Source organism: Triticum urartu, chromosome 7 (assembly GCF_003073215.2).
Source record: "Triticum urartu cultivar G1812 chromosome 7, Tu2.1, whole genome shotgun sequence".
Taxonomy (NCBI): Eukaryota; Viridiplantae; Streptophyta; class Magnoliopsida; order Poales; family Poaceae; genus Triticum; species Triticum urartu.
The window spans coordinates 124144642-124216730 of NC_053028.1; the positions used below are offsets into that span (position 1 = coordinate 124144642).

Here is a 72089-nt window from a genome sequence, read left to right on the forward strand (position 1 = left end):
AGAATCAAACGAGAGAGAGGAAGCCATCTAGCTACTAACTACGGACCCGAAGGTCTACAAAGAACTACTCACGCATCATCGGAGAGGCACCAATGGAGGTGGTGAACCCCATCCGAGATGGTGTCTAGATTGGATTTGGTGGTTCTGGACTCTGCGGTGGCTGGATCAATATTTCGTCGACTCCTCTAGGGTTTTGGGAATATTGGGGTATTTATAGAGCAAAGAGGCGCTCTGGGGGCACCCGAGGTGGGCACAACCCACCAGGGCGCGCATGGGCCTCCTGGCGCGCCTTGGTGGGTTGTGCTCTCCTCGGAGCACCCCCAGGCGTAGCCAGGACCCATTGTGTTCCTTCTGGTCCAAAAAAATCTCCGTAAAGTTTCGTTCAATTTGGACTCCGTTGGATATTGATTTCCTGCGATGTAAAAAGCATGCAGAAAACAGCAACTGGCACTTGGCACTATGTCAATAGGTTAGTACCAAAAACTGATTATAAAACATCCAAGATTGATAATATAACAGCATGGAACAATCAAAAATTATAGATACGTTGGAGACGTATCAATTATTGACCGGAGAGGTGTCTCGGTCATGCTGTTGTCGCTTGAAGCTATGTCGGTATTTCCCCAAAGAGGAAGGGATGATGCAGCACAGCGGCGGTAGGTATTTCCCTCATATGTGAAACCAAGGTTATCGCACCAGTAGGAGAACCAAGCAACACATCATAAATAGCACCTGCACACAAATAACAACTACTCCCATCCCGACGTGTAAAAGGGGTTGTCAATCCCTTTCGGGTAGCGGCGCCCAAGATGGGCAAACAGACATGAGATAAAATTGTAGTATATTGATAGATCAAACGCCAAATAAATTAAATTGCAGCAAGGTATTTTTGGATTAATAGATCTGAAAATAAAACTAAAGGAAAATATATCACAAAGGCAAATAATATGAGAAAGAGACCCGGGTGCTGTAGGTTTCACTAGTGGCTTCTCTCGAGAAAAATAGCAAACGGTGGGTGAAAAAATTACTGTTGGGCAATTGATAGAACTTCAAATACTCATGATCATATCCAGGAAATGATTATTACATAGGCCTCACGTCGAAGATTAGTAGACCGACTCCTGCCTGCATCTACTACTATTACTTCACACATCGACCGCTATTCAGCATGCATCTAGTGTATTAAGTTCATGGAGAAATGGAGTAATGCAATAAGAACGATGACATGATGTAGACAAGATCTATCTATGTAGAGATAGACCCCATCGTTTTATCCTTAGTAGCAACGATACAAACGTGTCGGTTCCCTTTCTATCACTGGGATCAAGCACCGTAAGATCGAACCCACTACAAAGCACCTCTTCCCATTGCAAGATAAATAGATCAAGTTGGCCAAACAAAACCCAAATATCTGATAAGAAATACGAGGCTATAAGCAATCAAGCATAAAAGAGATCAAAAAAACTCGAATACTTTCATGGATATAAAAAGATAGATCTAATCATAAACTCAAAGTTCATCGATCCCAACAAACACACCACAAAAAGAGTTACATCATATGGATCTCCAAGAGACAATTGTATTGAGAATCAAATGAGAGAGAGGAAGCCATCTAGCTACTAACTACGGACCCAAAGTTCTACAAAGAACTACTCACGCATCATCGGAGAGGCACCAATGAAGGTGGTGAACCCCATCCGAGATGGTGTCTAGATTGGATCTGGTGGTTCTAGACTCTACGGCGGCTGGAATTGATTTTCGTTGATGCCTTTAGGGTTTCTGGAATATTGGGGTATTTATAGAGCAAAGAGGCGGTCCGGGGGCTACCCGAGGTGGGCACAACCCACCAGGGCGCGCCTGGGCCGCCTGGAGCGCCCTGGTGAGTTGTGCTCTCCTCCGAGCACCCTCGGGCGCAGCCAGGGCCCATTATGTGTCTTCTGGTCAAAAAAACTTTGTAAAGTTTCGTCGCATTTGGACTCCGTTTGATATTGATTTCTTGCGATGTAAAAAACATGCAGAAAACAGCAACTAGCACTTGGCACTATGTCAATAGGTTAGTACCAAAAATGATATAAAATGATTATAAAACATCCAAGATTGATAATATAACAACATGGAACAATCAAAAATTATACATACATTTGAGACGTATCAATTATTGACCGGAGAGGTGTCTCGGTCATGCTGATGTCGCTTGAAGCTATGTCGGTATTTTCCCAAAGAGGAAGGGATGATGCAGCACAGTGACGCTAGGTATTTCCCTCAGATGTGAAACCAAGGTTATCGTACCAGTAGGAGAACCAAGCAACACAGCGTAAACAACACCTGCACACAAATAACAACTACTCGCAACCCGACGTGTAAAAGGGGTTGTCAATCCCTTTCGGGTAGTGGCGCCCCAAGATGGACAAACGGACATGAGATAAAATTATAGTAGATTGATAGATCGAACGCCAAATAAAATAAATTGCAGCAAGGTATTTTTGTATTTTTGTATTAATAGATCTGAAAATAAAAGCGAAGGAAAATAGATCGCAAAGGCAAATAATATGAGAAAGAGACCCGGGGGCCGTAGGTTTCACTGGTGGCTTCTCTCGAGAAAAATAGCAAACGGTGGGTGAACAAGTTACTGTTGGGCAATTGATAGAACTTCAAATACTCATGACCATATCCAGGCAATGATTATTACATAGGCATCACGTCGAAGATTAGTAGACCGACTCCTGCCTGTATCTACTACTATTACTCCACACATCAATTGTTATTCAGCATGCATCTAGTGTATTAAGTTCATGGAGAAACGGAGTAATGCAATAAGAATGATGACATGATGTAGACAAGATCTATATATGTAGAGATAGACCCCATCGTTTTATCCTTAGTAGCAATGATACATATGTGTCGATTCCCTTTCTGTCACTGGGATCAAGCACCGTAAGATCGAACCCACTACAAAGCACCTCTTCCCATTGCAAGATAAATAGATCAAGTTGGCCAAACAAAACCAAAATATCAGAGAAGAAATACAAGGCTATAAGCAATCATGCATAAAATAGATCAAAGAAACTCGAATACTTTCATGGATATAAAAAGATAGATCTGATCATAAACTCAAAGTTCATCGATCCCAACAAACACACCACAAAAAGAGTTACATCATATGGATCTCCAAGAGACAATTTTATTGAGAATCAAACAAGAGAGAGGAAGCCATCTAGCTACTAACTACGGACCCAAAGTTCTACAAAGAACTACTCACGCATCATCGGAGAGGCACCAATGGAGGTGGTGAACCCCATCTGAGATGGTGTCTTGATTGGATCTGGTGGTTCTAGACTCTGCGGCGGCTGGAATTGATTTTCGTCAATGCCTTTAGGGTTTCTAGAATATTGGGTTATTTATAGAGCAAAGAGGCGGTCCAGGGGCACCCGAGGTGGGCACAACCCACCAGGGCGCGCCTGGGCCGCCTGGCACGCCCTGGTGGGTTGTGCTCTCCTCCGAGCACCCCCCAGGCACAGCCAGGGCCCATTATGTGTCTTCTGGTCCAAAAAAATCTTTGTAAAGTTTCGTTGCATTTGGACTCCGTTAGATATTGATTTCCTACGATGTAATAAACATGCAGAAAATGACAACTGGCACTTGGCACTATGTCAATAGGTTAGTACCAAAAAATGATATAAAATGATTATAAAACATCCAAGATTGATAATATAGCAGCATGGAACAATCAAAAATTATAGATACGTTGGAGACGTATCAGCATCCCCAAGCTTAACTCCTACTCGTCCTCGAGTAGGTAAGGGATAAAAACAGAATTTTTGATGTGGAATGCTACCTATCATGTCATATCATATTGCTTTTCTTTATAGCATGGAAATTTGGACTTTTATATTGTTCAAAGCAATAGTATAGTTTTGACATGATAACTTAAATACTCAAGCATATCAACAAGCAACCATGTCTTCCAAAATATCAACGCTAAAGTAAGCTATCCCTAGCCCATCATGCTCAATCATTGATCCATTCATGAAACACACTCACATATTAGCTACACCCAATACTCAAGTACGATCATATTGCCTCATAGTTGGTGCTTTTATAAGAGAAGATGGAGACTCAAATTCAAAAATAAAAATTGCAAAAAGTAAAAGAAAGGCCCTTCGCAGAGGGAAGTAGGGATTTGTAGAGGTGCCAGAGCTCAAAGCGAAAATTTAGAGATAAAAATATTTTGGGAGGTGTATCCTTCCCACCAATGAAAACGACTTAGAATTCCCAACACTTTCCATGCTACATATATCATAGGCGGTTCCCAAACAAAAAATAAAGTTTATTCCTTTTTCCACCATACTTTCACTTTCCATGGCTAACCATATCCACGGGTGCCTTCCATACCAACATTTTCCAATGAATTTATTATTTGACAACATAAAGTAAATTCATTTTTCATTTTGGGACTAGGCATCCCTAATACCTTTGCCTTACTCTCGTGCAATGACAAGTGAATAAACACTCATCATGAGAATAACATATCTAGCATGGAAAATATTAGCCACCCCTCACCGCTCCACGAGCGAAACAAACACACAAAAGAGATGTTTATTTTGAAAATCAGAGATGGCAGATACAAATTTGCTTAGAACGGCAAAAGAATACCTCATGTGGGTAGATATAGTGGACTCATGTGGCAAAACTGGTTTAAAGGTTTTTGGATGCACAAGTAGAGATCATACTTAGTGCAAAATGAAGGCTAGCAAAAGATTGGGAAGTGACCAACCAAGAAACGAATAATCTCATAAGCGAGAATTAAGCATAATTAACACCGAATAATGCACCACAAGTAGGATATAATTTCATTGCATAACTATTGACTTCCGTTCTTGCATAGGGAATCACAAACCTTAACACCAATATTCTTACTAAAGCATAATTACTCATCAACATAACTCACGTATCACATCATCATATCTCAAAATTATTACTAATAATCAAGTTTATTTAGTCCAATGATCGTCATGAAAGTTTTTTATTATATCCTTCTTGGATATCTATCACTTCGGAACTAATTTTCATGTGTTGCTTCTGACAATCTCAAACAAATATAAGTGAAGGTCATGAGCATAATATTTCATTCTCTCAAATTAATTTAAGTGAAGCAAGAGAGAATTTCTTGAAAATTTTACTAACTCTCAAATAAATCTAAGTGAAGCAAGAGAGCATTCTTCAAAAATACTAAAGCACACTGTGCTCAAAAAGATAGAAGTGAAGCACTAGAGCAAGTCCATAGCTCATAAAAATTGAAGTGAAGCATAGAGAGCAATTTGAACAAGTCATAGCATAATTTTGGCTCTTAATTAAGTGTGTCCAGCAAGGGATGAAGACTTAAAACACAAAATAAAACAAGCAAAGGCTCATATCATACAAGACGCTCCAAGCAAAACACATAGTATGTGACAAATAAAAATATAGCTTCGAGTAAAATACAGATGGTTGTTAGAAGAAAGAGGGGATTCCACTCGGGGGCATCCCCAAGCTTAGTTGCTTGCTCATTTTGGATAATAGCTTGGGATGCCGAGGCATCCTCAAGCTTAGGCTCTTCTTACTACTTATTCCTTCATCCATCGTAAGATAACCCAAAACTTGAAAACTTCAATCACACAAAACTCAACGAAAACTTCGTGAGATCCGTTAGTATAAGAAAAATAAATCACTACTATAAGTACTTTAGTAACCCAATTCATATTTTGTTTTTGCATTATATCTACTGTATTCCAACTTTTCTATGGCAAAAACTCATCAAAGAAAACCATAGAGCCATTAAAACAAGCACACAACGCAAAGATAATAGAATTTGCCAAAATAGAACAGTCTGTAGCAATCTGACTATTTAGAATACTTCTGTAACTCCAAAAATTCTGAAAAATTAGGACGACCTGAGAAATTTGTATATAAATCTACCAAAAAAGAAATTGGTATTTTATCGCTCTTTGGTTAAAATGAGAATTGTTTTCGTGAGCGCAAAAGTTTCTGTTTTTTCAGCAAGACCAAACAACTATCACCGAAGAAGATCCTAAAGGCTTTACTTGGCATAAACACTAATTAAAACACAATCATAACAGTGGCATAATTGTGCAAACACTCAAGAACAGGAAGCAAAAAGCAAAAATAAATTTTATTCATTGGCTTGCCTCCCAACAAGCGCTATAGTTTTACACCCTTAACTAGGCATAAAGCAAGGATCTAAGTTTTGTCATCCTTATTTAACTCTTCAATCAAACACTTAGAATTCTTCAAAGATTTAGCATAAAGATTTTCAATGACAATAATTCTAGGAACAATTTTAAAGAATTCATTCTTGCCAAAGGGATCTCTTATAACTTCAACAAAATCCGGGTGGATACTAATCATTTTAAGATCTTCTTTATCATTAATAGAAGTTCCACCCTTGTTCTTAATAACTTGAGTAGTCTTGCCAATCTTTAAGGGAGTTTTTCAATAGTTTTAGCAGAAGCAAAAGTCGTGCTCAAATTACTAAAGATTTCTTCTAGTTTATCAATCTGAGAAAAACTTTCTTCAATTCTTTCATGAATTACGGTTCCCTTTTCTTTTAACAACTTAAAAACTTCTCCCGCTTTTGACCCAATTTTAGTAGCAAAATTATGCATCTTTTTATCCAAGTTTTCAATATGTTCTCTAGTAAGAATTTTATTTTCAATAGCATCTAATCTTTCCATGACATGCTCAAGAGTCAAAGTTGTTTCATTAATCACAAGAGGTGGTGAACCCACTAAATTTCCCATAGCATTAAAAGTGTCAAGAGAGGGACACATCAAGAAATTTCCACCGGTAATCGTATCAAGGACGAATCTATACCAAGTGGTGATGCCCACATAAAAACAACGAAGAATAACAACGGTAGATTGCTTACGGATAGATCTATTATGAGCATTGCAAATTCTATACCAAGCATCTTTTAGATTTTCTCCTCCCCTTTGTTTAAAGTTGAGAACTTCATTCTCGGGAGTGCATGCAATAGAGGAAGAACTATCCATGACGATAAAGACGGCAAACAAGATTGCACACAAAAACAGATCCGGCAAGAAAACGACGAACAAAAAAGAGGGGCGAATAAAACGGCAATTTTTTGTGAAGTGGGGGAGAGGAAAACGAGAGGCAAATGGCAAATAATGTAAATTGCGAGGAGATGATATTTGTGATTAGGAACCTGGTATATGTTGAAGATCCTCCCCGGCAACGGCGCCAGAAATGGTGCGTTGACGGGAAACTATCTTGACTTGATCCTCCCCGGCAACGGCGCCAGAAATTCCTTTTGATGTCGCTTGAAGCTACGTCGGTATTTCCCCAAAGAGGAAGGGGTGATGTAGCACAGCGGCAGTAGGTATTTCCCTCAGATGTGAAACCAAGGTTATCGAACCAGTAGGAGAACCAAGCAACACAACGTAAACAACACCTGCACACAAATAACAACTACTCGCAACCCGACGTGTAAAAGGGGTTGTCAATCCCTTTCGGGTAGTGGCGCCCCAAGATGGACAAACGGACATGAGATAAAATTATAGTAGATTGATAGATCGAACGCCAAATAAAATAAATTGCAGCAAGGTATTTTTGTATTTTTGTATTAATAGATCTGAAAATAAAAGCGAAGGAAAATAGATCGCAAAGGCAAATAATATGAGAAAGAGACCCGGGGGCCGTAGGTTTCACTAGTGGCTTCTCTCGAGAAAAATAGCAAACGGTGGATGGACAAATTACTGTTGGGAAATTGATAGAACTTCAAATACTCATGACGATATCCAGGCAATGATTATTACATAGGCATCACGTCCAAGATTAGTAGACCGACTCCTGCCTGCATCTACTACTATTACTCCACACACCGACCGCTATCCAGCATGCATCTAGTGTATTAAGTTCATGCAGAAACGGAGTAATGCAATAAGAATGATGACATGATGTAGACAAGATCTATCTATGTAGAGATAGACCCCATCGTTTTATCCTTAGTAACAACGATACATACGTGTCGGTTCCCTTTCTGTCACTGGGATCAAGCACCGTAAGATCGAACCCACTACAAACCACATCTTCCCATTGCAAGATAAATAAATCAAGTTGGCCAAACAAAACCCAAATATCGGAGAAGAAATACGAGGCTATAAGCAATCATGCATAAAAGAGATCAAAGAAACTCAAATACTTTCATGGATATAAAGAGATAGATCTGACCATAAACTCAAAGTTCATCGATCCCAACAACACACCGCAAAAAGAGTTACATCATATGGATCTCCAAGAGACCATTGTATTGAGAATCAAACAAGAGAGAGGAAGCCATCTAGCTACTAACTACGGACCCGAAGGTCTACAAAGAACTACTCATGTATCGTTGGAGAGGCACCAATGGAGGTGGTGAACCCCATCTAAGATGGTGTCTAGATTGGTTCTAGTGGTTCTAGACTCTGCGGTGACTGGAATTGATTTTCGTTGATGCCTTTAGAGTTTCTGGAATATTGGGGTATTTATAGAGAAAAGAGGCGGTCTGGGGGGCACCCGAGGTGGGCACAACCCACCAGGGTGCACCTGGGCCTTCTGGCGCGCCCTGGTGGGTTGTGCTCTCCTCGGAGCACCCCAAGGCGCAGCCAGGGCCCATTATGTGTCTTCTGGTCCCAAAAAAATCTCTGTAAAGTTTCGTTGCATTTGGACTCCGTTTGGTTTTGATTTCCTGTGATGTAAAAAACATGCAGAAAACAACAGCTGGCACTTGGCACTATGTCAATAGGTTAGTACCAAAAAATGATATAAAATGACTATAAAATGATTATAAAATATCCAAGATTGATAATATAACAACATGGAACAATAAAAAATTGTAGATACATTGGAGACGTATCACATGTCCACATAGTTCTTGAACCCGTAGGGTCCGCACGCTTAACGTTCGATGACGGATTTTTGTATTATATGAGTTATGTGATTTGGTGACCGAATATTGTTCGGAGTACCGGATGAGATCACGGACATGACTAGGAGTCTCGAAATGGTCAAGAGGTAAATATTCATATATAGGACGATAGTATTCGGACACCGGAAGTGTTCTAGGGGTACCGGGTACGTATCGGGTCACCGGAAGGGGTTCCGGGCAACCCCCGACAAGCTATATGGGCCTAATGGGCCAAGAGTTGGACAGACCAGCCCCTAACGGGCTGGTGCGCCCCCTATAGGCCGAAATAAGGGGGAAAGGAAAGGACGAAAGGGAGAAGGATAGGGGAGGATTCTGCCTCCCCCTTTCCTTCCCTTCCCCCCTCTCTTTCCTTCCCCCTCTAACACTTATGGAAGGGGGGAGGACGACTTGTAGGAGGCGCCCAAGTAGGATCCCTCCTACTTGGGGAGCCCCTTGCTGCCCCTCTCCCTCTCCCACCTATATATATGTGGGGGGCACCGCTAGAACACACAACATTGATTCCTATCCGTGTGCGGTGCCCCCCTCCACAGTTTACGCCTCCGGTCATATTCACGTAGTGCTTAGGCGAAGCCCTGCATGGATCACTTCACCGTCACCGTCACCATGCCGTCGTGCTGACGGAACTCTCCCTCGACACTTTGCTGGATCAAGAGTTCGAGGGACGTCCTCGAGCTAAACGTGTGCAGAACTCGGAGGTTTCGTATGTTCGGTGCTTGATCGGTCAGAACGAGAAGTAGTTCGACTACAACAAGCGTGTTGCCAAACGCTTTCGCTTTCGGTCTATGAGGGTACGTGGACACATTCTCCCCCTCTCATTGCTATGCATCTCTTAGATAGATCTCGCGTGAGCGTAGGAATTTTTTTGAAATTGCATGCTACGTTCCCCAATAGTATCGCCCTAGGTTATAGCTGTCACGTGATGAATATCATCCAACAAATCATCGATCCAATGCCTACGAATGTCTCTTATATTGTTCTTGCTAAGTTACCACTGCTATCGTTACTGTTGCACTTGCTACAAAATTAATGCTATCACTGTTACCGTTACTATTGCTGCTGCTACTATTATCAAAACTATCATACTACTTTGCTACTGATCACTTTGTTGCAGATAATTAATCTCCAGGTGTGGTTTAATTGACAACTTAGCTTCTAATACTTACAAATATTCTTTGGCTCCCCTTGTGTCGAATTTATAAATTTGGGTTGAATACTCTACCCTCGAAAACTGTTGCGATCCCCTATACTTGTGGGTTATCACATGCTCAAGAATTATTGGATAATATACTGAGGAATGCCAATGATTGGACACTCCCTGAACCACCACCTAAGACAACTCCAAAGAAAAGAGGTATTCTATTCCTCAGTCCAGAAGATATTCAAGAAGCTAAGAAATTTATGAAAGAGAAAGGTATTAAATCTGAAGATGTTAAGAATCTACCACCTATTGAAGAAATGCATGGGCTAGACATTCTGACACTGGTAGTAGAGGGAAATTCTCTTTATAGATTTTATGAAGGTGATATTCCCTATAATAAATCTCCTAGTCAATGCCTGGATGAATGTGATAACTTTGCCATTAAGCAAGAAAACTTTAATAGATATGTAAGCAATCAACTAAAACATAATGCCATCATGATTGAACATTTAAGTGATTTGATGTTTAGAATTGCTAATGATGTTAGAGGCCTAAGTAAACACTCATCTATGGTTCATAGCCAGTTAGAACAAGTCTCTAAGTCACAAAATGATTTTCTTAATGAGATGAATAATAAAAATGATCATTCTACTAGAGTAGTGACTAGAGGAGGTAAGAGGACTCAAGATCCTCTATATCCTGAAGGTCGTCCTAAAAGAATTGAACAAGATTCTCAGAGAATTAATAACGGTGTACCTAGTTCACCTAAGTGGAAGAAGAAGATGATGAAGAAGAAGGATATAACTTTGCATGCTTCTAGTGAACCTGCTATAGAAAACCCTTCTGAGAATCCTAATAATGTTTCTATTTCTCATGCCGATACATAGTATGTTAATGAACATCCACCTAGTGATAATGATAATGATGATGCTAATAATGATCATGTTGATGCTCAGCCAGGCAATGATAAAGAATCTGATAATGATGTGGAAATAGAACATGTAGTTGATCTTGATAACCCACGTACGACTGAGATTATGAAAATGCCTCCATATGCTAAATACAGGAAAGATATTGTCACAAATAAGAGGAAAATACCGGAGGCTAAGATCTCCACTATGCTTGCAAACTATTCATTTAATGGAAAAAATACCTCTGAAATTAGGAGATCCAGGAATACCTACTATACCATGATCCATCAAAGGTAATTATGTGAAAACTACTTTGTTTAATTGAGGAGTCGGTGTTAGTGTTATGTATTTCTCTTTATATAGAAGACTTGACATGAATAAGTTGACACCTACTGAAATCTCTTTGAAAATGGATGATAAGTCAACTGCTATACCTTTCGGTATTTGTAAGGATGCTCTCGTTGTTGTTGCTAATGTTACTATCTTAATGGACTTTGTTATTCTTCATATGCCCAAAGACGACAACATATTGATTATCCTTGGTAGACCCTTTTTGGATACTGCACGGGCTGTTATTGATTGCAACAAAAGTAAGATCATTCTTCATGTCAGTGCTAATGAGCATACGGTATATCTTCCGAAGAAACAACTCCAAGTGAATAGTGTCAACTCTATTGAAAGAATTATGGCAATTACTATTGGAGGTTTCGAATTTCCTATTCCGGCTATCAAAAATAAATATCAAACTCTTATTGTTGGGGAAATGCATATCCTCGTTGAGTGATACGTCTCCAACGTATCTATAATTTTTTATTGTTCCATGCTATTATATTATCAACCTTGGATGTTTTATATGCTATTTTATATGATTTTTGGGACTAACCTATTAACCTAGAGCCCAGTGCCAGTTTCTGTTTTTACCTTGTTTTAGAATATCGCGGAAAAGGAAAACCAAACGGAGTCCAATTGACCTGAAACTTCACGGAACTTATTTTTGGATCAGAAGAAGCCCAGAAGACTTGGAGTGCACGTCAGGGGATCTACGAGGAGGCCACGAGGCAGGGGGCGCGCCCTCCACCCTTGTGGGCCCCTCGTGGCCCCTCTGACGTACTTCTTCCGCCTATATGTCTCCATATACCCTAAAAACATTGGGGAGCACAATAGATCGAGAGTTCCGCTGCCAGAAGCCTCTGTAGCCACCGAAAGCCAATCTAGACCCGTTCCGGCACCCTGACGGAGGGGGCAATCCCTCTCCGATGGTCATCTTCATCATCCCGGTGCTCTCCATGACGAGGAGGGAGTAGTTCTCCCTCGGGGCTGAGGGTATGTGCCAGTAGCTATGTGTTTGATCTCTCTCTCTCTCGTGTTCTTGAGGTGATACGATCTTGATGTATCGCGAGCTTTGCTATTATAGTTTGATCCTATGATGTTTTCTCCCCCCTCTACTCTCTTGTAATGGATTGAGTTTTCCCTTTGAAGTTATCTTATCGGATTGAGTCTTTAAAGATTTGAGAACACTTGATGTATTTCTTGCTGTGCGTATCTATGGTGACAATGGGGTACCACGTGATTCACTTGATGTATGTTTTGGTGATCAACTTGCGGGTTCCGCCCATGAACCTATGCATAGGGATTGGCACACGTTTTCGTCGTGATTCTCCGATAGAAACTTTGGGGCACTCTTTGAGGTTCTATGTGTTGGTTGAATAGATGAATCTGAGATTGTGTGATGCATATCGTATAATCATACCCACGGATACTTAAGGTGACATTGGAGTATCTAGGTGACATTAGGGTTTTGGTTTATTTGTGTCTTAAGGTGTTATTCTAGTACGAACTCTAGGGATGTCTGTGACACTTATAGGAATAGCCCAACAGATTGATTGGAAAAAATAACTTTGAGGTGGTTTCGTACCCTACCATAATCTATTCGTTCGTTCTCCGCTATTAGTGACTTTAGAGTGACTCTTTGTTGCATTTGAGGGATAGTTATATGGTCCAATTATGTTATTATTGTTGAGAGGACTTGCACTAGTGAAAGTATGAACCCTAGGCCTTGTTTCAACGCATTGCAATACCGTTTACGCTCACTTTTATCATTAGTTACCTTGCAGTTTTTATATTTTCAGATTACAAAAACCTTTATCTACTATCCATATACCACTTGTATCACCATCTCTTCGCTGAACTAGTGCACCTATACAATTTACCATTGTATTGGGTGTGTTCGGGACACAAGAGACTCTTTGTTATTTGGTTGCAGGGTTGCTTGAGAGAGACCATCTTCATCCTACGCCTCCTACAGATTGATAAACCTTAGGTCATCCACCTGAGGGAAATTTGCTACTGTCCTACAAACCTCTGCACTTAGAGGCCCAACAACGTCTACAAGAAGAAGGTTGTGTAGTAGACATCATTGAGGTAACCTAGTGTTATACGGAATTTCTTTGGTTTCATGTTACTCGAAAATAGTTTGTTAATAAGACTTGATCAACCTTATTCATGGATCCTTTTTAGGGGTATGCGGTCGATGAATTTAGTAAGAACAACCTATTGTACCTATAGTTTGCTCTCTGTTATTTTTAGTTTAATATAGAGTAATGTCATGATTATCCTGTTTTCTGAATTATCCGTGCAATAAGAAATGCTCGAAAATAGAAGTCCTTGGAATGACCTGAAAATTTAGTATGATTTTTTTCTAAAATATATTAGAATTTTTGGCACTGAACACACCCTAGGGGGGTGCACCTCTGAGCCACGAGCTCACACACCGCGCCCACCCCCTAGGCACGCCATGTGAGCTCGTGGGTCCCATGGGGGTCCCCTCACTTAGTGCACTTGCCCATTGCCTTCTTCCACCTCCAGAAAAAATCACCCTTGCTCTTCATCCCATGTTCTTGCTCATTTTTGTCCAATTTTTTATCTCTTTGCTCGGAGCTCCATTTCTCAAATTGTTCAGAGGAATCGCTCCTTGGTATGTGACTCCTCTGATGGTCCAATTAGTTTTTGTTTTATTGGTTTATGTTTTGCATATTTTGCTATTGTTGGTGACCATATATATGAGCTTGCATGTTGAATTTGTATGGTTCAAAATAGTTTTGATGGATGATATAGCCTCTAGACAGTTGTAGGAGTAGTTGCTATCAATTTTGTTAAGTTTCATTCACTTTTATTTTGGGGACTAAAGTTTCATAAATTTTCAGAGAAAAGATAATGCTTAGGAGGGTATTCTCTAGGGTTTCTTCGAGCAAGAGCTCCCAAAGGCTTGCAATTTATGAACCGGACCTCGATCCACCTTGAGATGCTGCTGTGAAAGTCTATACAGTTCTTCTACGTACGCACTAGTTCTAGGTGAAAACGAGCGCAAAGAAACATGCTTTTTCTACATCCAGTGCTAAATAAAAAGATAAAAAAAAGGTCTTAATTATACCTAGCCGTAGTGGCGGAGACAGAATTTTGGTGAAGCTTGGGCAAGTTTGAGGCTACGCGTCTAATATGGAAATCGAAGCGGGTGTTCGAATACACAACATATAAAATAGCACCAAAACTTCTGAACCACAAATAAAACACTGAAAATATAAACAATGTGGTCATATAAATGTAATTAAGTGAACTAACATATAATATATCAATATTCAGTTTCATAGATCAAAATAAAGTTGAGACAAAATTAAAGTCATAGAAACACCCCCCTACATAAAACTAAATTCTCCATGTTGCTAGCAAAAGTATATGTCGGTTTCTAAGAACCTACATATTAGTTGTTTGCTACAACCCTTTCAGAGTTCGGCCAGGGACTGAATGCGTCTAACAATCCTAAGTCATGGATGAACGGTGGTAGGATGAAGTACAGATGGACATAAAGAACTACCTAGGTTCGGGCCTCCTTCTTGGTGTAATACCCTACTCATGCCTTGTTTCTCATTCCAATGGTAGAGAGCTACAATGTGTGTCTATTACAAGATTAAAAGATCGACCCTTGGTTAGGCTTCGGGCTCCCCTATTTATAATATCGGTGGAGGACCTGCCGGAGGCCCCTATTGGTCGAATACAAATTGGAATATGCTAGTCTAGCTTTGTATCATGGTGGCATGGTTGCCCATGGCATGCTTTTACGAATGATGATGACGACCCCCGGGGCAGTGTGTTACCCCCTGGACATTTACCCGCCTCCTTCGGTATACGTCGAGCGGCATGGAGATACTGTCACAGCCATGCTTTGCATGGACACACGCAACCGAGTTGTCCTAGTCAAGGGAAATGGCAAAAAAAATTGTTGGTGCTATTCCCTAATTGAAGGATCTGAATATACAACGGACATTGGATTTTTTGGCATGGCAAACCAAATTTTTTTCATGGTAAACTATGTTTGTCTAGGCTGGTTAGTTTAGTTGGTGAGCATGGCAAATCTGCCTCAATTTATATTTTGCCAGGAAATTGTCGGACTCACCAACTAATTTTGTCATCCTCGCGCCAACATAAATTAACATGAAAAGCGTTCCATTTGCCATGCCTACAAATCTGGCTTAGATTTTTAGCTTTTCCGTGATCGAAATCCACCTTTTTGCGAAGATATACAAATTCATAATAAAAATCTCAGCATTACAAGGCATCCCAAACAAAATATAAAATTACACACAAGTCCCTTAGGAGCCTGACGACCTCAACATCCAGAACTTGCTGGTGGCGCGCCGCCACTGCCGCTCTTCTGCTTTTCTTCTGAGTCGGCCATCAACGTGGACGGGAAGTCACCCTGGTTGGCCAGAAGGGCCGCCCTGGAGAAGAAATCGTTGCCGAGGTTGGCGCCTGGTCCCATGGCATACATTGGGATGATGTCGGAGAGCCAATGGCCACTGGAGGTGACGCGCCGAAAAGATATGTCGACTTACAACCCACTACTCTATCGCATCCCGGTGTCGATGAATAAGCAATCATGGGGATGAACCGTCCTTTGACCCAGCCACAGGGGGAGCAGGTGTCAATGCTCCCATCGTGTCCGGCAAGTAATAACTCTCTCTACCTGCCATGGTATGGGAAAATATGCGTCTTCACCATCACTGCCCTCCTGCAGCATGGGCACATGCTTTCCCTTCAAACGCGTCGATGACCTCGGAAGTGCCCACCCAGCAAGCACATGCCTGGGGAGGAGGATACGTAGGCGGGATCCAAGGTTCTTCTCGAGGATATGGGGGACTGTCAATGGACCTCGGGCTCCGCCTATCCAAGCCCCCTCGTGATTCCTTGCTCCTTAGACGACCATAACATTACGACCAACAGATCATAGTAGCCTCGGGGAACCCCATCCTCCATTCCGCAGACACTCACCTTAACATTGCGCCTACCTTTCCTCTTATTATTGTACAATATGTGTGAGCAATACCAGAGAAACCAGACCTGATAGTTCACAAACTTGAAGCACGTCTCGGAATGCAAGAATCGGGTTTTCATTTCTTGGTGTCACAAAGAAGTGCTCGAATGACCACATGGCTACATTAGAATCGCCCATCACACGCCACGACAGATTGAACTTCATTTTCAGCTCTTGCATTAAGGATCACATGTGATGCCGGTTATCCACTCAGGGTTCGCCATACACACAAGTCAGACGCCAAAGGGGGGCATTTGGAGACACACGGATGCAAGCATCAATAAATCTTTCATTAACTTTTTTGACTTCTACTTCAACTTGATCACACCATAAAAGAGTTAAACCACCGCTAAGATCATTACTTTAAATGCCAGCAAAACCACTCAAACCAAACATATTACGTAAACAACAAACTTTATTTGCTTTATGTCTAGTTTTAGATAAAAGACTAATTTTTCATTGGTGTTCTGAACAAGGCATGCCAAATCATGAATTGTCGGTTTGTTGGCCACACCACCGACGGGTCCATCTTATAGAACTCATTGTACTTGATGGGGCGCCACACTCGGCACTGTCAGGTTACTAGCGGTCTCTGGACCAGTTACTTCCGCTTGCATGCTCATACTCCCTCCGTCCGAAAATACTTGTCATCAAAATGGATAAAAAGAGACGTGTCTAGAACTAAAATACATTTAGATACATCTCCTTTTGTTCATTTTGATGACAAGTATTTCCGGACGGAGAAAGTATTCGCTTCCCCACCACCTACCCCTGTCACCCCCTCCACTGTCGCCTCTGTTGGAGCTGCATCATCAAATGGCACAATTGCCTTTTCCATGTGCGGCTGCATTCCTCTTGTCCACTTGACTAGGTTGTACTTTCTCTTCTTTCGATTTCCCCCCAAAAGAACCGAGATGGTACATGCCTATTGCAAAGCGAAATCTTTTTTGAGTCGTCAAAGAGAGATATTGAACATAGGGACTCAGGCTCTTTTCACTATTTTGACTCTTTTAAAAAACTTTCACACAAAACTATTTCATGTTCTGACCCTTTTGATGACGCCACAAGCCGTGACGATTCTTCTTTATTTAGAAACGCCGAGGTAGCCAACGTTGCTGGCCTGGTCGAGACGCTACGTGGCAAGGCAGAAACGTCCAAATATATCGCGTTGCTGGAAATGCCAAGGGTGGCTGGCATTGCTGCCCAAGCATGAAACGCCAAGGGTGTTGGCGTTTCAACTAGCTTGTTCATATTGCCATTTTATTTATGAAGGGGAGCAACGGTGGTTAGTCCGGCATTTCCAAATAGAGAAGAAACGTCATGGCTTGTGGTGTTATTAAAAGAGTCAGATCGTAAAATAGTTTTGTGTGAAGTTTATTTTGTGCGAAAGTGTTTTGAAAGAGTCAAAGTAGTGAAAAATAGTAATTGCAACAATGTCGAAAATTCAAGATTTTTTTTTACAACAAACTTGCTCAAGTGTTAGACTCGGGTATAACTTTTTGGGAAGAAACGACTTTCGTGGTATTGTTGGCGGAAAAAAATCGGCACTACATTAGAGTTACATATTCACAATATAGTTTCCTAGAAATTTTGTTTTTTTCGCTTAGATTTTTTACTTGAGTTTTTCTTTGTCGAAATTTTAATACTGAGTACGCCAGTAAGTCAAGTTTGTTCGTAAAATAGTTTCGAAGATTGTTGACTTTGTTCTGTATTACTAAAAATTCCCAGAAACTTTTTATCAGGTATTTTCCGATATTGGACGGGCAATAGTTGTATTTTCCTACATTCGTGGATGGTAACAAGAGCCAATCAGTAGGCCCACTTGTCATCGGAGGATGGCAACACAGTTCAGGTACGTGGTAGGTGGAGGAACGCCACTCCGCCCGTCACCAACCTTCGTTCTGCAAATCCTTCGTATCGCCTGGGCGCGCCATTCGACCGGACGAAGAATATTCTCCTGTTCTGCAAGTGTGAGTTCCCGGATCACGATCCGATCTTTCTTTTCTTTTTTGGTTCCTTGCTAGTACTAGATTTCAGCCATGCCGCCCTCTCCTAGATTCTCTATCCGCCATGGCCGTTGGCCAGCGGCAAGCGGACCCACCATACAAGCAGGGCAGGGCGGGCCGCCGTGGAACCACCCCTGCTCTGGCCTGTACTGCCGCCGTCGGAGGTGATGCGCCGCGCCGTCCCTCCGACACCGTCGCGGCCCGCAGCGAGCAGGGCGAGGCGCGCGGCTCAGCGTGAGGAGGGCGCGGACGTCGGCCCCGGTGGCAGTCGGTCAGTCAGCAATCGGGTCTCGGCAGACAAGACATCATAGGCCACGCCGCAATGCTGTCGCCGGCCGTGCGTACGAGTTTCTTCCTGCTCTGCCTCCACTTGCTTGGAGCTTAATTTTAGCCCGGCGTCGGTGTTTGCCGCTCTTTGCACCGCCGGGCGCATGCCCATGAGCTGTTTGATGCTTTGCATCAACGAGTTCGAGCAGGCCTAGGGGCAGGGGCTTTTTCCTTGTGCCAGTCGCGCTGCAGTAAATGTTGCCTTCTCTTGGAGCTGGCTGGAGTAACATGATCTTGGTGGTTGTGTTTTTGGCCTAATGGTGTTTCCTTCTGATTTGCAAGCAGGTGTGCATGGTATGGCCAGTTCAATCAGTGCACGCACCAGCGCACGGCATACTCTGTCGGTTTCTCCATTATCTTCAGTTCGATCAGCACAGACTTCACAGTTAGCGATAAGAGCTGCAAACCCACTCTTCCCTTGTGCCAAACTCTCTCAAGCTCGTGCCGTGGTGGCAGCACCAATGAAGGTCTCCAAGCACCCTTCCTCTTCTTGTTTAGCCAACCGCCAGCCTTCGAAAGGTTAGTGGTATTTACTCAGAATTCCTCTAATTGGTTAAGTGACGTGCGTCTCCCAAGAAGCATCTAGGTTAGCTTATGTGATGATTTTCCTGCTTATGCCCAGAGGTTCTTGAGACATGGCGCAGTGCCGATGCGGTGTGCTTCGATGTGGATAGCACTGTATGCTTGGATGAGGGTATTGATGAGCTTGCTGATTTCTGTGGGGCTGGGCAGGCAGTAGCTGAGTGGACGACAAAGTAAATGTCACATTTTCCATAGTATGTTAGTGCTTAGCATATACTACCTCCGATCATAATAATTTTCGCAGTTTTCAGTCATATACTACCCCGGTTCAAAACTGCGACACTTATTTTGGATCGGACGGAGTAATATCTTTGGAAGAACTAATCTTGGTCTAATGTTCTCAGGGCAATGACAGGGACCGTTCCATTTGAAGAGGCTCTTGCTGCCCGGATTTCGTTAATCAAGCCATCTCTGTCCCAAGTTCAGGACTGTTTGGAGAAGAGGCCGCCCAGGTAACCTTATCCAAGTCCCAACTTCAGGTTGATTCAAGAAGTTAAGCACTATTTAGCTGCCGTATTTGCTTCCTAGATGGATCTTTTGAGATTCCACAGCTTTGTTATTCTTAATTTGGAATGGTATGATATGTGCCACTGAACATAACAGAACGATCTTAGGAATTCCTACCTGATTTCACTCGGCTTCTCTTTTTACACCAATATGAAAAATATTAGCTACACTATATGCAAAATTGGTCTGGTGCCACGAGAAAAACAACATTTCAGGATAATAAGTCTAAGTTCTTTTTAATACCACTAAATGAGATACAAAATACTACTCCCTCTGTCCCATAATATAAGAGCGTTTTTGACACTACACTAGTGTCAAAAACGCTACACTAGTGTCAAAAACGCTCTTATATTACGGGGCGGAGGGAGTACCTGCTTATACCACTTGAGTCTCCACCGTTAGGCTGTTGCGTGCCCTGCAACCACAACATAACCCTTCCGACTTATTCGCTGTGTGTCTTAATAAGAGATTTCCTAATATCTCTGACTACAGAATAATGCTACTAATATGGTATTCGTTAGTCATTTATTCAGCACTAAAACAGATGTAATTTTCATGTTAGGTACACACATTGTTCATTTTCTTGGTTCATCCACATGTTTATCAAAAGCAATATGTTTGTATCTGCAGGATTTCTCCTGGAATCGCTGATTTGATTAAAACGTTAATAGCTAATAATACTGAAGTGTTCCTTGTGTCAGGAGGTTTCAGACAAATGATTGAGGTATATCTTCACTAATTGGCTGCACTATTGGTACTTTTGGAATATCAGAACATGGTCAAATTTGCCTGTCCTTAAAAAATCTTCAAACTTTGATAATTGTTATATTTGGATGTCACACCAAGCTTTACTTTTAACATATCTATAGTTTGAATACAGACATTAATGCTAAAATTCCCATCTATATTATTTGTTGGAACATTAAACAAGGATATGTTTCTTCTCCCGATCTAAAAACTATAATTCCTTTTTTCTTCTCTTGAGAAAATTGTAAATATAATTTTGCAACTGAATTTTCACATGCATGCGTAAAGCAGCCCTTAGTTTTCTATTTGTCTTGCTTCCAGCCTGTGGCATTTGAGCTTGGCATTCCTACTGAAAACATCATAGCGAACAGACTGCTATTTGGTACATCCGGAGAGTATGCTGGATTTGATACCACAGAACCCACTTCTCGAAGTGGGGGTAAAGCAGTAGCAGTGCAACAAATAAGACAGGTTTAGTGTAACTGTGACTTCCGATGTTGCATTTATGTTCTTAATTTCTAGCCCCATAAGTGACCTTGTTCCATGTGTTCAGGATCGTGGTTACAAGACGCTGGTTATGATTGGAGATGGTGCAACTGATCTTGAGGTACATCTGTGGATAATTCCTTTGAAAATAAATATGTTTCTTTGGGTAAAGTAAACAACACGTATTGACACGATTCATTTATCTGATGGGGGAAAGATGTGGAAGTGGCCAGTTGATGCAGCTTGATTTGTTTATTTGCAACTCCTTTCTCACTGTTTGTGTTTTTCAATCTCACATCAGGTGCTGCATGTTGTTCTCTTCGTTATTTGACTAGAGATGTAAATAACAGGAGAGTGAGTTTCTTCAATAAAATGAGGTGGCAAGAAGGGCTATAAGTGCAGACTGCACTAGTTCATCTTTTTACAGATCCTAAATCATGTGAGACAATGACATCACTTAGTACTACCTCCGTCTCAAAATGTAAGATGTTTAGCCTACAAAAATGTCTTATATTTTGAGACGGAGGTAGTACTTAGGAGTAGGGGGGTGCGGAGGACAAAACTGCTGTGACTTCCTAACGACATGTTAAATAGTGATTCATGGCATTTAATTCTCGTCAAAGGCCAACATATGATATTTTTATGAATGATGTGTACGCAGCTATTTAACCGATTCTTAGTGTTATTAATTTTTAGTGCGATGAAGGAGCTATATCTATGAGGAATGGACAAAAATGTGTGTAGCTTAATTTATATACATGTTCTTTGCAGGCTCGGCAGCCTGGTGGAGCAGACTTGTTCATCTGTTACGCTGGTGTCCAGATGAGAGAAGCAGTTGCAGCCAAAGCTGACTGGACCGTCTTTGAATTTCAAGAGCTAATTTCTGAATTGCCGCAGTTAAATACCTCACAGTGATTCTGAATATTACAGTGTTCACACCGTGAAAGATCGGATGTTCTCAAACTTGTGTTTAGCTGCATTACTTTATTTCACATTTCCATCATTCCTTTGATGAGATGGTGCTTGAGCTGGAGCTCAAATTTAATGGTTTCATTTCTGAAACCTGGTGGTTATGTTTTTTTTTTTCTTTGCAGGGTTGGTGGTTATGTATCTGGTACGGAAACCCGATGGTTATGTATCAATATTGAAATTTTTATAGTTATGTATTGATATTGCAATTATTTAAACCTGGTTTATGTACCTATAGCACCATAGACAACTTGGATTATAATTTATACACACAGTTAAATATATGAGCAACTCCTAAAATTGATGTTCTGCTGAATTGATATGAAACTTTGCTCAAACATTACTTATAGTACAAAGGATGGCGGCATACTCAACCATGGAGAATGAGTTGTTGTGTGATGCGTGGTTGGCCGTATCCGCTGATTTCATAGGCAGGAGCAGAGGGGAGCGTTCTCACAGCGCGTGCATGATTTGTTTCACGCGTGAAAGCACATTGTGCCCTATGACATGCACATCATCCACGCTTGCAATGTGAGGCCGTTATTGTATCGATGACATGCCATCCAGACTAGTGTCACCAAGTTTTGTGGCGCGGTTGATATGCTAGAGGCAAGGTGGCCATTGTTCATGGCATCCGAAGAGATCGTAAGTTTTGCTTCTTCTTTCTCAACTTGTTGATTGATTGATTCGGGGACTTCTCCGCAATGCCTTTAGCGCACGACCTAGTAGCTCACTTCGTCCATTGGCTTCGCTCACCAACAGATTTCGCACATTTTATTTTCAATCATTTTTGTCTTTTACTACCCTGTTGGTTCAAAAAATTGGTGGAATGTATAAACTTCAAGAATTTGAAAGAATTATTTTGTGAGTTCAAGAAAAGATTGCGAATTTAAAAAAATGCATTTAAAAATTGTTCATAAATTTCAAACAAAATTAAATTTTGTTTGTGAGTTTGAAAAGAGTTCAAAAAATTAATAAAAATATATGAATTTGACAATTGTTCACCAATTTCGAAAATGCGCACTAATAATAATAGTCATGAAATTTTAAAATTTTAAAAGGAATTTAAATAGAGAAAAAATTGGAAAAAAATGACAAACCAAAAAATTGGTCCAAAGCTTCTAGAAACTTCACACCGATTGGAAGCTTCTAGAAGCTTCACAATTAAGAAAAACTGTCATTTTAGGCAATTCAGAAAAATTGTTAAAGCTTATGCTAAGGCCCATCAATAACAACCGATGAGGATTATGATGTAATCACTACAAACAATATGGTAGCAACCACTTTCCATTTCACCAGAAAATTACAGTACTGCTTTAACATTCTTTAAAGAGAATTTGGAGGACCAACCCTTTCCCCAGATACGAATAAAGGAGAATAAAGGAGACTGCTTTCTGTATAATTGTGCTTATGGGTACTTCTACCTTGCTATAAGCGAGGTACAGCCGCACGCTATGTTTGACGCCTTGAGCATCAAATAGGATTTACCTTCTTGCCTGGCGCACTAGTCGTGGCCACCACGGATGTGACCGTGAAGTCCAACCTGTTCGGTAACCATTGGGGCAGGGGACTGGGAGTTTGTACGTAGGAGATTGTATAGGGATTAGACATGAGAAGTAGATTCTTACTCCTATTCCTTTGTTGGGTACAAGTTGGGAATTGGATTAGGATGAAGCTCTACCTACGAATTAACAGGGTAACCATGAAAAAAAAATGGTGGGAATTAGCCCTCTCAACCCTCAGTCCTCTTGCCACTTAAATTTTCATTCCCTCTACTCAATCAAAAGACTTTTCACCCCTCAACTCACATTCTCAATCTCTAATTCCCACGAACCAAACACGTTTAAGTAGTAAAGCGGAACAATTTCCACGAAACTACCCAAAATTGAGTGGGCGGTAGGCCACCAATAGCAGAGCAAAATGGCCAATCTCTCTTGCCTTTCACCGGCGGAATCCCCAACGTCCAAACCGAACCCATCCAAACGATCGAGAGCACGCGTTCGGCACTGCACAACCACATCTGCGTGGAAACTTGCGCTGCTGGTTAATAAGTTAACCTTTCCGTCGTGCTGGGAGGTCAACACTCACTTACGCTACGGCGACTGTTCGGCCAATACGCACGCCGCCTAGACGAGACGTGCAAAGAGGTCCTGCTTTCCACTTGCGTGCATGGTTAGTGAGATCCCCATCCATGGGCCGGCAAAACCAGCAAGCTAGCATGTCCTCCTGCTTACGTGATTGGTGAGATCCCGTTAATTAACCCGTTGCCTGCCTGCCTGCGAAGGTGGTAGCATCCAAATCGATCTATGTTGGCACCGAGCTAGATGACACCTGCGGCTGCAGTTGAGATACCGCTAGAATCATGACTGGCCAAGAGCCAAAGCGCCCCTTCCCTTGTTTGTCACACTTGCGGCGGTGGATTAAGCTAGAACAAGCACAAAAGGAGTGTCCACATAACAAGTACAGAGGTGTTTGAGAGGTTGTCAAATCCGACCCCTCAAACACCTGCGGACGTACCCGGACGCATCCGCGGACAGTGACTGGTCACCTTTTAGAAAACGCATTTCACATCCAAATACGTCCAATTAAAAACCTCATGTTCATATTATTACATGCAACGTGAAACCTAATCTGCGCGGAGCTCGTCCAGTTCCGCTCCCCGCTCGCCCGGCTCCGCTCTGGCCATGCCCGACGGCCGGCTGCGCTCCTCAGAGTGTTGGCCGGTCGCCGGCAAAGTAGGGTAGGGCATGGTACATGAGCTAGCTCATAGGACTCAAGGTCCCGCTGTCTCCCATGCCCTACTATTCCTCGTCGGAGACCGGAACACGAACGGTGTCGGTGGACGTCAGATTGATGATGGATCCGTCCGGGGACGAGCCGTAGATGTCCACCACGATGCAGTTGCGGCGCCCGGACTAATGTGCCATACGGGGCGCCGGAGAATGCGACTCCGCCTCGCCGACGTCCGCCGCCGCCGCCTCCCGCGCCCGGTGCCTTGCACGGCCGGCACACCGTGCCATGGCCTCGTTGGACGAGGCCCATGGTTCGTCCCGATGCTCGGCGCGTCACCGAAGGGGTTGCGTGTCCGCCAGTGCGTTCGGGCGCCAGACGGACCGCACGACCTCCGGCGAGGCAGCTATGGCCGGCCTAGCGCCGGATCCATACCCCATTTGGGCGGACGCAATGGATTCCCGACGGATGGAGTCCGAGCGCAACCGTCCAAGGGTCTCCTCCCGGGTGCCGCAGAGCGCAAGTCGGACGACCATCTCCTCAGGGCCACGCGGGATGAGCTCGGGGTCGACGGATCTGGAGGTGAATGACTCGGATCCGCTTCCCGCCATGCCGGAGAAGGCCGGAAGGAGCCGGAGACGAGCTTGAGTGGCAGACGGGGAGCGGAGGGAAGAGGAGTGAAGTGGTTAGGGTTTGGTCTGGTGAGTGGATGAGAAAGAATTTATGCGGGGTCGGGTGAGCCAGCGTGGGCCGGGTCCGACATGGCGGACGTGCCCAGGCGCCTGTATATTATTTCCATATTTGGCTGAATATGAAGGTGCCAGTCAGTCTGAACGTTTGAGGGCCGTTTGAAGGGGTTGTCTGGGTTAAAAAATCGTGACCGGACAGTGTTCGGGTGGCCCGCTCAGACGTATGAGGCAGGGTTGAGGGGTTCGATTGTAGATGCTCTGAACCAACGGGACGTGGACATGCCGGGTACACCGTACATAAAATACTGGAATTCGCTCCTACTTCTTCTTCTTCTTCTTCGCATTTGCTCCGGCCCTCTGCTTTTGTGACAGAGCACAAAACAACAACTGCCATGACATCCAGCGAGTCGTGAGGAAATAAGAAGGACGGACCTGCGCAGTCCAGCGATCCATCCATAGTTCGGTACGCCATCGAGCTCGAGGCTCATTTCTGCACACCCATTTCTTTGGACTGCTGAGCACACACGAGCGAATCATCCACAGTTAACTACTGAAAAACACATCGCCGCCACGCAAGCAAGCGCCTATTCTGCAGTGCTTGACCCATCCACCCATCTTGTCCTGCTCGGCGGTGACACGTTTAGTCATTGTGAATGCCGCTAGATGCTACTAGCTGCCGCCAGAGCCTGGCGTGACATGCCGTACGTCGCTAGTGGCAGTGGTTGGGCCCTTCTTCCTAACAGGAGTCGTTTACAGCGCTTGGAAGCTCGAGATCCCAATATTTGTCTTTGCAAAACCATTTCCTTTTCTTTTGATAAATGATGCTTTTATCCATTTCTAATGTGGCATCAAGTGAATACAAAGCGTAATATGACAATCGGTCTCTACATAGCTAAAATGCACGCCGTTAAAACAGAGTCTGACAAAGTAAAAGGAGTGGCACAGTGACAACAACAAAATCATATGAAACCGAAACTATGCACATGTCGAAGGAGGGTGTGACCCAAGCGAAGATTATGTTGTCGCTCTTGTTGGGTAAAAATATGTCTGATCACTCACTCCAACCGCATACACGCAATCAGGAACAACGACTAGTACTCCGCTCGGTGTAGCATAGACCGCATATGAAGCCAATGCGTACAACGGCAGATTATCTACATGAAGAAGAGATTTTACCATTAAAAACAAGAGTTTCATGAAAAGATTAAATGTATTATTTCTAAATAGGCAAATCGGCCATAGCAGGGCGGACGCTTCCACCTTTGTTAGCAAAACATTCCTTGGAAGTGTAAACTCATGCTAAAAAAACAGAAAAGATTGCACCATTTCCAGACACTCGTGTATTTGGCCTTGACCTCGTAAGACTAACAGTGAGAAACCACGACAATATTAGTAGCAAATGATGTATCCAGCTGTAGCCAGTCAAACTTAGCAAGATTTTTGGAGGTGTACGCTATCATCAGTCCTAGATAGTACTTGCTAATCATGCTATTTCAGCCTTCCTCCGTGTATCTTTCTACTAGCGATTTTAAGCATGCGCGCATATTCGGTCGGTGCACGCCAGCCCGCGATGGATAGGAAGGAAGGAAGGAAATCGTCCGTTTCTCAGCCCGGGCCATGCCATGCTCAGCTGCTACACATACGTCGCCAACACTGTCCAAGATCGCTCTACGGCGCCTTGAGTGCTAATCACTCAAAGCAACGCCACAAATGCAACCCCACCGTGCTTGATTGCTTGCTACTAAGATCCAAGCGGGCGACAGAGACAACTTGGCCGAAACGAACAGACCAAGAAAGATAGCCCTGATCCGCGACGGCGATGACCCTAAAAAGGGACGGGTAAAGGTTTCTTCGCGGAGAAATAATTAGCCTTTTATCGATCGGTATGACGTCTCGTCCCGATTTATAAGAGGCCAAAGCAACAGATCGCCTACGGTTAGCTACCAATTGAGAATATATGTAGCCGCTGCACGCTTTTGGCTTCTTTGTTCTGGAGCTAACCACCGTTGTTTGACTCTGCAGTTTCCGGTGCGGATTAGGACGCTTCCGCCCCCTGGTAGTTGATGAAAACTACGTGTTACTGGAAATCTTATTGCAACAAAAGTACTGGTCATGTCAAGACGCTTTTTTGCGGGTCATGTCATGTCAAGATTGACGGGGCTAAAAGGTTGATCGGTTAACAAAATGAAGTCTTCACGCTCACATCCTACCATACGCGCATTTTTGAAAGACTGGATCAGCGGGTCTTGAGACTGATGAAGTCGTCGCAAGCACCATCTAGTCGACGGGCATGCCATACTATTGCACAAACACATGTGCCTTTCCGGTGCCATTTCTTTCTTTTTTTCGCACCGGAAAGGCTGAAATAAATTCAAAAGATATGCAAACACATGTGCCTAGTCTAGGTCCTAAATCTAAATAGGCTGCTTTCATCATAAGGAATCTAATCATCTAAGTTACCTTCATACTCTCGTGCGGGTTACTACTATACCGCACTTAACGCACCATTAGTTACTACTTCCTCCGTTCCGAGTAAATCTTGAACTAAAACCACGACGAGTAAATCGGAATAGAGGGAGTAGATAATTGATCGTGTATTGCAACGGGGCATAAATAATCTTCCAGGTTAATTAATCTGTGATTTATAGGATGTGTGTGTGATTGCGTAAAAAAAAGAAGGATTTACCAAAGACAAAATAGCTTTATTTGGTAAGTTAATGAATAATGTGCATTTAATGCGGTTTTCTAAAAATGCTAAAATAAACAAAGATGGAAGGAAAAATAGAAAGAAGAGAGGGAGGGAAAAGGCAGGAAGGATGTACTTAAGTTGGACCAAGGACGAGCCGATCGACCACACAACCTTATACTTTTTAAAAATAGACTGGATAACTGCATGTACGTTACAATGAGAGCATAAATATTTTATTAACTTAGCACATGATTTATTTGTCCATATTAGTATGATTGTGTAAAGACTAGAATTTTATTTAGTAAAAGTGTATTGATTTATTAAGAAATGAGAGGAAAATCAAAATGAAAAGAGAATGGAGCCCTACATAAGATTGGATGAAGAACGAGCAAACGACGGAACGTTAGGCTTCCACGCTTTTTAGGTCCTGTTTGTTTGGGTTTTTGCTTCTGATTTTGCAGCTTTTTCACTTTGATCAAAAAGTCATAAAAGCTTCTAAATAGATGCTTTTGGAGTTTTTATGGTTTCGGGAGCCAAATATTGTTATATTGACTTGTCAAAAACCATAAAAGCTCCAAAAGGACCTATTTAGAAGTTTTTATGATTTTTTGGGTAAAGTAAAAAAGCTGCAAAAGCAGAAGCAAAAGCTGAAACAAACAGGCCTAAGTAGGAGAGAAGAGATATGTTACTCATCACCTACGGAAGAACATAACATGTCGACCGGTTTAATCACAAGTCGATGTCCACAGATGCAGTAACGCAAAATTCTTACGCTCTCACTCACCATCACGTTGCTATACTTCGATTTCTCACGCGTTCATCCAGCCCAGCCACATGCATAGGTAGCCGACGAGGCGTCAAGGTCAAACTATACATGCTGTTCCAGTCCGTGCACCGACCTATGTTTGACAGCCAAATTCATGTGCTCCATTTCAGCGTGTATGATGTTGAGACAGAGACGGAATTTTCAAATGTAAATATGTAAAAAGGTTCCTCACAAAGAAAAATAATATGTAAAAAGATCATTTCAAAAAATATGTAGTAAAATGAAAGAAAAGAAACACTATTATGATCGGAAGATAGATCCGAGGAGATATATTTTTTTTTAGGATCAGGAGGAGATTTTTAAGATAAGCAATCACAGCACAAGGACACCGATATTTGTTAATGGTTCATTACACAGGCTAGCTACATCTTTGAGAACCCTTCTCTGAACCTTTGGCGCCTATACTGTTAAAATATGCTAACCATAGAGACATCTTTTGGGTACATGATCTTTAAGGGCATCTCCAATGCTGACCCTCAGATCGCCCTTATACGTACGGACCGTATGGTCCGGACGTGTTGTGCCATCCAACGCAGGGCTACATCGGCCGCCGAGCGGTTCAGACGCATTTTTGTTGGAGTCTGGACAACAGCCATGTAGGGCTCGACACCCTGGTCCACTAATTTCCTCTTCCGATCCCATTTTCTTTTAATCCACCCCTTCTCCCCCTTACTTTGCATTCGCACCCTTCTCCTCCGAAACCGCCGCGGTACCTCTCTGCAACCAGCACCAACGCGTCTGCTTGCCTTAGCGTAGTCCACCCAGGTCCCGTCCGTAGCCAGGTACACTCCCCCCCCCCCCCTGTCCCGGGGGTCAAATTCGTCCATGGCGACCACCACGCCCGGTAGGTGTTCGTTCAAATGCCGTTAAGCTTATTTTCGAACGGCATGTCGTTTTTTTAGAGTACAAAGGATGGCGGCGTACTCAACCACGGAGAATGAGTTGTTGTGTGATGTGTGGTTGGCCGTATCCGTGGATTTCGTAGGCAGGAGCAGAGGGGGGTCGTTCTGGCAGCGCGTGCATGCGTTCCACGCGCGAAAGCACATTGTGCCCTACGAGATGTCCCCCTCCGTCTTAGCATCGTGAGATGCACAGAGCCAAATTATTACACCTTTCGTACAAATGTCATCAAAACATGAAACCTGTGAGTCATCAAAAACATGAATTCAGTTGCACCTATGCAAACCACCACACAAACGAGGGCATGGATCGATCCCTGACAAGTGCAAGAGCAACAAAAGTGCTGTTGATTTTTTGGTTATCAAGCAATCTTATTTTAAGATTGCTGTTACTGGCTTCCGCCGAGAAGTAGCCATCCAGTAGGCAGTGGCACATCACCCAACTACTGCTCCCCTGAATTATCCAATGACTAATCCAATCACGACTACGCAGCTTGCTAAATGGAACATAAATAAGCAGCGTAATCCCGCGACTAGCTCCCGGCGATCTTTGTCACTGCCTTCAGCCACCTACCAGCCATGAAGCGGCAGCTCGTGGCCACGCTGCTGGTCCTGCTCGCGCTGCCGGCGTTCGCCGCGTCCGCTCCGGGCGCCGGGATCGCGGCGCTGCTCACGCACGCCGACGCCGGCCTCGGGCTCGCGAGGCCCGAGCTCGTGCGCCGGATGGCGCACCGGTCCAGGGCGCGCCGGCGGCGGCTGCTGTCGTCGCGGGAGACGGAGGCGGGGGCGGACCGGCCGGTGCGCGCCGGCCTCGGCGCCGGCGGCGGCGGCAGCATCGTGACGAACGAGTACCTGGTGCACCTGTCCCTGGGCACGCCGCCGCGGCCCGTGGCGCTCACGCTCGACACCGGCAGCGACCTCGTCTGGACGCAGTGCGCGCCCTGCCTCGACTGCTTCGATCAGGGGGTGCCGCTCCTGGACCCCGCCCGGTCCTCCACCTACGCCGCGCTCCCCTGCGACGCGCCGCTGTGCCGCGCGCTCCCGTTCACGTCGTGCGGCGGCGGCGGAGGGAGCTGGGGCGAGCGGAGCTGCGTCTACGTCTACCACTACGGCGACAAGTCGCTCACCGTCGGCCAGCTCGCCGCCGACCGCTTCACCTTCGGCAATGCCGACGGCCGCTCCGAGCGGCGGCTGACGTTCGGCTGCGGCCACTTCAACAAGGGCATCTTCCAGGCGAACGAGACCGGCATTGCCGGCTTCGGGCGGGGCCGGTGGTCGCTGCCGTCGCAGCTCGGCGTCACCAGCTTCTCCTACTGCTTCACGTCCATGTTCGAGTCCAAGAGCAGCCTGGTGACGCTCGGCCCGGCGGCCGAGCTTCGGAGCGGCGCCGCCTTCCAGTCCACCCCGCTGCTCAAGGACCCCTCGCAGCCGTCGCTCTACTTCCTCTCGCTGAAGGGCATCAGCGTCGGCTCGAAGCGGCTGCCGGTGCCGGAGCGGCGGCTGAGGTCGACGATCATCGACTCGGGCGCGTCGATCACGACGCTGCCGGAGGACGTGTACGAGGCGGTGAAGGCGGAGTTCGTGGCGCAGGTCGGGCTGCCGGTGATCGGCGCGGAGGCCGGCGCGGCGCTGGACCTCTGCTTCGCGCTGCCGGCGACGGCGCCGTTCTGGGGGCGGCGGGGGCGGCGGGCCGTGGCCGTGCCGTCGCTGACGCTCCACCTGGACGGCGCCGACTGGGAGCTGCCGCGCGGCAACTACGTGTTCGAGGACCACGGCGCGCGGGTCATGTGCCTGGTGCTGGACGCGGCGGCCGGGGAGCAGACCGTCATCGGCAACTACCAGCAGCAGAACACGCACGTCGTCTACGACCTCCACAGGGACCTGCTGTCCTTCGCGCCGGCGCAGTGCGACAAGCTCGTAGCATCGCTGTAATGGTGAAATTGTACAGAGGAGTAGTAGAACTCGTAGCACTGATCGGGTGAAGCGCGCCGACGTGGCGGCGGTAGAGTACGTTTTGTGCGGCCGTGTAAACTGGGCCGTCCATGTAGCTGATCTGACGGCGCACACGCATGAGCCTTTCCAATGGAAGGCCGGGCGCTTCGGTTGTACTACTTGTACAGAGTTTGGAAAATTCCAAAGCTAAGGCTTGGCACTTAGAGCAACTCCAATGGGATGATCCATTTTGTCTGCGGCTGTTCGTTTGGGTCGGCGCGGATAGAAAAGGCGGCCCAACGCGTCGATTCAAACGGACGCGCGTCCGTTATTCGTCCGCGGGCGACCCATTTTCGGCATATTTTTTAGCCTGATTTGTGTTGGTGCGGACACGCGACGGACGCGTGCGCGGTCGCTTACTCCTGTCCCCGGGTCCGCTGGTCTGTGACACATTGGCCTCCCTCCCCGGCTAACAAGCAACCCCCCCTCCCCCGCCTCCTCCGTCACCGATGTCGTCGCCCATTTTTGCGGCGACTCTTCCAGCTGCCGCCGCCTCCACATCCGCCCAGCAACGCCGCCCCTGTCCCCAGTCGCCCGCCGCCGCTTCCCTCACCGCACAGCCGTCCGCGACCAAGAAGACGCCTCGTCGCCCCCGCCACATACGACCGGCACGCTCGTCGGACGCCGGCAGGGCAGCTAGCTGGTCTGTGGGTGCCGCGTCTCCTCTCGCCGGCTGTCTCCTTCTTCGACGCCCGCAAGCTGTTCGACAGTTTGCCAAGGTACGAAAATGGACTCCGCCGACGAGTTCTTTTTCCACAATTTCATTTGCGACTCCAACGATTCGTCGTCCGACGACGAAGAGGTGATATTGGCTGCCGTGTTGGTCCATCACCACCTCAACAACCAGCGGCCGTTGTTCCGTGGCTCCATTCGGGGCCACCTTCCGCGTTGAATCGTAACCGAGAGAGCGGGCATTTCCTTCTCTGGAAGGACTACTTTGATACAACAAACCCGTTGTTCAAACATCACAAATTCCGCCGCCGGTTCCGTATGAGTAGGCATGTTTTCAACCGTATTAGAGAGGGAGTGGTCGGCTATGATGACTACTTCGAGTGCAAAGAGGATGCCGTCGGCAAGATTGGTTTCTCCTCTTATCAGAAATGCACTGCCGCCATCCGAATGCTTGCATACGGAGTGCTCTATGATCTCATTGACGAGTACGTCCGTATGAGCGAGTCTACATGCCTAGAGTCCCTGTATAAGTTCTGCAAGGCTGTGATTGCTGTGTTTGACCTTGAGTACTTGAGAGAGCCGACAGCTGCAGATACAGCCCGTTTGTTGGCGATGAATGCTAGCAGGGGCTTCCCGGGGATGCTTGGCAGCATAGACTGCATGCACTGGGAGTGGAAGAATTGCCCTTCTGCTTGGCAAGGGTAGTATAAGGGACATGTCAGGGCTTGCACTGTCATACTAGAGGCCGTGGCGTCTCAAGATCTCTGGATCTGGCACTCTTTCTTTGGCATGGCTGGATCACACAATGATATAACGTGCTTCAGCGCTCGCCGATGTTTGCTAGGCTTGCCGAAGGCAACAGCCCACCGGTGAACTTTACTGTCAACGGCCACAACTACGACAAAGGGTACTATTTGAGTGACGGTATCTATCCTCAGTGGACCACTATTGTAAAGACAATACCCAACCCTGTTGGAGAGAAAAGGAAAAGATTTGCCCAAGAGCAAGAGAGTGCTAGAAAGGATGTCGAGCGTGCCTTTGGTGTTTTGCAATCTCGATGGGGTATCGTTCGGTATCCTGCTAATACTTGGAGCACGCAGAAACTATGGGAAGTGATGACTGCTTGTGTGATCATGCACAATATGATCGTAGAAGACGAGCGCCCGGAACGTCTGTACGATCAAGGCTTTCAGTTTCAGGGTGAGAATGTTGTGCCTGAGCATGGAGTAGCGGCAACATTTGAGCAGTTCACTCAGTTTCATGAAGACATGTGTGATTGGGAAACTCACGTGCAACTGCAAAATGATTTGGTTGAGTATATGTAGACTCATGTTGGCAACCAATAAATGTATCTTCTTTTATTCATTTGTAAAACTATGTGAATTTTTTTTATTTAGCCTGTAAACTATACTATTTATTTCGACGTACTATTTTGTTTGTTAAATTTTCATTTCATAATATGTTGAATGCAATGCAAAATTGGACGGCCAGCCGGCCACGCCTGCACATATGGGTCGGCGCGTTGGGCGCGCTACCGACCCATGTGAAAAACAGGGTGGACGCCGGGCGGACGGTCGACCCAAACGAACAAAAGGCGGATGAAATCGTCGTCCGTTTGGGTCGGCCCGTTGGAGTTGCTCTTAGGGCATGGCCAATGCATAGCCCCAGTGTGATGCCTTACATGTCATGTAGGATCGGATAACAAAAAAAAGTAGGTTCGGATGGAGAAACGGGATCCTCTTCAAAAGACGGGTGCTTACAGACAAAAAGTATGGTCCGATGCATAAAGTTGAAATGGAGAGGAGGGATGCATGTGTAATTAGAGTCATTTTTTATTCTTTGGTGAGGTTCACTAGTATTGCTTGTATTGGGGAGAAAAAATTAACACATATGCTTCAAATTATTTTTTGTCATGAGGCATCTGTATTCATATGCCACGGTCTCAAGATGTTGCTCCCGCCGGTGCCTGGCATGAGGTGTTGCTCTTCTTTAAGCTTGTACATAACTTTTCTTTTCTTTTTGTTTTGCAAAAGTGCAAACGGCCATATATTAAAGTGTTGGGTTTCGTAGTAATTTCAAAAAAATTCCTACGCACACGCAAGATCATGTGATGCATAGCAACGAGAGGGAAGAGTATGATCTACGTACCCTAGTAGATCGACAACGGAAACGTTTGGTTGATGTAGTCGTACGTCTCCACGGCCCGACCGATCAAGCACCGAAACTACGGCACCTCCGAGTTCTAGCACACGTTCAGCTCGATGACGATCCCCGGACTCCGATCTAGCAAAGTGTCGGGGAAGAGTTCCGTCAGCACGACGGCGTGGTGACGATCTTGATGCACTACTGCTGTAGGGCTTCGCCTAAGCACCGCTACAATATTATCGAGGACTATGGTGGCTGGGGGCGCCGCACACGGCTAAGAATAAGATCACGTGGATCAACTTGTGTGTCCATGGGATGCCCCTTGCCTCAGTATATAAAGGACGGAGGTTGCCGGCCAAGGCTTGGTGCGGCCAGGATGTGGAGTCCTACTAGAACTCCAAGTCCTAGTAGGAGTCCACCAAGAGGGGAGGAAGGGAGAAGGAAGTAGAGGAGAAGGAAAGGTGGCCGGCCCCCTTTTCCCTAGTCCAATTCGGACTATAGGGGAGGGGGCGCAGCAGCCCCTTGGCCCTTTTTCCTCTTCCCACTAAAGTCCATCAAGGCCCATTGCTTCTCCCGTAACTACCCGGTACTCCGAAAAATATCCGAATCACTCGGAACCTTTCCGATATCCGAATATAGTCGTCCAATATATCGATCTTTACGTCTCGACCATTTCGAGACTCCTCGTCATGTCCCCGATCTCATCCGGGACTCCGAACTCCTTCGGTACATCAAAACTCATAAACTCATAATATAACTGTCATCGAAACCTTAAGCGTGCGGACCCTACGGGTTCGAGAACAATGTAGACATGACCGAGACATGTCTCCGGTCAATAAACAATAGCGGGACCTGGATGCCCATATTGGCTCCTACATATTCTACGAAGATCTTTATCGGTCAGACCGTATAACAACATACGTTGTTCCCTTTGTCATCGGTATGTTACTTGCCCGAGATTCGATCGTCGGTATTCCAATACCTAGTTCAATCTCGTTACCGGCAAGTCTCTTTACTCGTTCTGTAATACATCATCCCGCAACTAACTCATTAGTTGCAATGCTTGCAAGGCTTAAGTGATGCGCATTACCGAGAGGGCCCAGAGATACCTCTCCGGCAATCGGAGTGACAAATCCTAATCTCGAAATACGCCAACCCAACATGTACCTTTGGAGACACCTGTAGAGCTCCTTTATAATCACCCAGTTACGTTGTGACGTTTGGTAGCACACAAAGTGTTCCTCCGGCAAACGGGAGTTGCATAATCTCATAGTCATAGGAACATGTATAAGTCATGAAGAAAGCAATAGCAACATACTAAACGATCGGGTGCTAAGCTAATGGAATGGGTCATGTCAATCACATCATTCTCCTAATGATGTGATCCCGTTAATCAAATAACAACTCTTTTGTTTATGGTTAAGAAACATAACCATCTTCGATTAACGAGCTAGTCAAGTAGAGACATACTAGTGATACTTTGTTTGCCTATGTATTCACACAAGTATTATGTTTCCGGTTAATACAATTCTAGCATGAATAATAAACATTTATCATGATATAAGGAAATAAATAATAACTTTATTATTGCCTCTAGGGCATATTTCCTTCATAAAGTCGATCAACCCTTACAAGGTCGTCCTTACAGAAATTAAAAATTACACGCGTGTCATTACTGGAGGAAAGACGCCATCTTTCCTCCTACACTCATGGACGACGCGCCATGAGCGAAGCTCGATGTCATCTCTGCTCCTCCAAACATCATCAGGAAAATGTTGACGTAACGGCTAGGAAGTCGTCGGTCCAGCCAGAAGATGGCGGTGATAGTGATTTGAAAAATAAACCGTCGCCCCGGAGAAGAAGACTAGAAGACCACCCATCCAGTCAGACGGGTTCAGGGGACCTAACCTCACAAGCTCCCCTATGACGCGTAAACTGGAGGAACATCACACGTCGGAGAAGGAGCCACAGGACCAAGATACGAAGTATCATTGTGTACCCCGTCATAAGACGCCTTCAAAGACCACATGTATAGCATCAGGACATAACCGGGTCCATCACTTCATAAGAGCAACGACCAGACGATCCAGTAGCCTCACCTATGTCCCTAGTTAAATGACCATGACTCGGGGAAACTTTATTGCTGACCCAAACTGCACCACTATCGCCACCACAACACTGTCGCTAAGGAACCAAACTCTAACCTTAAAAGACCTAACTACAATGCCGCACCACAGATCTAGGGTTCCCATGCAATCTCGCCGCCGAAGCGGCAGGCGGAGGAGGAGGGACATGTGGCCGTGCCGGTTTATAATACGCAAAGATTTTATGAACATTACGTAGGTGTTTGCTTCGTGCTTTTGTATCATAACCTGATTACAGTGTTAACGGATACCCCCAAATCTTGTTTGTTTTGGTTGCTCCGTAATCCCATAACATGGTATTAGATCCCAGCCTAGTACAAATCTGTTACCGGTCGAAATTGTACGTAACGAAAGCCGCTACAGCCCGTCTCCCTCCTCGCTATATCCTCTGTGATTTTCTCTGGCTAAAGCGTTGCTGCCGCTACCAGCCATCCATGCCGTCGCCGCAACCAGTCGCCGTCGTTGCAACCGCCGTCGGCGCCGCCGTCACTGTCGTTGTTCGCTCTCAGGCCCTAGACACGAACGATGTTGTCCAAGGTATTCATTAACATTACAACGTAGGTAGCCAAACAAAGTACTCCCTTCGTCTCAAAATAAGTGTCTTACAAAGTGATATAATTTTTGCCCATACCGTTTACATTAACGGTGTAATCCAATTACATTTACGTTTGCGTTACCAATCTGCAACCAAAAACTTCCTACTAGTAACAAACATCTACTGTTTCTGTAGCTTAACTATAAGTCGTCGGTCAAAAATCACCGCAGGTACGTCCAAGTCGCCATGCGCCAAAAGGCTCAGTGAAGATGCATATAGCTTTCGGCGCTTTGTCGGCAGGTCAATACGAGGCCTACTTTGAGGTGCAAAAGGGTCAAAATCCGCGACCTAACTTATGTCCACTGCTACAAGCCCAACTCTTTGAAAAAAACAGTCCCGGGAATCCGGCGTTTTCATTCCGCACATCTGCCGTTTGGGACCTCATAGTCTATGCCATTTGGGATGATAATCTAGGAGGTCGGAGACGTTGACATGCCAAAACAAGGGCGAGTCGATGACATATGGCATCAAAGTCCGTGCCGGTGCCAAATCGCAGGTGTGGGTGCAAGGGCCTTGGGATCGACGACATTAGGAATATGGGATCGTAATCTATAGGAGACTGGGAGGTTGGGGACGTTGACATGCCTGCGTATGGTCAGTCCAGATGCGGGCATCAAAGTCCACGCCAGGCCTGGAGATGCTGCCAGTGCCATGGCTGCACGGTGCAATTCTCAATCATGACATTTGGAACAAACATATAGATGGAGGTGGCATTAAAATGGAATCCATCACGTTTTCAACGCATAATAGTAGGACATCACCGCATGGCAGCTCGGTTTTCTCAGAAAAACAAGTGCCATATGGAAGGAAGCTGAAACTGCAAACAGTTTAAACATCAAGTTGCTATGCTCTACCAGGATTCATGAAACCGGCAACGTTTCGTCTCAAAGGTCACAGGCTAAGGTAAGCACACCCACACGCATACTCATCAACCGAGCAGCCAAATTCTGTGTACATTCGGGCCTACATATGCTGCTGCTGTTGTACAGAGATAATTCATGTGCAGATGGATGGCCTACGTTAACTACACAAGTCAATTTGTCAACTACAGATGTCAGTCAGTGACAACCCCCCTACTACCCCCTCCCTCTTCTTTCATCATCCACCAGATGTAGCTACTTGTTCTCTGTTACAAGACTAAACTAATGACTGCAGAGATGACAAACGTACAGAGCATATTTCACAAAATCTGCCCTCGGATAACTTAATTAGTGGATGAATTCACCCATGCCGCCACGTCATCTGAGTGGCATCAGCTCAGGGGGTAAAACCTTCTGGCTGGAAGCTCAAATCACACTGCAGGGCCCGGTGCACACCATTTTATAACCTCCGCCCGTCCGTGCCCCATTGGCTGTGTGATGAGATGGTAACACTGGCCAGCCCCGCTTGCTGCAATCTGCTTCTCGGACGCTGGGCAAGAAACCATGTTCCCTGGCCATGGAGGAAGGAGCCACTTCGATACGCTGCTGCTATCCACCAACAGGCCCTTGTACTACAACATCCTGATTCCGTTGCTTCTTTTTGGAGGAGCCACGGCGAGTATAAACAAGTCTCTTTGGAGGGTGTTGTTTCTGCGACACAGCTTGGTCAGATGTGATAGCGGGCTCCTTTTTAGCTGTTTCCTCATGCTGCAACGTCATATAGTTCAAATATCAGCAATGAGGGGATGTAACAGAATATAAATCAACTGCGGAATACTGAACCTTTTTATCTGCTGACTTTGTTTCTCCGTCTTCTGATTTCTGCAAGGCATTATCTGTTGACTTTGTTTCTCCGTCTTCTGATTTCTGCAAGGCATTATCTGTTGACTTTGTTTCTCCGTCTTCTGATTTCTGCAAGGCATTATCTGTTGACTTTGTTTCTCCGTCTTCTGATTTCTGCAAGGCATTATCTGTTGACTTTGTTTCTCCGTCTTCTGATTTCTGCAAGGCATTATCTGTTGACTTTGTTTCTCCGTCTTCTGATTTCTGCAAGGCATTATCTGTTGACTTTGTTTCTCCGTCTTCTGATTTCTGCAAGGCATTATCTGTTGACTTTGTTTCTCCGTCTTCTGATTTCTGCATGGCATTATCTGTTGACTTTGTTTCTCCGTCTTCTGATTTCTGCATGGCATTATCTGTTGACTTTGTTTCTCCATCTTCTGATTTCTGCATGGCAGTAGCTGCTCTTTCTTGAAGATTCTTAAGAGCGAGTGATTCCACATCATCCAACTTACGCTTATATGATATTGTTGATGTCGAACTGTCAGCTGTATTCCTATCAGTGTCCTTGCTATGCACTGGGAACCTGATAGTGTGTTTCCTGGGAATAGTACTATCCACTGTCACATCATCTGATCTCATTGTGATATCATCCGACCTTTGCCTTTTTCCACCATATGAATTGTTATTAACGGAAGTAGTGGCAGATTCTGAACTTGCTCCAGGTGCAGGCGTATAACATGAAGCCCGCATCGAGAAGGCAACATAGTCCCTCTTCACAGCAAGTATATCATGTTCACATACAAGCAACTCTTTCTGATATAAAAAAAAAGTTGGCATGTAAAAACTCCATAACTATTGCAGCTAGACAACTAATGTATGACAAAGTATCATATAAACTGGCATCAACAAACCTTGTATACAATTGATGTTTTGAAGTATACTCTTTACTGCATCTCAGATGAGTATTTAATAATTAATACGTTTTGTTTAATAGCATATCTCTTTGTAGCCACCATCACACCCACTCACTTTGAAATTAACTACCCAGAATCTTATATTATTTCTGAATTCCCCATTTCTAAATGTCTCACAACCGAATGATATGTACCAAATCACCTGGACAGGAAAAACAGTACAGTATATATTTGGATCGCCTGTCAAGAAGTCTAAACTAGAACCTGGTTCATAGTAATTTTTAACCTGCAACCCAGTTCCCTGAATGATAAATCTTAAGTATCCGCCGTTCATCACCTTGAAACAATATGCCGACCCACCACAACAGAGTAACTGGGTCATTAAAGCCCAACATTGGTAAGTAAAAAAGAACATATCTGCAAACATAAAAATCTATGGAAAAGGAGAAGGGACCAGTCCTCAATTCTTCTGCTGCAACCCACTCTGTTTCAAGATACAAGTCACATGTTGCTGTGGGGCGGGTATCTGGGGAACTTTTTTAAGTACTAGAATGTTCAATATATCTAAGTGTCTGAGTATGTGTGGTCAAATTTATACTCGCTATGTTCATGCATCAATTGCTCACCAAAGTATACTAAGTTCAACTTACTCTTGATATAATATGTGGGGTACTCAGATCTTGAGACTGAAGGGATAGTTCAGTAGAAAAATATCCACAACTAAGGCGTTGATAGGAAAATCAGATATAATACAATAATTATGAAATCAAATGATGCAGGTCAATCAGCACTATCACTACTAGCACAAAGGAACAATGCCAGTAATTCTCGAAGAGATCATACTAGTGCCTGATGAAGTCTAGTTTTCTGGGCAACCAAAAGGCACAAAAAGTAAATGCATATCACAGATACAGTACCTTCTCCTTTTCTCTTTTAACAACCCTCTCGCAAAGAAGACGTAATCTTTCCAATTCAACCTGCCACGTGAGAGGTAATATTACGTTAGCATAAAGCACGTTTAACCCTAAAGAGTTCGTAAGCAGAAGGTGCTCTTTTACTGCACAAGCCTTGTGTTAGTAATATATGCAGAGTCATTAGTGCCACTTATAATGATCTACACTAAAGATAAGCCAACTCAGGACAGAGCGTTTCGAATACTAACCTAAGGACAGAGAGCGTTTAAGGCTTCATCGAATACTAACCTATGGAAACAACCTTGTTTATAACACTTAAAACACGGATGCCACCACCAGCAATAGAAACACTGGCTTCAAGCTAGCGTTGAGTACACATTACCAAAATCCAAATAAATTAGGAGTTCATATTTCTTCATCATAATTGCTTCAAACTGGTCCAGAGATAATACTTTCCAAAAATATTTTTCTCAACTTCCAGATAAATAGCCTAAAAAGCATCTACAGCTTGCAAAAAGCTAAAGGCAAAAGCAATTTAGGGGCTGTTTGGTTCCTTTCCTGGACATCGTGCCTGGTAAAAACGGCTGCCTGAATTGAGCCTGGGATGGTGAGCTTTTTCTGCCTGACCAGGCTTGCCAGGGCTCATGTGTTTGGTTCCTTTCCTGGATGGTCATTTTGTCATTTAGTGCTTAAAGATATTTTACTCAATGAACAGTACCGCTCATGGCTGGTCGTTGCTTCCAGGCAGATGGCCAGTCGGAGGAAAAAGTACGCCTCGGCCAGGCTAATCATGTTGCCTGGGCAGTAATATTTTACTTTCTTCTATTTTTTAGTCTAGGGCCAGGCTAATCATATTGATAGGAGTCCCAGGCCAGGCAGACATCTTGTTTTTCAGGATACAATCCAAACAAATACCAGGCAGGTTTCAGGCAGAGCCCAGGCCAGGCGTGCAGCGGCCAGGCCACTAACCAAACACGCTCTTAGTTCTTATTTTTGTAAACCCTACGACAACTAGTTATCTGATAGCCACATACATTAATCTGGTCAGCTTGGGATACACAGTTTAGCAGTAAACTAAAGCTGCTCGTTAGTAACTATTAAAATTGCCCGCATGGCACATACCACAGATATTAGCATATAAATTCAAATTCTAAGGTTCTTACATAGTGCTACTTTCAGGTTTCCAGCTAATACCTACAAAGCAGAACTACATAAAGCATGCAATGGACACATTTACCCTCATTTGTTTCATGATCTTGACTTCTGCAGGACCATATTGTTGAGAGTCAACCTGTGAAAGTTTACAAATAAGAAAACAAGAGTATTGTTAACATAAGACTGCTATAGAAGAATAATAAGAAAATAAGAGTATTGTTAACATAAGACTGCTATAGAAGAATGTTATAGTACTACATTTCTATTGTACTAGCAGATCCATAAAAGGCAGATTTTGAGGGAAACCAGTTTTCTGTTGCAGATCAAAGATATCCAACTAAACATCTTAAAGCAACACTTACCTTTTTTTGCTCAATACTGTGATTGCTACAATATGCTTTGTGTTGCCACAAGCTCCCAAACTTTTTTGTGTTCATGTAAAGACCAGCATCTCTAGCACATGCAGGGTGGAAAGTAACTTGACAGCCTACGGTGCTGCACTGCATGGTTGAAAGAGGAAAAACATAGCAAAAATGAATTGGTTTGTCTTATCATTAGAGATTAGGTCCAACAAATAATTACAAGTTCAGACCTTCAAGCATGTGCCAACATTGTGTTGGCAGATCGAGCATGTGTCTTTCCCCTTAAGAAGACCCTCCTTAGATAGATCCAAGTAGTCAGAATATTACAATAAGATAATTAGCAGGAACTTATAATAGATGTCTTCAGATGGTATCAATATATAAACAATGAAATAAAATTATGGAAGATGACCTATTTAAGTATTTATTTCTCAATATTAAAATTATGAGCATGTGTGATGCTGGAAAGAGGTTAGTACCATTCCATCTACTGGATTGCATTGTCCCCTTTTGAATGAGTTCTCCAGGAGCCACTACAGAAATTTGACGAAGTCAACAATGTCAATAAGTTAAGCAAAGGCCACAATATGAAAAATAAAGATGTCAGACGAAGTACCTCGGCACAAAAAGCATGAACCCATTGCCCGTTTGTAGTCTTCCGAAGAGATCCTGATGTACCATGGCACAAACCGCACTGCACCAACCAGGATTTTGAACCACTGCAGTCTGATTGACTATCCGACACGACAGCATCTGATAGCATCTCTTGGCAACGTTCACACTTCCAGGGGCCGGTGGGATTCGTTCGACTCTGGTAACAGTCCAAGTGGACAGCAGCCTGCAAAACGTGTGGGGTTAATGATTTATTGAACTGCAACATTAGAAAAGTACAAGAAGGGGGATGCAAATCCACCTTGCAGCTTGAGCAGAGAAATACTCGGTTCAATACAGTCTCACGTCGCATGCACACATCACATGGAAGACCATTTTTCTTGGAAAATTTTGCCAGATCGAAAATGCCAAAATTAGTATCAGCTGAGACTTTACTGTTAGAAAATGATGGATCCTTTGTTTGTGGCAACGAAGTCAATTGGCTGATTCTTAAAGATCCAGCATGGACTTTGGTAATACTCTGCAACAACGAAAAGAAAAATATGAATATCCATAGCACAAGATCAGTGAAACAAGCACAAGAACAGTATAAACCTCTTGTTTGACAGGCACAGCATCATTTTCTGTCTCTTTCCGAATGTTTACATCTTTTGAGGTGGGTGCAGCAATAGGTGCAGTTGCAGCTAGGATAGCCTGAGCTTCTTTGTGCCTCCTCTCTGTGTTCCCGCGTTTCTTAGCTTCCCTTATATCACGAAGGAACTGATTCACAATGATATGGTCCCATTTTCTTTTATTGGAAGAATCCATTTCTTGAGGAAGACTCTGGACAACCTTAGGCATAAGATCTTCTGCAAGATATAATGAGAACTGAAACATCGATTCAGAAAGCAGAAGAAATTACTCAACTATCCAGTTAAGTTTGCACTCTCAAGACCAATCAGTTGATATATCTGTAAATAAATATAACAGGACAGCAACCAAAATGATTCGATACTTATGTAAAAATAAATACCATAAAAATTACAAATAAACTTAGCAAATATAAAGAATGCGCCCTTACCATATCTCTGGTTCACAGCAGCAACATCATTGAGTAGCCTGGATTGTAAATAAACTATTTCTCCTTCTATTTCGTCATGGGGTGAATGCTCCAAAATACCTAATGAATCTGCCTTAGAAGCCTGATCAACTGCAACTATATCTGTTAATTGCTCAAGTTTTGTTGGTGAACCACCAAGGTTTTGGTCATGAGGAGGGTAGGATAATTCTCCTACTTAAATTGGACAAAAGAAAGTAGATTATAAGCACGAGATGTAAATATCATTATGGTAACTGATGTGATTTAATTGATGGCAAGATGTTAAAACGAATACCATGATAATGTTCAGCCTGTTTATTTTGATTCGGAATATGGTCGCACAAATTCTGCAACATTGTCTCAATAGATGGATGAATATAGTAGTCATGACCATCAATGCTGCATGAAGCAAATACGAGATTAGATTGTTCAACAGATCAAATTGCCTCTGTGCAGAGTGGGCAAGAAAGACAAGCATAAAATGGTTGATGAACCCTACGTAAGAAAAGGCTGGCGCGAAATATGGTCGTCACCACCATCATGACAAGTGTGCACGCAATTTTCAACTGAATCAGTGTCTTTATTAGCTTTATCACCATCCGGAAAACAATGATCAAATGAAGAGATGCCTTCCTCAAGTTCTGAGCCAAGTTGTGAATCAGTTACGTTCTTAATTTCACTTCTATCCAATGGACCTGTCCACAATATCGAAAGAAGTGAGTCTACAATACCGAAAATCAAATACTCGAACAGATTCCTTATAATTTGAGATTTAATCCTATGACTACCAGGCTACCCTACACTCAAGTACTCAACTCTCAAGGAACATCATAATAAGTGAGTATTTCAAACAGTCAAAAGTTAAAGCTAATAGAATGGTCATAGTAACTGTAAGTAGTAACAGACTACTAGCACACTGGTGTAATTATTTAACGCACCATACTGATTTCAACTGATTGAATAGAGGAACTCCTTTCTTTTTCTAACAAACGCTGTGTTTCTGTTTGTAAGGCTGGCAGTTTTCCACGTTTAGTTCCAGAAATAATGCACACGTGTGACTTTATTGAGTTTTTCACTTGTTTGCCTCATCTAAGACGCATTTTCTCTCTTCGTTTCTAAGACTCAACTAGCTAATTAGTCTCTCTTCAATTCCCAAGGAACTTAAAGAAGGATATCAGGGTCAGTGCTTTTTGTTTTTCTCTTGGTTTTACACTCTTCAAAAATCCTTTGTGCATGCTCAAAATATGCCTTGTATTTTAAAAACATGTCGCATTCCCAGATCAAGGGCCAGAAAATGCATAGCAATCTTCAATACCACACATCCATACCTTATATCCAGATAAAGCTAAGATAACAACACAGCATTGCCATGGCTAGTAATATTGCCAAGAATAAGTATTTCCATAAATCATTATTCGCAATGGACAGAGAAGAGCAGAGGTACATCTTGAGGAACAACCGGGTGAAGAATCAGCAAAATTAACAAGCATACTGTTCACACACTTAGTTGTATGCACAAATGCATCTAGTTTGTTACCTTCCGGTGCCACAGAACCCTCTTTTAGAGATTTCACTTGAACAGAAGGCACATGAATAGAGTTTTGCAGCAACTTGATGATTTTCAACTTTAGACCAGGGGAGAAGGTGGATGTTTCAGGCTGCCAAGGAATAAAAACCCATATAAAATAACAGAGGTAGTAGGATTTAAGGCCTAGACAACGTAGCATGTAAAATATTATTATGACATCACTACATAGACGCAGCTATACATACTTTTAGAAGATAAGATATAAACACGTGTAACTGTTATCCTACCTAGTTACATGCCTATGCTAAGCTTCAGTCGACATAAAGTTTGTTATAACTTAGAACTACAGAATATGTCAAAATCATAAATTACAGTTAACTCTATCTCTAGCATTATGTCTTTCATACAAGACTATCAAATTTTACCAACCATGTTTATCAGAAAAAAACAAATAGTGCACATTGAGAAATGGACCCAATCATGTTTAGGAGAAGTTATGTACATGCAACCTAGAGAAACAGTTTATATAAAGTACATAAATCCAATATAAATTACCACAAGAGCAGCTTCCAACGATTCAGATGAGAGACCCAGTTCTGATTGTATATCACCAACACTAACTTTTCCTTGGTCAATTAGCTGCGAAGTACAAGCATAAAACCCACTTAAGTAATAAAACCAAACATCTGTACAAAAATCTTGCTCTGTAAGATTAGCAGGTACCTTTCTCAGAAATGTAGAAACATCACCAGAACTGCTCACAAGATTCCCAGCTCCTGTAGGCTGATCAACAACCATATTTGTGCATTGAACTTGTTGACTTTCCGTCGCTCTAACAGCACATGTTGACGTAACCAGCTCTGTTGTCTGCGCTTTATTTTGGCTGGACAAACTAGAGCTCATGGATGTGAAGTTCATGAATTTGTCCTTACTCTTGCGTTTAGATCTTATTTGAGCAAAGTTTTCATCATCCAGCCCAACTTGTGCGGTATCCTGTTCAGCGAAACCATTGACATGGTGTACGGAGCTGATTCCTCTGACTCTAGAATGCTTCGAGCAAAATATACGCAACTCAACCTACAAACAGATATACAAGAAAACTATTAGCAAGCATAAACAACCAAGGCAAACAGCATATACGAGAAGAAATAGCCTAACATTCTTAAGCCCAGATTTTCCCCATATCTCCATCTGATGCTTCTTCTCTCTTGCGCATATAGGATGAAAGCAAGCCCGGCATGTCCCTGGAAAAAATAAGTAGTTAGTAACCAAAAAGGAACATGTATCAACAAGGTTAAAGAAAGTGTTAGGTGTAAATTCCTAGTTTTGTCTCTGCCTAGCAATTATCTTGCCTAAACGCATGCATAGCAGTGGTTAATGATAGGTATTCTGCTTGTCACCTAACGCCTAGTAACGCTCAAGAGAACACCTGGCGGTGTCAGTGTCCAAACTGTCTTATTTGTGATACGGACATAATATATCTAAAACCAAAAGAAAATGCCTTTAAACATGGCTTACAAATTTTAAAAGTAGCAACAAAACAAAAACAATGTCTATCCACACACACAAAAAAAAATTAATGGCCCACATTATCTACTCAAAGCAATTGCTCCAAAGAGTTCAGCAATTTGGGACTGTTCTGTCATCTTGATATAAGAATACCAACAAGAACAGCAGAGCCCATAGTTACCCGTTCAGCTTACAAGGAGCTGCCTAGAGCAAATTATGCGTCTTCTTAGTATTCACACCAACAATTATAATCTAATAAGCTAATTTTCCCATGTTATACGAACTATATTCTCCAGAAAATATGTTTATTCTTCATACCAAGGCAAAAGGTTTTTTTCATGAAGCGCAACATCAGAAACCCCTAAAACCCCCATAGTTGAAAATAAAAACTCTTACACTGGCAATTCCTATCACCACAGGAATGAGACAAAGTTAGAGAACAATGACTAGCCTGAAGAAATAAAATCCACTTGACATGCTAACTTAAATCATGGAATAGCTATCATATGACATCCCAGAGGGCTAGTATTCACTATGCATGCTCTCAAGTTTCTGAGATTTCAATCAGAAAACGAATCTTCTTATAATGGCAGTAGGGTAGCAGACCATAACTGATTGCGTACTTCTTATGCTCTTGATTTTTCACCAAGTTACTTCCGTCGAAGCGCTTGGTGCTATTTCTAGTTATTTATGATGTTATTAGGGCATACTACCATCACAGCTAAAATATCGCATATACTCAAGTGTTACTACTCATGCACCCATGCAAAACAATTTAAACTGTTGGCTAGTTTACATATATGCCTGTGCATGGATCTCCCCTCCCTAAAAATCATTTTGAAGAAGCGTGTTGCTTAGGTTGGCTCCCAGGATGGGGGGATTAGAAATTTTAGAAGCATGTATTTCTCAAGTGCTTTAAGTCTTCGAGTTTTTAAGCTTAATGAAGTTAATATCAGCACACATTACACTTTTCACAGAATCAACCAAAAAAAACACACACATTTCAAAATTCAGATCAGATCACCTCAACTAGATAAGAGCCATTTTAGGCAACAAGATATGCACAAAGAGCAGAACAAACCTAGGGGAACCCGTAGGCCTTTTGCCATTAACAGTTTCCATGATTGTATCATTCCAGAAGAACTGAATGTTTTTACGGCCATGTACAACCAAAGTACCATATTAAGTATGCTTGTCAAATAAAGCAGGTCACTAATTTTCCAAGAATATTGAACGGAGGGCAATTTAATCTCATCAAACATCATGTTTCTTGTCCTACACAATCTATATGTTCTTAAATTAAAATTTGTAGGGTTGTGTTACATTCCATCGTCAACAATGGTATAGATACAGATTGCAATGTCCCGAAAAGCAGTAAAAGTCTAATCATCAAATACCGCAGTTCAAACAGCTAAATTCTTAGTTGGAACACCATCCTCAAGATGCAAAGCCTGCCTATGACCAATATTGGCAAGTATTATGCAACCTTGCAAAGCCTTCTGCCAGCAGATTAGAGTGATTAATAGTTCAACATGAAACAGCTATTTTGCAGGAATTATAAATTTGCTTCTGCTGTTAGTCTCTGAACCGGTTCTACTTCTGTCTCCTAAGAAGTAATCGCAACAAACCAGCAAATCAAACAATACTCTGGTCTAATTCTGATTCTGCTCGATCCCTGTGAATTTGCCAGTTATTAGCTATAATAAATCATTTCAGACAACACGTGGTAAGTTTATGATAGACCTTACCACAAGAAAGCAAGGAAGGGACTAGGGGGAAAAGGTACCATTTCAGTGCGACAAAGCAGCATAAGAAGACAGAAAACTAGGTGAAATATTTAGTAGAATTTCACTATAGAGCGATACCATGAGGTGCAATGTATCCCATAAATTAGAGGCTTTCTGGTATACACAAGGACCACACTTCTACATGACAGAGTGGAAATACATACCATGGCTACATCGAACACATGCACCACGCATAATCTTGCAAATAGTGCAGACCATTTTTGTCCGCTTCTCTGGGATGTCTTCGATATTTGTGATAGGTTCCATTGAGTCCATGTCCTCTACAAAAACCTCCGGTGACCATAGACTACAGAACAAGTGTGCAAAATTCAGGTTGCCCCCATTTGCAATTCCACCAGGCTCACATTTTACAGGTTTCAAAGCACCTTTCTCCGTTGAGCAAAGCACACAAGGCATAAACGCAATCCTGCCTGCATCACTCTGTGTCAACCTCCGTTCACACAAGGCACACATCCAATAGCCATCTGGCTCGACCTGCACACCATAACACTTCTGGTGCACCGACACCTTGCAGCGATTGCACTGGAGCATCCTATTGGAGGCAGCATCACTCTCTCCCAAACAACATACATCACACTTTGAACAAGAGTCACCTTCTAAGGGTGGCAGGACCACAAGCTGCTCAAGCCCAGCATCTGCACCCAGCAGCTTCCTCTTCTTGTTTGGGCGCTCCGAAGTGAGCACAGCCCGTCCTCTTGCTCCCAGGAGCCAACTCAATGAGGAGTCCGGATTCTGGCTGAGGCCTGGTAAAACAACACCATCTCTCTTGCCTGGATCTAGTTCAATTACCACCGGTTGCTCGTCTTGGTGCAAAATCACCTCCTGCATATCCCGTTCACAGTGATCTCTGCTGGCCCCATTGCTATTGACTAGCTCCGCACTGTTCCAAACAAAATCTGAGCTCTCATGTGGATCATGTTTGCTATGCACCATGCCGTTCTCCACCTCTATCGAGTTCGAACTCGAGTTTTCGGCGACCACGGCCACATCAGACGGATCAACATGTCTCCGCAACACTTCCTTGCCACTGCCCACAAAGGGCACAAGAAGGCATGGATCGAGCCAGTTGGAACTGGAGAGAGGCTTGGGCTCTGCCATCTCCAAATCCTGCAGCGTCATATCCCGGAAATAAGGCTCCATCCTGTCCCAGAAAGCATTGGATCTCGCTTTGGGCTGCTCCACAGCAGCTGCCGGGTCCGGCGGCTGAGCCTTCTTGTGCTTCCTCCGCATGTCGCCGACCACCGCCCATCTGGCGACCCGCGCGGGCAGCAGAGGGTTCCGGGCGGCCGCCTCCTCGCCGTCGAACGGCGAGCGCAGCGACAGCGCCTTCCTGGCCTGCTCGGACGTGCCGACGCCGCAAGCCTCCGGCGAGGCCCCGGCGGCCGCGTCGTCGTCGCCGGCGAGCGGCGCATCGTCGCCGGCGTCCGGGGAGGACGGGCCGGCGCCGGCGTCGGCGGCGGGCCGAGCTCTCCGGCGAGGCGCCACGGCGGTCGTGGGGGCGGAAAACCTCTGGGGGCTAGGGTTTCTCTCGGGTCACGATTTTGGGGGGAGTTCAGATCCGCCAGCGGGAGGGAGGGAGAAAGAGGGGAGAGAGAGACGGTTGCTTTTCCTTCTCTGTGTAAAAAAAAATCGCGGTGCCCGTTTGTCTGTCGCGTCCCACCGTGTCGTCGTAGTGGGCTGGGCCTCGGGGCGTCGTGCTCGTGCCTCGTGAAAGGTGCCCTCGCCGTAAATGCCACGGGCACCCCGAGGCGACTCGCGCGGCTGCGGGCAGCCTGGCTGCGGGGGCGGTCCCGCGTTGTCAGTGAGGGAGCTTGCGTGGCCGGAGCGATTTCGTCGAGGGGATACCCGGCTGCGGCTCTGTGTTGGCGTGGTCTCCTCACGGGGATTCGGTTCTAGTTGCATGACTGACGTGTGGTCCCGGCTGCCGTTACGTGTCCTCGGATCCTCGGCTCGGTTACCGGGTTGGCGGGTAGGTGACGGGACGCGTGGTTGCCTATGACTCGAGGCGGGCCCACTTGGTGGGCTGGGCGGGCGACTGCGCACACGTACGCCTGCACGGCCACAGATTTGGAAACGGTTGGGGCCTCCCTTTCACGTGATGTGGGTCGATGGCAGGTGGGGCCCGGGTCTCCGTCTTTATGGGAGCCGTTGGACTGCGCGGTTCTGCTTCGATACGCACAAAGTACCAACAATGGGGCTGGCCCATTTCGCCAATCCACCAACGGTGTGTTTGATTACATTCTCAACTCAGCATAGTTGTTTCCTCTTCAAGCATGCTCAACTCAATATCCTTTTTTATGCATACTCTTTTCATGCATGCTCCTAGTGTATTTGTGCTAAACTAGTGTGGACTCATGCATCCTCCATACACTCTACCAAACACCTAAAAGTGGGTCGAGAAGGGAACTCTTGGGCTCATGCATCCTTCATACACCCAACCAAACACACCCCAAGTGGAGGACCTCGGCCTACAAGACGAAACGGCCGTAAAGGCTTCGTCAAACCAATTACAAATGTAGAGAGTTTATATTCAAAAATACTCTCTCCGTTTCAAATTACTCGTTGTAAGAATTGATGTATCTAGAACTAAAATACATCTAGATACATCCATATCTGCGACAAGTAATTCGGAATGGAAGGAGTATGATTTTTGTTTCTGGGTTATCTATTTGCTTTGTAGGATTATTAGAGCGTTGCAATTTTCTCATAAATATAATAAGGCTTGAGCATTATTATTGTTTGAACAGGAAAAGCCACAAAGGGTCTAGAGCTTCATTAAAAGTAAGGCGGTTACAACACAAAGTCCACACAAGGACTCACATGAAAGGTAAATAGCACCTAAGCCCTTGACTTTTACAAGAAGGACCCTAAACTAGAAATAAAAATTACAATCAGGTCCATTACATCTTCTTCCTAGATGAAGCCTCGTCGTCGTCGGGGACGCACCACTTGGGGCGACAAGACCATTGCAGCAGCTCTCAAGCGCTTCGAACTCCATGTAGAAGATGCACCTGCCTCCCCTATCGCACTTTTGGCTGGGAGGCAATTGATTGTCACCATTCGGCTAGAAAGGGTAGTGGCTCGTCGTGGAAGACTGGCAGCCAACGGGCAGTTGTCGCTGCTGATTTTCTCCAAACCCATCTCCTGGAGCCAGATCCCCCCAACTTTGCCAACAAATCATCCACATCCATGGTAGCTTGAAGTAGCAGAGAAAGGGGATGGATCCTCCTCTAAATGAGCGCACCTATCGAGCTTATTGGAGGCCGCGTCGGTGATGAACCAAGCAGCAACGAATGGCACCGCGCCACCACCGCCAGGCAAAGCACCACCACAAGCCGCCACACGCTGCTCGCACGCGCAAGCGGCATGCTCCTCATTGGCATCTCGTCGGTCCTAAAAGTCACACCAAGACCACTCTAAGGGAACCAGAACTTACCACTACTATATACATGAGTGCACCAAGCACCTTCCCATTCACATCTCCGACGAGCTCCGCTGGTAGAGATGGTCCAAGATCGGGCGGGGCCCGAACTAACTCAAGAGACTCTCAACATAAGCTAGGAGGGGGCATCTAGAAGGATCGATGTGTTCAACTAGAGGGGGTGAATAGATGATTACGAATTTTAATCTTACTTGTCAATTTTAAGGTTAAGTGGATAAATAGGGTTCACTGGATATGCAACTAGGTGAACACAACCTATATGGCAAGCAAGCTTAAAGCTAAATATTCTAGGCAACAGACTCATTAACAAGCCCATAAGCATACAAAGCAAAGTAAAGAGCAGAAAAGGATTAACCACAAGTGAGACGAGGGCGCGGATTTTATCCCGAGGTTCACTCTTCCTTGGGGAAGAGCTACTCTCCGTTTAGAGTGGTGCCGGAGCCAAAGCTTGTAGAACGCCAACGAAGGCTCACTATATTCTCTTTTGAGTCACCCCCAACGGATGAGCCTCAAATCACTCTCGGGTGGTCTTGAAGGAGACCGCCACATCTTTACAAACTTCTTCAGAGCACACCACAAACAAGGAAGTTTTCGGAGGAACCTCTAACTGCTTGGGAGCCCAAGTGAAAGTGCTAGTTATCGACTAGAGGGGGGTGAATAGGCGATTTTTATGAAAGTCTTCAAAACACGAGGTCTTTGAAGACAAACAATAAAAATGAACCTATTGATACGCATCAGAAGGTAGACTACACTAGACAAGCCATAGTCAAGATTGCAATGAAGTGAAAGCACAAAGATTATCAGCAACTAGGTAGGAAGGATCGAGATGGAAGACAATATGAAGCCAAACAGTAAACAATCTTCAAACAGAGAAGACATTCAGATCATGCAAGCAAGCAATGACTTCACGAAGACAAACTGTAAGTAAAGGGAAAGGATGGATAGAACCAGTTGCTTGGTGAAGACAAGGATTTGGTATACCAGTTTCCAGTTGCTGTGACAACTGTACGTCTGGTTAGGGAGGCTGAGATTTAACCCAGAAGATCGTGTCTTCACCTTATTCCCCTTGAGCTGAGGACACCCAGTCCTCGCCCAATCACTTTGGAAAGTCTTCAAGGTAGACTTCCAAACCTTCACAGACTTCGTTCACCGGCGATCCACAATGACTCTTGGATGCTCATAACGCGACACCTAACCGGCTGGAGGATTCACAGTCCTCAAGTGTAACAAGTCTTTAGGTCACGTAGACAAAAAGACTTCAGTGATGCCTAACACTCTTTGGCTCTGGGTGTTTAGGGCTTTGTCCTCGCAAGGATCTCTCTCTCAAACGCTTCGGAGGTGAGTTGCTCTCAAACGACAAAATGTTGGGGAACGTAGTAATTTCAAAATTTTCCTATGCACACGCAAGATCATGGTGATGCATAGCAACGAGGGGAGAGTGTGATCTACGTACCCTTGTAGACCGACAGCGGAAGCGTTATATCAACGCGGTTGATGTAGTCGTACGTCTTCATGGTCCGACCGATCCAAGCACCGAAACTATGGCACCTCCGAGTTTCAGCACACGTTCAGCTCGATGACGATCCCCGGACTCCGATCCAGCAAAGTGTCGGGGAAGAGTTCCGTCAGCACGACGGCGTGGTGACGATCTTGATGTTCAACTGTCATAGGGCTTCGCCTAAGCACCACTACAATATTATCGAGGATTATGGTGGAAGGGGGCACCGCACACGGCTAAGAAAACGATCATGTGGATCAACTTGTGTGTCTAGGGGTGCCCCCTGCCTCCGTATATAAAGAAGCCAAGGGGGGGTGCGGCCGGCCCTAGTAGGAGGCGCGCAGGAGGAGTCCTACTCCTACCGGGAGTAGGACTCCCCTCCCTTTCCTTGTCCAAGTAGGAGAGGGGGAAGGAAGGGAGAGAGGAGAGGAAGGAAAGGGGGGCGCCGCCCCTCCCTCCTTGTCCAATTCGGACTAGGGGGAGAGGGGGTGTGCGGCCTACCCTGGCAGCCCCTCCTCTTCTCCACTTTAGGCCCATGAGGCCCATTAACCCCCCGGGGGGTTCCGGTAACCCCCCGGTACTCCGGTTTTATTCGAAACTTCCCCGGAACACTTCCGGTGTCCGAATATAGCCGTCCAATATATCAATCTTTATGTCTCGACTATTTCGAGACTCCTCGTTATGTCCGCGATCATATCCGGGACTCCGAACCAACTTCGGCACATCAAAACTCATAAACTCATAATATAACTGTCATCGAAACCTTAAGCGTGCGGACCCTACGGGTTCGAGAACAATGTAGACATGACCGAGACGTGTCTCCGGTCAATAACCAATAGCGGAACCTGGATGCTCATATTGGCTCCTACATATTCTACGAAGATCTTTTATCGGTCGGACCGCATAACAACATACGTTGTTCCCTTTGTCATCGGTATGCTACTTGCCCGAGATTTGATTGTCAGTATCTTAATACCTAGTTCAATCTCGTTACCGGCAAGTCTCTTTACTCGTTCCGTAATACATCATCCCGCAGCTAACTTATTAGTTGCAATGCTTGCAAGGCTTATGTGATGCGCATTACCGAGAGGGCCTAGAGATACCTCTCCGACAATCGGAGTGACAAATCCTAATCTCGAAATATGCCAACCCAACAAGTACCTTCGGAGACACCTGTAGGGCACCTTTATAATCACCCAGTTACGCTGTGACGTTTGGTAGCACACAAAGTGTTCCTCCGGTAAACGGGAGTTGCATAATCTCATAGTCATAGGAACATGTATAAGTCATGAAGAAAGCAATAGCAACATACTAAACGATCGAGTGCTAAGCTAACGGAATGGGTCAAGTCAATCACATCATTCTCTTAATGATGTGATCCCGTTAATCAAATAACAACTCTTTGTCTATGGTTAGGAAACATAACCATTTTTGATTAACGAGCTAGTCAAGTAGAGGCATACTAGTGACACTCTGTTTGTCTATGTATTCACACATGTATTATATGTTTCCGGTTAATACAATTCTAGCATGAATAATAAGCATTTATCATGATATAAGGAAATAAATAATAACGTTATTATTGCCTCTAGGGCATATTTCCTTCAGTCTCCCACTTGCACTAGAGTCAATAATCTAGTTCACATCGCCATGTGATTCAACACTAATAGTTCACATCACCATGTGACTAACACCCATAGTTCACATTGTCATGTGGCCTATACCCAAAGGGTTTACTAGAGTCAGTAATCTAGTTCACATCGTTTATGTGATTAACACCCAAAGAGTACTAAGGTGTGATCATGTTTTGCTTGTGAGATAATTTTAGTCAACGGGTCTGTCACATACAGATCCGTAAGTATTTTGCGAATTCTATGTCTACAATGCTCTGCACGGAGCTACTCTAGCTAATTGCTCCCACTTTCAATATGTATCTATATCGAGACTTAGAGTCATCCAGATCTGTGTCAAAACTTGCATCGACGTAACTTTTTATGACGAACCTTTTTGTCACCTCCATAATTGAAAAATATTTCCTTATTCCACTAAGGATAATTTTGACCGTTGTCCAGTGATCTACTCTTAGATCACTATTGTACTCCCTTGCTTAACACAGTGTCGGGTATACAATAGATCTGGTACACAGCATGGCATACTTTATAGAACCTATGGCTGAGGCATAGGGAATGACTTTCATTCTCTTTCTATCTTCTGCCGTGGTCGGGCTTTGAGTCTTACTCAATTTCACACCTTGTAACACAGCCAAGAACTCTTTCTTTGACCGTTCCAATTTTTGAACTACTTGAAAATATTGTCAAGGTATGTACTCATTGAAAAAAACTTATCAAGCGTCTTGATCTATCTCTATAGATCTTGATGCTTAATATGTAAGCAGCTTCACTGAGGTCTTTCTTTGAAAAACTTCTTTCAAAACACTCCTTTATGCTTTGCAGAATAATTCTACATTATTTCCGATCAAAAATATGTCATTCACATATACTTATCAGAAATGTTGTAGTGCTCCCACTCACTTTCTTGTAAATACAGCCTTCACCGCAAGTCTGTATAAAACTATATGCTTTGATCATCTCATCAAAGCGCATATTCCAACTCCGAGATGCTTGCACCGGTCCATAGATGGATCGCTGGAGCTTGCACATTTTGTTAGCACCTTTAGGATTGACAAAACCTTTTGGTTGCATCATATACAACTCTTCTTTAAGAAATCCATTAAGGAATGCAGCTTTTGAAGGAAATATGCCCTAGAGGCAATAATAAAGTTATTATTTATTTCCTTATATCATGATAAATGTTTATTATTCATGCTAGAATTGTATTAACCGGAAACATAATACATGTGTGAATACATAGACAAACAGAGTGTCACTAGTATGCCTCTATTTAACTAGCTCGTTAATCGAAGATGGTTATGTTTCCTAACCATAGACATGTGTTGTCATTTGATTAACGGGATCACATCATTAGGAGAATGATGTGATTGACATGACCCATTCCATTAGCTTAGCACCCGATCGTTTAGTATGTTGCTATTGCTTTCTTCATGACTTATACATGTTCCTATGACTATGAGATTATGCAACTCCCGTTTGCCGGAGGAACACTTTGTGTGCTACCAAACGTCACAACGTAACTGGGTGATTATAAAGGAGCTCTATAGGTGTCTCCAAAGGTACATGTTAGGTTGGCGTATTTCGAGATTAGGATTTGTCACTTCGATTGTCGGAGAGGTATCTCTGGGCCCTCTCGGTAATGCACATCACATAAGCCTTGCAAGCATTGCAACTAATGAGTTAGTTGCGAGATGATGTATTACGAAACGAGTAAAGAGACTTGCCGGTAACGATATTGAACTAGGTATTGAGATACCGACGATCGAAGCTCGGGCAAGTAACATACCGATGACAAAGGGAACACCGTATGTTGTTATGCGGTCTGACCGATAAAGATCTTCGTAGAATATGTGGGAGCCAATATGAGCATCCAGGTTCCGCTATTGGTTATTGACCGGAGACGTGTCTCGGTCATGTCTACATTGTTCTTGAACCCGTAGGGTCCGCACGCTTAAGGTTTTGATGACAGTTATATTATGAGTTTATGAGTTTTGATGTACCGAAGGAGTTCGCAGTCCCGGATGAGATCGGGGACATGACGAGGAGTCCCGAAATGGTCGAGACGTAAAGATCGATATATTGGACGACTATATTCGGGCATCGGAAAGGTTCCGAGTGATTCGGGTATTTTCGGAGGTACCGGGGAGTTACGGGAATACGAGGAAGAAGCAATGGGCCTTAATGGGCCTTAGTGGGAAGGACCAGGAGGTGGCGCGCGCCCCTCCCAATCCCAGTCCGAATTGGACAAGGGGTTTGGGGCGCGGCCCCTCTCTCCCTTCCTTCCCCTCTTCCCCCCTTTCCCCCCTTCTCCTAGTTGGACTAGGAAAGGAGGGAATCTACTCCAACTAGGAGTAGGAATCCTACTCCCTGGTGCGCCCCTCCTAGGGCCGGCCTCCTCCCCCTTGCTCCTTTATATACGAGGGCAGGGGGGCACCTCTAGACACACAAGTTGATCCTCGTGATCGTTTTCTTAGCCGTGTGCGGTGCCCCCTTCCACCATACTCCTCGATAATATTGTAGTGGTGCTTAGGCGAAGCCCTGCGACGGTAGAACATCAAGATCGTCACCACGCCGTCATGCTGACGGAACTCTTCCCCAACACTTTGCTGGATCGGAGTCTGGGGATCGTCATCGAGCTAAACGTGTGCTAGAACTCGGAGGTGCCGTAGTTTCGGTGCTAGGATCGGTCGGATCGTGAAGACATACGACTACATCAATCGCGTTGATATAACGCTTCCGCTTTTGGTCTACAAGGGTACGTAGATCACACTCTCCCCTCTCGTTGCTATGCATCACCATGATCTTGCGTGTGCGTAGGAAATTTTTTGAAATTACTACGTTCCCCAACAGCTTTGTTTATCCATTTGCCAGATTTCATAAAATGCGGCAATTGCTAACATGATTCGGACAGACTTAAGCATAGATACGAGTGAGAAACTCTCATCGTAGTCAACATCTTGTACTTGTCGAAAACCTTTTTGCGACAATTCTAGCTTTGTAGATAGTAACACTTCTATCAGCGTCCGTCTTCCTCTTGAAGATCCATTTATTTTCAATTGCTTGCCGATCAACGGGCAAGTCAACCAAAGTCCATACTTTGTTTTCATACATGGATCCCATCTCAGATTTCATGGCTTCAAGCCATTTTGCGGAATCTGGGCTCACCATCGCTTCTTCATAGTTCGTAGGTTCATCATGATCTAGTAGCATGATTTCCAGAACAGGATTACCGTACTACTCTGGTGCGGATCTTACTCTGGTTGATGTACGAGGTTCAGTAATAACTTGATCTGAAGTCTCATGATCATCATCATTAACTTCTTCACTAATTGGTGTAGGTGTCACAGAAACCGTTTTCTGTGATGAACTACTTTCCAATAAGGGAGCAGGTACAGTTACCTCATCAAGTTCTACTTTCCTCCCACTCACTTCTTTCAAGAGAAACTCCTTCTCTAGAAAGGATCCATTCTTAGCAACGAATGTCTTGCCTTCGGATCTGTGATAGAAGGTGTACCCAACAGTCTCCTTTGGGTATCCTATGAAGACATATTTCTCCGATTTGGGTTTGAGCTTATCAGGATGAAACTTTTTTATATAAGCATCACAATCCCAAACTTTAAGAAATGACAACTTCGGTTTCTTGCCAAACCATAGTTCAGATTGTGTCGTCTCAACGGACTTAGATGGTGCCCCTTTTCAACGTGAATGCAGCTATCTCTAATGCATGATCCCAAAACGATATTGGTAAATCGGTAAGAAACATCATAGATTGTACTATATCCAATAAAGTACGGTTATGACGTTCGGACACACCATTGTATTGTGGTGTTCCAGGTGGCATGAGTTTGTGAAACTATTCCACATTGTTTTAATTGAAGACCAAACTCGTAACTCAAATATTCGTCTCTGCGATCAGATCGTAGAAACTTTATTTTCTTGTCACGATGATTTTCCACTTCACTCTGAAATACTTTGAACTTTTCAGACTTATGTTTCATCAAGTAGATATACTCATATCTGCTTAAATCATCTGTGAAGGTTAGAAAATAATGATACATGTCGCAAGCTTTAATATTCATCGGACCACATACATCAGTATGTATGATTTCCAACAAATCTGTTGCTTGCTCCATTGTTCCGGAGAACGGAGTCTTTAGTCATCTTGCCCATAAGGCATGGTTCGCAAGCATCAACTGATTCATAATCAAGTGATTCCAAAATCCCATCAGCATGGAGTTTCTTCATGCACTTTTACACCAATATGACCTAAACGGCAGTGCCACAAATAAGTTGCACTATCATTATTAACTTTGCATCTTTTGGCTTCAATATTATGAATATGTGTATCACCACGATCGAGATCCAATGAAACATTTTCATTGGGTGTGTAACCATATAAGGTTTTATTCATGTAAACAGAACAACAATTTATTCTCTTACTTAAATGAATAACCGTATTACAATAAACATGATCAAATCATATTCATGCTCAACGCAAACACCAAATAACACTTATTTAGGTTCAACACTAATCCCGAAAGTATAGGGAGTGTGCGATGATGATCATATCAATCTTGGAACCACTTCCAACACACATCGTCACTTAACCCCTAACTAGTCTCTGTTTATTCTGCAACTCCCGTTTTGAGTTACTAATCTTAGCAACTGAACTAGTATCTAATAAGGAGGGGTTGCTATAAACACTAGTAAAGTACACATCAATAACATGTATATCAAATATACTTATGTTCACTTTGCCATCCTTTCTTATCCGCCAATCACTTGGGGTAGTTCCGCTTCCAGTGACCAGTCCCTTTGCAGTAGAAGCACTTAGTCTCAGGCTTAGGACCAGACTTGGGCTTCTTCACTTGAGCAGCAACTTTCTTGCTGTTCTTCTTGAAGTTCCCCCTCTTCCCTTTGCCCTTTTCATGAAACTAGTGGTTTCGTCAACCATCAACACTTGATGTTTTTCTTGATTTCTACCTTCGTCGATTTCAGCATCACGAAAAAGCTTGGGAATCGTTTCTGTTATGCCTTGCATATTATAGTTCATCACGAAGTTCTACTAACTTGGTGATGGTGACTAGAGAATTCTGTCAATCACTATCTTATCTGGAAGATTAACTCCCACTTGATTCAAGCGATTGTAGTACCCAGACAATCTGAGCACATGCTCACTGGTTGAGCGATTCTCCTCCATCTTTTAGCTATAGAACTTGTTGGAGACTTCATATCTCTCAACTCGGGTATTTGCTTGAAATATTAACTTCAACTCCTGGAACATCTCATATGGTCCATGACGTTCAAAACGTCTTTGAAGTACCGATTCTAAGCCGTTAAGCATGGTGCACTAAACTATCAAGTAGTCATCATATCGAGCTAGTCAAACGTTCATAACGTATGCATCTGCTCCTGCAATAGGTCTGTCACCTAGCGATGCATCAAGGACATAATTCTTCTGTGCAGCAATGAGGATAAACCTCAGATCACGGATCCAATCCGCATCATTGCTACTAACAACTTTCAACACAATTTTCTCTAGGAACATATCAAAATAAACACAGGGAAGCAACAACGCGAGCTATTGATCTACAACATGATTTGCAAAATACTACCAGGACTAAGTTCATGATAAATTTAAGTTCAATTAATCATATTACTTAAGAACTCCCACTTAGAAAGACATCCCTCTAATCTTCTAAGTGATTACGTGATCCAAATCAACCAAACCATAACCGATTATCACGTGAAACGGAGTAGTTTTCAATGGTGAACATCGCTATGTTGATCATATCTACTATATGATTCACATTCGACCTTTCGGTCTCAGTGTTCCGAGGCCATATCTGCATATGCTAGGCTCGTCAAGTTTAACCTGAGTATTCTGCGTGTGCAAAACTGGCTTGCACCCGTTGTAGATGGACGTAGAGCTTATCACACCCGATCATCATGTGGTGTTTGGGCACGACGAACTTTGGCAACGGTGCATACTCAGGGAGAACACTTTTATCTTGAAATTTAGTGAGAGACCATCTTATAATGCTACCGTCAATCAAAGCAAGATAATATGCATAAAAGATAAACATCACATGCAATCAATATAAGTGATATGATATGGCCATCATCTTATTGTACTTGTGATCTCCATCTCCGAAGTACCGTCATGATCACCATCGTCACACCTTGATCACCATCGTAGCATCATTGTCGTCTCGCCAATCTTATGCTTCCACGACTATCGCTACCGCTTAGTGATAAAGTAAAGCATTACAGCGCAGTTGTATTGCATACAATAAAGCGACAACCATATGGCTCCTGCCAGTTGCACAATAAAATTTAGTTATCAATGTCTTGACCATATCACATCACAACATGCCCTGCAAAAAACAAGTTAGACGTCCTCTACTTGTTGTTGCAAGTTTAACGTGGCTGCTACGGGCTTAAGCAAGAAACCAATCTTACTACGCATCAAAACCACAAACGATAGTTTGTCAAAGTTGGTGCTGTTTTAACCTTCGCAAGGACCCGGGCGTAGCCACAACTAAGGTTCAAACTAAAGTTGGAGAAACCTGACACCCGCTAGCCACCTTTGTGCAAAGCACGTCGGGAGAACCGTCTCGCGTAAAAGTTGTAACGCGTAATGTCGGTCGGGGCCGCTTCGTCCAACAATACCGCCGAACCAAAGTATGACATGCCTGGTTAAGGCAGTATGACTTATTATCGCCCACACTCACTTGTGTTTCTACTCGTGCATAACATCAACAACATAAAACCTGGGCTCTGATACCACTGTTGGGGAACGTAGTAATTCCAAAAAATTCCTACGCACACGCAAGATCATGGTGATGCATAGCAACGAGGGGAGAGTGTGATCTACGTACCCTTGTAGACCGACAGCGGAAGCGTTATATCAACACGGTTGATGTAGTCGTACGTCTTCACAATACGACCGATCCAAGCACCGAAAATTACGGCACCTTCAAGTTTCAGCACACATTCAGCTTGATGACGATCCCCGGACTCCGATCCAGCAAAATGTCGGGGAAGAGTTCCGTCAGCACGACAACGTGGTGACGATCTTGATGTTCAACTGTCGTAGGGCTTCGCCTAAGCACCACTACAATATTATCGAGAATTATGGTGGAAGGGGGCACTGCACACGGCTAAGAAAACAATCACGTGGATCAACTTGTGTGTCTAGGGGTGCCCCTGCCTCCGTATATAAAGGAGCCAAGGAGGGGTGCGGCTGGCCCTAGTATGAGACGCGCAAGAGGAGTCCTACTCCTACCGGGAGTAGGATTCCCTCCCTTTCCTTGTCCAAGTAGGAGAGGGGGAAGGAAGGGAGAGAAGAGAGGAAGGAAAGGGGGGGGCGCCGCCCCTTCCTCCTTGTCAATTCGGACTGGGGGGAGAGGGGGCGTGGCCTGCCATGGCAGCCCCTCCTCTTCTCCACTTTAGGCCGATGAGGCCCATTAACCCCCAGGGGGTTTCGATAACCCCCCCGGTACTTCCGGTTTTATCGAAACTTCCCGGGAACACTTCGGTGTCCGAATATAGCCGTCCAATATATCAATCTTTATGTCTCGACCATTTTCGAGACTCCTCGTTATGTTCCGCGATCATATCCGGGACTCCCGACCAACTTCGGTAACATCAAAACTCATAAACTCATAATATAACTGTCAATCAAAAAACCTTAAGCGTTGCGACCCTAGGGGTTTGAGAACAATGTAGAACATGACCGAAGACATGTCTCCGGTCAATAAGCAATAGGCGGAACCTGGATGCTCATATTGGCTCCACATATTCTACGAAAGATCTTATTCGTCAGACCGCATAACACATACGTTGTTCCCTTTGTCATCCGGTATGTTTACTTGCCCGAGATTCGATCCGTCGGTAATATCAATACCTAGTTCAATCTCGTTACCGGCAAGTCTCTTTACTCGTTCGTAAATACATCATCTCGCCAACTAAACTCATTTATTGTGCATTGCTTGCAAGGCTTAGGTGATGTGCATTACCGAGAGGGCCCAGAGATAACCTCTCCCGACAATCGGAGTGACAATTCCTAATCTCGAAAATACGGCCAACCCAACATGTACCCTTTGGAAGACAACCTATAGAGCTCCTTTATAATCACCCAGTTACAATTGTGATGTTTGGTAGCACACAAAGTGTTCCTTGCGGTAACGGGAGTTGCATAATCTCATAGTCATAGGAACATGTATAAGTCATGAAGAAAGCATAGCAACATACTAACGATCGAGTGCTAAGCTAACGGAATTGGGTCAAGTCAATCACATCATTCCTAATGATGTGACCCCGTTAATCAATAACAACTCTTTGTCTATGGTTAGGAAAACATAACCATCTTGGATTAACGAGCTAGTCAAGTAGAGGCATACTAGTGACACTCTATTTGTCTAATGTATTCACACATGTATTATGTTTCCGGTTATGATATAAGGAAATAAATAATAACTTTATTATTGCCTCTAGGGCATATTTCCTTCACAAAAGTCATGCACTAACTCTGAGCAGCCACCAATTTATGGTGTAGGGGGTGAGCTATTTATAGCCAGGAGGCACCCCGACCTGATTTGTCCGAAATGACCCTGGGTCACGAAGGAACTGACACGTGTCCAACGGTCGGATTTCAAACACACGCGACAGCTTGACTTGGGCTACAAGCAAAGCTGACTCATCCCGCTCTGGATAAGATTTGCTTTCATTGTCTTCGCTCGAAGACATAGGATTTGGTTGATCATCACATCAGTCACTCTAACTTTGTTCACTTGGACCCACTTAACAGTACGGTGGTTCCTATGACTCAACAAAGAAGAAAAGGAAACTATGAAACAATTATGTCTTCGCATTCCATAGTCTTCATGTGAATGTCTTCTCATGTCATAGTCTTCACAGTGAATATCTTCACAGACCACCATTGTCTTCAATGTCTTCACACATTTTTAGGGGTCATCTCTAGTAGGTAAACCGAATCAATAAGGGACTACTACCTTTGTTATCCTGCAATTCTCACAAACACATTAGTCCCTCAACCAAGTTTGTCGTCAATACTCCAAAACCAACTAGGGGTGGCACTAGATGCACTTACAATCTCCCCTTTTTTGGTGATTGATAACAAACTGGTTGAAGTTTTCAACGATGATAAAAGTATGTGAAAGTTAAGGAATAATACATTGTCTTCATATGTAGCAAAAGGCCCCCTGAAGATGTGCATATAAGTAATTTGCTTTTGAATGCAAACGCACATGGCAGATTTTACTTTGTGGAGATCCTCTTCAACTTATGAAGACAATTCATCGTGCATATAAACAGATAACAAACATAATGACATGCACAATTAAAAATGGACGTCTACAGAATGACTTCATGCAGAATTTATCATTGCATCACAAGATAGCAGAAAAAAGTAGCAGACGACCATCGAGTTTAAGTGTTACAACTCAAAAACCAAATTGTTCAAAAGACGAGAGTTGTAAAGACTTAGCAAAAAATAATGCAACCACCCATAATGACCCGCTTGAAGACTATCAACTCATATGCTTCTCCCCCTTTTATCTGTAATGACCAAAAGGATTAGAAACAATAGAACTGAATCGTGGCTTATGATTGGGGATTTTAATGAGACTATGTGGCAAAGTGAGCATTTCTCAAGAGCAAAAAGGTCAGAAAAGAACATGGCAGATTTCAGAAGAGCTTTGGGTGATTGCAACCTCCAGGACCTAGGCTACAAGGGCACTACCTAGAGATACAATAATAAACAAAGTGGAAAGAACAATGTGAGGGCACGGTTGGACATGTTGGGGAACACAGTAATTTCAAAAGATTTCCTACGCACACGCAAGATCATGCTGATGCATAGCAACGAGAGGGGAGAGTGTCGTCCACGTACCCTCATAGATCGTAAGCGGAAGCGTTATGAGAACACGGCTGATGTAGTCGTACGTCTTCACGATCCGATCGATCCAAGTACCGAACGTACGGCACCTCTGAGTTCAGCACACATTCAGCTCAGTGACGTCCCACGAACTCCGATCCAACAGAGCTTCGAGGGAGAGTTCCATCAGCACGACGGCGTGATGACGGTGTTGATGATGCTACCGACGCAAGGCTTTGCCTAAGCACCGCTACGATATGACCGAGGTGGATTATGGTGTGCAAACTTGTTCCTTGCGTCCGCCATCCTAAAGAATAGAAAATGGAGAGGAGTCAGAAATGAGAAGAGAATAGTGATCTAGGGCTTTAGCTTAGTGGTCGTTTCCTACACTCAGTGTGTGCTCTGATACCATCTTGTAGCGACCCGACCTCAAACGGTCAAGTCTCTGTGCTTCAGTGCCATCCCTGGATCGGTAATGCTGACACACACAGTACTCGAAGGATTTCTAACAGAGTACCAATCGCACACTTATTACATCGAATGTCTCAAGAGAGAACTTATTACAATAAATATGGCTTAAGGCCATCTAATACAATAACAGCGGAAGGCTTGGAAGATAAAGTGAGTCCATCAACTCCAACGGCATAGCCGAGCTGCACGGCAACGACCTAACGAGCCTTACTCCTCGTCTGAAAAGTCTGCAACATAATACGTTGCAGCCCAAAAACGGGTCAGCACATGGAATATGCTGGCAAAATAACACAGTAGAGCAAGACAGAATAATGCTATCACTACATGCATATTTGGCTAGTGGAAAGCTCTACGGTTATAGTTTTTGCGAAAAGCCAATTTTTTCCTACAACAAAGGAATATATTTTATTTAACTATCATGGTAGTTGAAACATCATTGAGAAGGTTCCTCCAACTCAATCCCAATTAAAGTAATTAGCAACCCAACAATATTATTTAATAGTGATGAGATACTTATGATACTCCAACTACTAGATACTCAAGATGTCCATAACCGGGGACACGGCTAACCATGATTAGTTTATACACTCTGCAGAGGTTTGTGCACTTTTCCCCACAAGACTCGATCTCCTCCGTTGGATTTCTCGCACTTCATTGTGTTTGAGAAGCGGATGACCGAGACACAGTATTTCAGAAGCATTAACCCCTTACTCCGGGCAGACCATACCAACCTACATCCCTCTACCTGCTGATCCACCTCTTCGGGAGCTTCACGCAACTTACTCAACCATGCTAGAGCCCATAATAGCTTGTGGCTGCACACAGAAGTTTCTAGCATGAAAATATCTCAGTTCCCTTTGAGCCTGGATGGCGGATCATAGGATTATCACACGGGTACTCCGGGATATCCTAGGACAACACTGGATTCCCAGGTGCCCAACAAACAATCCACCCAGATGTGTATTCAAGTTGCCACCTTAAGTTGAACCATTAATTAACAATCTCACATCTGTCATGGATTCACTCACCCAAACCACGTCTACGAGCATAACATAGCAATATAAGCAACACGTAGAAGTAACTCCCAAGGTTTGAATATAACAGGGCAATAGGTTCTACCTCATCAACTACTTCCCAACCCACATGTTAATCACATCATAACCATGCAATGTTTGAGGATTGGAACTAATGCATAAAAACTGGGTGATAAAGGGGTATGATCAAAGTGTTATTTGCCTTGCTGATGATCCGCAAAACCTAGGGACTCGTAGTAGCACTTTGCACTCCGGGTGTTCTATCGCAAACAAACAATAGCATACATAAGCAATTAAGCAAAGAAATATGGGTAAATCTCAAATAATAAGATCTAACCAGAAAGTTCAACTTAAGAACTCCGGTTTGCGAAAAGAATCAAATCAAACGGAGCAACGAAACTCAAACTGCGAAAGAAACAAGATCCGTTCACTAATCTGGACTAAGGTCAAATTTTATAGTAGCAAAATCATGTTCAAGTTGGTTAAACGGAAAGAGGGTTTCGAGACGAAGATCTAGGCGCTTGAATCGCCTGATTCCGATAAACGAGCGAAAAGATAAACTGAACGAAAATCGGATCAGAAATCGCGATTGAAAAATAATCGTGGAAAATCCGAGAAAAAGAAAACTGATGAACAGGCTAACGAATGAACGTTCGTTGTCTGCGGCTAACGAGTGAACACCGTTCGTTAGAACGAACATACGGACGAACGTCCGCAAAGTAACTAAATTGAGAAAAAACGACGAACCGATTTAAACCAAAAAACGAACTAGGGTTTCTAAAAAAACCGTATCGGTTTTCTAGAGAAAACCGACGGCGGCGGCGTGTACCTCCAGCGGCTTCCGCGGCGGGGCGGCGAGGTGCGGCGTGCGGCAGCGGGGCGGAGGCAGTGGTGTGCGGCGGCGGCGTGCGGCGCAGGCGGCGAGCGGCGCAGGCGGCGGGGCGGCGGCTTCGGGGCTCTAGGGGGGCCCCGGGTCGGCTTATAAGAGGGGGGTGGTGGCTTGGGGAAGGGGGCGGGGCGCGTGGACTTGGCCACGACGTGCGGCGGCGGCGGGCGCGGTATCCAAGTGGGAGACGGCGCGCGCGGGGAGGTGGGCCTCTTGGGGAACGTAGTAATTTCAAAATTTTCCTACGCACACGCAAGATCATGGTGATGCATAGCAACGAGGGGAGAGTGTGATCTACGTACCCTTGTAGACCGACAGCGGAAGCATTATATCAACGCGGTTGATGTAGTCGTACGTCTTCACGATCCGACCGATCCAAGCACCGAAACTACGGCACCTCCGAGTTTCAGCACACGTTCAGCTCGATGATGATCCCCGGACTCCGATCCAGCAAAGTGTCGGGGAAGAGTTCCGTCAGCACGACGGCGTGGTGACGATCTTGATGTTCAACTGTCGTAGGGCTTCGCCTAAGCACCACTACAATATTATCGAGGATTATGGTGGAAGGGGGCACCGCACACGGCTAAGAAAACGATCACGTGGATCAACTTGTGTGTCTAGGGGTGCCCCTGCCTCCGTATATAAAGGAGCCAAGGGGAGGGTGCGGCTGACCCTAGTAGGAGGCGCGCAGGAGGAGTCCTACTCCTACCGGGAGTAGGACTCCCCTCCCTTTCCTTGTCCAAGTAGGAGAGGGGGGAGGAAGGGAGAGAGGAGAGGAAGGAAAGGGGGGCGCCGCCCCTCCCTCCTTGTCCAATTAGGACTAGGGGGAGAGGGGGCGCGCGGCCTGCCCTAGCAGCCCCTCCTCTTCTCCACTTTAGGCCCATGAGGCCCATTAAACCCCCAGGGGGGCGGTCCGGTAACCCCCCGGTACTCCGGTTTTATCCGAAACTTCCCCGGAACACTTCCGGTGTCCGAATATAGCCGTCCAATATATCGATCTTTATGTCTCGACCATTTCGAGACTCCTCGTCATGTCCGTGATCATATCCGGGACTCTGAACAACCTTCGGTACATCAAAATATATAAACTCATAATGAAACTGTCATCGTAATGTTAGGCGTGTGGACCCTATGGGTTCGAGAACAATGTAGACATGACCGAGACATGTCTCCGGTCAATAACCAATAGCGGAACCTGGATGCTCATATTGGCTCCCACATATTCTACGAAGATCTTTATCGGTCAGACCGCATAACAACATACGTTGTTCCCTTTGTCATCGGTATGTTACTTGCCCGAGATTCGATCGTCGGTATATCAATACCTAGTTCAATATCATTACCGGCAAGTCTCTTTACTCGTTCCGTAATACATCATCTCGCAACTAACTCATTTAGTTGCATTGCTTGCAAGGCTTAGGTGATACCTCTCCGATAATCGGAGTGACAGATCCTAATCTTGAAATACGCCAACCCAACATGTACCTTTGGAGACACCTGTAGAGTTCCTTTATAATCACCCAGTTACGTTGTGACGTTTGGTAGCACACAAAGTGTTCCTCCGATAAACGGGAGTTGCATAATCTCATAGTCATAGGAACATGTATAAGTCATGAAGAAAGCAATAGCAACATACTAAACGATCGAGTGCTAAGCTAACGGAATGGGTCAAGTCAATCACATCATTCTCCTAATGATGTGATCCCGTTAATCAAATAACAACTCTTTGTCTATGGTTAGGAAACATAACCATCTTTAATTAACGAGCTAGTCAAGTAGAGGCATACTAGTGACACTCTATTTGTCTATGTATTCACACATGTATTATGTTTCCGGTTAATACAATTCTAGCATGAATAATAAACATTTATCATGATATAAGGAAATAAATAATAACTTTATTATTGCCTCTAGGGCATATTTCCTTCAGTCTCCCACTTGCACTAGAGTCAATAATCTAGTTCACATCGCCATGTGATTCAACACTAATAGTTCACATCACCATGTGACTAACACCCATAGTTCACATTGTCATGTGACCTATACCCAAAGGGTTTACTAGAGTCAGTAATCTAGTTCACATCGTTTATGTGATTAACACCCAAAGAGTACTAAGGTGTGATCATGTTTTGCTTGTGAGATAATTTTAGTCAACGGGTCTGTCACATACAGATCCGTAAGTATTTTTCGAATTCTATGTTGTCGGTGTACTAAACTAGGGGTACCCTTAGTACCCCGAACTTGTGCACGGGCAGTCGCAGTGTCCCGCGGCAAGGCCTGCCGGGTCACCGCTAAGAACCTCCATGGTCCCTTTGAAGACCATTCGAGAACAAAGTACTCAAGACAAGACCCCGGCAAGAGGAGCTTGCCGGGAAGAAGGCAAGGCCCGGCAAGAGGAGCTTGCCGGGAAGGCCATCAGAAGCATCCCGAGGCCCCGGCAAGAGGCGCTTGCCGGGAAGGCCGTCCAAGGCATTCCAAGGAACTTGCCGCGGCGCGCTACGCGCCCCGACAAGGCCCGGTGAGCGACAAGCTCCCGGAAGCGACAAGACGACGACCGCGGCAAGGCGCTTGCCGCGGCAAGCCCCCACTCCACGCCCGCGCTCCAGCACATCCACCCACGTGTCGCTCCGGGGCCCCTCCCGAGCGCACGTGGCAGGAGGCTGTGCAGCTAGGGGCGTGCGGTGGCACGCATGCGCTGACAAGACAACCATCATGGCAAGACGGTGGCGTCCCTAGCGGTCCCTTTCGGTGCTGTCTAGACGACACAGACGGGCATTTAATGCCCTTGTCCCCTGCCGTCAGGGTTAGGTATGATAACACTGTAGCAGCTAGCTGTGCCTACTACAGCACCTAGCTGTGCCTATCCACAGCACCTTTTCCACTTTTGCCCTCCGTTGCCCTATGTTGGTAACCCCTTGAGCATATAAAAGGAGGCCCGGGGCAACGTAGATGGGGGTCAGCCATCTCGAGAGCTCTCGCGAGGTTGAGCAATTCCACACACTCACGCTCGCTCCCGAGCTAGAAATCAATACCAATCCACAAAGCAGGAGTAGGGTTTTACGCATCCGTGCGGCCCGAACCTGGGTAAATCGCTCGCGTGCTTCGCCTCGATTTACTCCTCGCACGACCAACCGCCCGCTTGCTTCGCCTCGATCTGCTCTTTGCGCGACCTCCGCCCCCCGCCGAACCAAAAGGGACCCGGTCCGCCGGTCCCATAGGTGCCCGTGGATCAGAAACCCCGGCATCTCTGGCGCGCCAGGTAGGGGGCGTGGAAGTTGTGTGAATCAGATCCGGCGTTCTTGCGAGCTAGATCTTCACCATCTTCATCAACATGCCACCGAAGAAGAAGGTTTCGGAGGCTGCTGCTCCGTCCGCGCCGAGCCACCCGCCGCCAGAGCAAACGGATGGTGGGGCAGGCACCGGCGGAAGGGCACGCACCGACTAGGGAACTCTTGGTGCTGCCAGGTCCCAGGGCAAGGCTGCGCTGCCCATCGGCGGCGTGGCCGGCTCCCACAACGACCGGGCGCACTCCAAGACCTCGGCGTCCGTGCATGCACCACGCCCATCTCAGGAGGCGCGGGACCGGCAGCGTCATGGTACTCACGGTATCATGCGCTCGCTGGATCAAGATCGAGCTGGTGGATCCCGGAGCGCCCAGGACCACCATGCGCGTCAACAAGCCGGCGCGAGCGAGACGCGGTCGCCTGGACGGGATACTGCTCCTCCTAACGTGGTTAGGAGTCTGAGCGTATCCCGCTCCTCGCACCGTTCGCTACCGCCACCCGCCACCGCAGCGGAAGCTCTGGCACGAGCTCAGCTGCTACTAGACTACCCTCCAGCGGCGGACAAGATCGACGACTGGAGGGCCACTATCCAGAGCCTCACCGGCTTCGCCAACGGCGACACTCCTCGGCAGCCGACCACGTCGCAGCCGCAGCGAGTCAGCCAGGCGCGAACCGGTGGAGACAAGACTGGTGGGGGTGCAACTACTGTGCACTCCCCACCCCGAAGGCCAAGATCGCCGACTCGCCGGATCCACCTCGACAGCGACTCCACCGCGTCGTCTGATCCCCGAGCTCGTCGCGATCAACGACAAGTTCTTCAAGAACGGTAGCGGGAAGACGCTCGCACACGCATCGAGCGCCGGAGAGAAGCGCGACGTCAGTCAGACCAGCGCGCTGGGCCCTCTGTCGACATGCATGCGCCAGGGGAACCAGGCGACTTGCCGTACCCGGTAG

General features: G+C 44.8%; 2 protein-coding genes and 1 pseudogene across 5 annotated transcripts; 2 read left to right on the plus strand and 1 right to left on the minus strand.

Moving 5' to 3' along the window:
- The first annotated feature begins 18236 nt into the window (after nucleotides 1-18236).
- Nucleotides 18237-22242, plus strand: LOC125523227 (phosphoserine phosphatase, chloroplastic-like). Of its 2 annotated transcripts, none has more exons than XM_048688279.1 (8): nucleotides 18237-18370; nucleotides 19019-19252; nucleotides 19356-19488; nucleotides 19660-19767; nucleotides 20453-20546; nucleotides 20891-21040; nucleotides 21123-21176; nucleotides 21827-22242. In XM_048688279.1, the coding sequence occupies exons 2-8, from the start codon at nucleotides 19030-19032 to the stop codon at nucleotides 21968-21970; spliced, it is 906 nt and encodes a 301-aa protein (XP_048544236.1). In that variant the 5' UTR covers nucleotides 18237-18370; nucleotides 19019-19029; the 3' UTR covers nucleotides 21971-22242. The 2 variants fall into 2 exon arrangements, with proteins under 2 accessions (XP_048544236.1, XP_048544237.1); XM_048688280.1 differs by having other exon boundaries at nucleotides 18245-18370; nucleotides 19016-19252.
- Nucleotides 22243-30331: 8089 nt separating this feature from the next.
- Nucleotides 30332-32024, plus strand: LOC125525737 (annotated as a pseudogene).
- A 6285-nt stretch (nucleotides 32025-38309) lies between these two features.
- LOC125525736 lies at nucleotides 38310-50615 on the minus strand. 3 transcript variants are annotated; one of them, XM_048690743.1, is made up of 19 exons: nucleotides 49132-50615; nucleotides 46830-46915; nucleotides 46395-46748; nucleotides 46227-46310; nucleotides 45681-45801; nucleotides 44643-44838; nucleotides 44439-44542; nucleotides 44126-44338; nucleotides 43660-43913; nucleotides 43367-43585; nucleotides 43070-43291; nucleotides 42933-42986; nucleotides 42684-42749; nucleotides 42454-42591; nucleotides 42174-42227; nucleotides 40940-40999; nucleotides 39543-39921; nucleotides 39109-39497; nucleotides 38310-39033 (listed from the first exon to the last, which is right to left on the minus strand). In XM_048690743.1, exons 1-19 carry the CDS (start codon nucleotides 50216-50218, stop codon nucleotides 38875-38877), a joined length of 4239 nt encoding a protein of 1412 aa, XP_048546700.1. In that variant the 5' UTR covers nucleotides 50219-50615; the 3' UTR covers nucleotides 38310-38874. The 3 variants fall into 3 exon arrangements, with proteins under 3 accessions (XP_048546700.1, XP_048546698.1, XP_048546697.1); XM_048690741.1 differs by having other exon boundaries at nucleotides 39109-39921; nucleotides 44126-44335; XM_048690740.1 differs by having other exon boundaries at nucleotides 39109-39921.
- Between the last annotated feature and the right edge of the window lie 21474 nt (nucleotides 50616-72089).

Bases quoted from the DNA above. Each gene is read 5' to 3' on its own strand.
- LOC125525736 (XM_048690740.1), bottom strand. From the start codon at position 50,218: ATGCGGAGGAAGCACAAGAAGGCTCAGCCGCCGGACCCGGCAGCTGCT. The intron at 45,802-46,226 runs GTAATTTATATT...ATTCCTTGGCAG, and splicing joins CGTTGGAAGCTGCTCTTGTG to CCTGAAACATCCACCTTCTC. The intron at 41,000-42,173 runs GTAAATGTGTCC...CTCACGTGGCAG, and splicing joins AGATCATGAAACAAATGAGG to GTTGAATTGGAAAGATTACG.
- LOC125523227 (XM_048688279.1), top strand. From the start codon at position 19,030: ATGGCCAGTTCAATCAGTGCACGCACCAGCGCACGGCATACTCTGTCG. The intron at 19,253-19,355 runs GTTAGTGGTATT...GCTTATGCCCAG, and splicing joins CAACCGCCAGCCTTCGAAAG to AGGTTCTTGAGACATGGCGC. The intron at 21,041-21,122 runs GTTTAGTGTAAC...CCATGTGTTCAG, and splicing joins CAGTGCAACAAATAAGACAG to GATCGTGGTTACAAGACGCT.